At 47.1% G+C, this 71,431-nt stretch overlaps 2 protein-coding genes across 3 annotated transcripts; both read right to left on the bottom strand.

Annotated features, from left to right (window-relative positions):
• Positions 1-15,411: 15,411 nt before the first annotated feature.
• NCAPH (non-SMC condensin I complex subunit H) lies at positions 15,412-51,729 on the bottom strand. Its single transcript, XM_079792838.1, has 18 exons — positions 51,609-51,729; positions 44,790-45,006; positions 44,543-44,633; positions 43,774-43,866; positions 43,099-43,237; positions 42,566-42,690; positions 39,061-39,250; positions 37,991-38,082; positions 37,069-37,274; positions 32,716-32,864; positions 32,040-32,146; positions 31,577-31,699; positions 24,241-24,351; positions 22,952-23,131; positions 21,810-21,920; positions 19,401-19,492; positions 18,941-19,016; positions 15,412-15,860 (listed from the first exon to the last, which is right to left on the bottom strand). Exons 1-18 carry the CDS (start codon positions 51,625-51,627, stop codon positions 15,801-15,803), a joined length of 2,181 nt encoding a protein of 726 aa, XP_079648964.1. The 5' UTR covers positions 51,628-51,729; the 3' UTR covers positions 15,412-15,800.
• Positions 51,730-56,653: 4,924 nt separating this feature from the next.
• ITPRIPL1 (ITPRIP like 1) lies at positions 56,654-61,245 on the bottom strand. 2 transcript variants are annotated; one of them, XM_079791792.1, is made up of 3 exons: positions 61,003-61,245; positions 60,742-60,837; positions 56,654-59,918 (listed from the first exon to the last, which is right to left on the bottom strand). In XM_079791792.1, exon 3 carries the CDS (start codon positions 59,902-59,904, stop codon positions 58,246-58,248), a length of 1,659 nt encoding a protein of 552 aa, XP_079647918.1. In that variant the 5' UTR covers positions 59,905-59,918; positions 60,742-60,837; positions 61,003-61,245; the 3' UTR covers positions 56,654-58,245. The 2 variants fall into 2 exon arrangements, with proteins under 2 accessions (XP_079647918.1, XP_079647917.1); XM_079791791.1 differs by lacking the exon at positions 60,742-60,837.
• Positions 61,246-71,431: the final 10,186 nt, after the last annotated feature.

Raw genomic sequence — 71,431 nt, 5'->3', positions numbered from 1 at the left:
GTGGGGAAAGCCGGAAGGCCACAGAGAGCACAGCCTTCTCCTCACAGAGACCCTCCTGCCCCGCTGCAGGCCTGGGGGGCACCTTCAAAGCGGGTGCTTGCCTCGAGATGAGTGCACTTCCTCCCAAGGGAGCTGGGAGGGGGACTGGAAGAGAACACCCCCCCCCCCTTCTGTGTGCTTCTGGACCGCTCAGACGTTGATGAGAGGAGGTCGAGGCAGGGCCAGAGGAGACTGAGGAAGGGCAGGTCTCAGGTCAGTGACCGCCAGGGCAGGTGTTTTCCTTTCTCTCACTGGGCTCCCTCCCTGCCCCACCCTCATCACAGGGTCAGACTTGAGTCAAAGTCCTTCCTCCTTGGCAGCCTCCTTCTGCAATAAGGCAGCCCAGAGCCATCTCCTAGCCATGTCACCAGAAACCCCTGGATGCGGGCACTCACCAGCCTGCCCGGGTACCCTGGTAAATGCCAGAGGGACTCTTCCCAGAGGCATAGGGGAGCTGTGTACTCTATGATGCGATTTCCTTCAGATCCCTGCAGCATACCCTACATACTTACAGGGCCTACTGTGCGCTCCTGTGGTCCTTGCCCTCGGGCTAAGCTGAGGCAAGCACTCTGGCCGTGGAAGAAATGTCCTCAGGGGGTGGGGCCCAGAGCGCAGGAGGGTTATGCGCTGGCTTCTCAGAGCCTATGCGCCCACTGGCCATTCAATAAAGTTATTAAAACCACTGCTGTGTGTGTGTGTGACTGACAGTGGGGCTGGAGCTCGGGAGACTAGCCAGGGAACCATGTGGTGAAGCAGGAACCTTGCCAGAAGCTGCTCTAGAAGGCAGGCCAAGCTGCCAGGCCAGAAGCCGGGGCTCAGAGGAAGGGGAGCAGCATGGGGTGCTGAGCCCTCAGAGCATGAGAAGGAAATGAGTGAAAGGTACAAAGATGGTGGTTCCGATGTCCCGGAGGAAGGTACTACGAGGACAGGTGATTTGCTCAAGGATGCAAGGCTCAGCAGGGCTCCTTGAAACAGAAAGTCTGCACCCGCACCCCCCACCCCCGCCTCCTTAGTCCAACCGTCCACCTAATAGGCTTAATCCACAGTAACAATACAACCAACATTCCCCGCGCACCTACTATGAGCCAGACACCGAATCAGCTGTGTCTGCAGTCCCCGGGGGTGCGTGCCTTATTAGTTCCCTCTGCTGCAGCTGCGAACGCCGAGGTCTGTGAGGAGCGTGTCCTAGGTTACACGGGCCGGAAGGGGCTGGTCTGGGACGGTTAGCCAGGTCACCTTGCTCATGTTACTTAGCCTTTCTGAGGCCCAGTGTCCTCGCTTGGAAAGAAAGATTACAACAGTGTCTACATCCTGGGGATGTTGGAGGGACTGTGAGTTATGCATGTGAAAACCCGAAGCACAGGCATAGAATGGAGCCAGACCAGCATTAGCTTCTGTTAGCTGCTCCACAGGCTCCTTTCTGAACCTGGAACACTGAGTCCCTGAGGCCTTGAAACTGAACCAGGAGGTGTGGCCGGTGATTGAGACCCTCCTGAAGGCTCCCGTGACCCGGCACTGCTTGTTTGCACCTGGGGTCACGTCCTGGCTTCCAATCAGCCAGTGGAGACCTGCGCGCTTCCAAGATGGAGTAACAAGAACCAGATTACCCTCCCGGCTGGAACAACTGAAAAACCCCACATAGACGCCCTAGCCTAGCCGGTTTGGTTCAGTGGATAGAGCACTGACCTGTGGACCAAAGGGTCCCGGGTTTGATTCCAGTCAAGGGCATGCACCTCGGTTGTAGAGAGCACCTGGGAAGGCACAGGGGCATTTCTTTGATTATTGTCAGCTAAATCCATTGGCATTGGCAAAGCCACGTCCTGGAAACATGCTTTGCCAGAGGCAGGAGTGTTGTCAGCTTGACCTTCAGCCCAGGTGCCAGGGGGTGGGTTTTGTTATTTAAATCCAGCCAAGCACCAGTAATGAATAGGACTCAGGCCCACCCAAGAATGCACATAATCTCCTTTGTCTTGATTTTTAGTAAAACTTCCTGGTATTTGGGGTATAAAATAAACACGCTGTATCGGCTCTGGGTCACTGTCCCTGTCCCTGTCCATGTCAGAGGACAGTGGTCCCACCCGGCCCCAGCTTTTTCCTTCTATCTCTGTGTCTGTCTCTTTCTTTCATTTTCTCAATCCCCAGCCACCCCTACTCAGAAACCGGATTGCTCTCTAGCCGAGCTGGACACGGAAAAGAGAGAAATATTTACACTCGGTTACATGCTCCTCCCCGGCCCGAGCCCTGGTCTGGGTGTGTGCAGGAGGCAACCAATCCATGCGTTTCTCTCACATCGATGTTCCTCTCTGTCTTTCCTTCTCTCTTCCACTCTCTCTAAAAGATCAATGGAAACATATTCTCAGGTGAGGATTAACTGAAAGAAAAAAACACACCCACCGAGACAAAGTATATAAAACAATGATTTTCAAGATGCTGGGCAGCTGACAATAAAAGTAACCCCTGAGAAATGGGCAAGAAAAGATGTGAGCCAGGAGATGGCAGGCCTTAGACCAATCTGCAATCACATGTCCAATCAAGGACCTGAGTCCAGAATAGAAACTCCGCATCTCAGCAATGAGTACCAACAACCCAAGCTTTAAAAATGAGCAAAAGATTTGGAAATTTCACCAAAAAAGATACAGGGATGCCAAGCAAACACATGAAAAGATGCTCAATACCATTAGTCATGAGAGATACAAATGAAAACCACAATGAGGGGTTAATAGAGTGATGGAACGTCGGTGAGGATGTGGGGAGCTGGACCGCTCACAGGCTGCTGGTGAGAATATAAAATATGCATCCACTTTGGAAAACAGTTTGGCAGTTACTTAAGTTAGACATACACCTACCATATGACCTGTTTCCTTAAGAAGGAAAGCAGACACCCACGCAGACTTGTCCAAGGATGTTCAGAGCAGCTTTACTTGTAATTGCCCCAAACTGGAGACAATGCAATGTCCATCAACTCATGAACAGGTAGACATATGGCAGCATAGTCACACATTGGATTAGTGGGCAAAAAACAGGATAATATATATGTTATCCTATATAATAAAAGCCTATTATGCTAAGTGTCCAGTCAGCCGGTTGGCCGTTCAACCAATCAAAGTGCAATATGCTAATGATATGTTAAGACCACTCAACTGCTCTCTATGACATGCACTGACCACCATGGGGCAGACGCTGCAACTGGTAGATTAGCTTGCTGCTGGGGTCCGGCCAGTTGGGACTGAGTGAGACAGGCTGGACATGCCCTGGAGCCCTCCTGTGGTCCCTCCTCAGCTGGCCAACCTCCTGTGTCCTTCCCCAGCTCCAATCGTGCACCGGTGGGGTCCCTTGGCCTGGCCTGAGCCCTCTTGCAATCCAGGACCCCTCAGGGGATGTTGGAGAGCTGGTTTCGGCCCAACAGCAGGACGACCAGTCACTATGACACACACTGACACCAGGGGGCAGATGCTCAATGCAGGAGCTGGCCCCTGGTGCTCAGTGCACTCCCACAGGGGGAGTTCCCGCCGCTCAGCCAGAAGCCGGGCTCAAGGCTGGCAAGCGCAAGCAGCAGTGGTGGGAGCACTAAGGATGTTTGACTGATGGCTCAAGCCTGAGCCATCAGTCAAACATCCCCTGAGGGCTCCCAGACTGTGAGAGGGCGCAGGCTGGGCTGAGGGACCCCCTCCCCCCGAATGCACAAATTTCGTGCACCGGGCCTCTGGTTTATTATATAAGCAATAGCATGGGCAAATCTCAAAATAATGATGTTGAGGGAATGGAGACAGGCAAACATTTCTAGAAAATGAAATAAATCTGTGAGTGGGGGTAGGGCAGGAGGAACCTTTTGGTAGTAACTGCTATGCTCATGAGCCTGACTGTAATCGTTTTTCAGGTGTATATGTAAATCCAAATCTGTCAGATTGTACAAGTTAAATATGTGCAGTTAATTGTATGTCAATCATACCACAAAGCTGTTTTTAAAAATCCAGCAATGAGAATTCCTCACCTGAGGGGAAGCTGCAGCGTGGGCGGGAATGAGTGCCCAGGACCACTCCCAGGCTGAGACCAGCCCAGAACGCCATTCCCTGCACTGCACTGCCACCTGCTGGCGGAGCCAAAGCCTTTGCGTGCTGGGCAGGCACTGCCCCAGGAGGCACCTCCTGAGGGACCTCGGATGCTGCTGCCCCAACCAGATACCAGGAGGGCTGCAGCCGGGGTAGGTAGCTGGGGCTGATGGGGACTGTGGGGAGCCTGGGGGCAGCCACTGTTCAGCTCCACACACTTATTAGAACCAAGGCCCATTGTTGCCACTCTCTCTTATTTAAAAAAAAAAAAAGCTGGAAATCTAGGTTTATATCAGAAACCTCCAATTTTTAATGGTAAGCTTATTCTCTGGCTGGGCTACATTCAAACATGTCGTGGGCCAGAATCAGCCTGGGGTGACCAGTTTGCAGCCTCTGTGCCAACACGTTGCATTTTCTTCGCGGGAGCCAGCGCTGGGGCCAGAGGCCCGGCTCACTCTCCTTGCTAACAGGAGGGCCGACACACAGATGTCCACCCAAGGAGGGAGACAACAGATTAAGAGGCCCAGTTTGTCCCTGAGGCTGTGCCGTTATCTGTCCTTCCTGCATTTTTTGGAAGAAAAATTATTCCCTTTTATCATCATTATTATCGTTGTTATTATTTGGACATTACAGTGCAATGTTCCAGAGCTGGGGGGTTTTAATCTTTATTGTTGAGAGTATTGTCCTTCCTGCATTTGAAGTTAAGGTGTCTGGTGTCTGTCACAGGGGGAGGACCGTGGATGAAAAGTTCTGAACACCAGCAGATGCCAAGGCCACGGAGCATGTCCCCAAAGAGAATCAGCTCTGGCTCTCCCTTTGCCTTCCAGCCGCGATGCACTGGAGTGTCCCTGTCCTCCGGCCCGGCCTGTGGCAGGACCAGAGCGCCTCGAAAGCCTGGACACTGCCAGCAGAGGACGCCAGCAGAGGCCCCGGTCACCAAGATGGGGCACCAGGTACCCAGCCCATCTCCCAGGGCTTCCGCAGGGGCCTGCCAACCTGGCTCTCCTTCCTGGTGCCCCTCGCCTGGCCCCAGGCCTCCACACTGGGCAGCCATTGCCTGGCAGCCTCGGCCAAAGGCCACCAGGACTCTAGCTTCCAGAGCAGGTGATGTGGCCCCTGCCCCATGCGCTGGGCCTCTCGAGGGCCATGAGCCACAGGATGTACTTAAATGGGTCCTGTGATGTTTGGAGGTTAAGGAGGCCCAGGTCTTTCTTTGGGGGTCAGTGTCCATCAACCACGGGGGCTGAGGAAGGCCACACACACGAGCTTCCTGCTCCTGCCTTAGCTTGGCCAGACTCGCTGAGCGAGAGAGAGTGAGAGTGAGAGCGAGAGAGCGAGAGAGTGAGAGAGTGAGAGTGAGAGTGAGAGTGAGAGCGAGCGAGCGAGAGAGAGAGAGAGAGAGAGAGAGAGATCCATGTGTCTCACATCCACTGGTTGCCTCCCACATATGCCCCAGACCGGGGAGCCGGGAGTAAACCTGCAACTGGGTACGTGCCCTTGACTAGGAATCAAACACTGGCCAAGGCTGAATGAATTTTTTAAAAAATGAAGCTTAATATCAAAGTACACTGATGGAAAACTAGAATTTGGTCTTCTCTCCATTAGAATGACAGTTTCTTGGGTTATTGGTCTGCCTTGACTAGGGATCAAACCCACAACCTTGGGGACAACACTCTAACCCAGTGGTCGGCAAACTCATTAGTCAACAGAGCGGCAAACCACGGCTTGTGAGCCACAGTTTGCCGACCACTGCTCTAACCAACTGAGCTACCCAGCCAAGGCCCCAAATGTTCTTCATGTGTCTAGTTACTTCTCCCATTTCTAGCAGCTTCTTTGGGTTTCTCACTTGTTTTCGGTAAGGCCACCATGCACATAAAATAAAAACTGTACCTTTTCTCCTGCTAGTTTGTCTTTTGCAGTTTAATTTGCAGGACTCAGGTATAGAACCTAAGAGGGTAAGAAGAAAAACTTCCCCTCCCCTATACAGTAAAGTGCTAATTCTACCCGAGAGAAACCATTTTAGTCAAAATTAATGGAGAAAGCCCTGCCTTAACCCTTTGCCCACAGCACGGCCTGCCTCACAGAAGGGTGTCTTCCCAAGTAATCACGGGAGGCAGAGCAGGCACTGACGGCGCACGGGCCTCTGTCCGGGGCTCACGTCCCAGCGGCCCAGCCTTTGCCCAGAGGCCCCGCTAGTATTTCAGTTCAGAGCTTTATGCAGGCAGCAAACTGAATGTGGCTGTTTCCAGGGCCATAGCTCTGTTCACCAGCCAACCTAGAGCTGAGCTGACATTTCCACAACCATCCTCAGCAGAGCTGTCTGCCCTCGGTGGGGACAGGCAGCAGGGGGCGCCGTGCGGGGGTCAGGCACATATTGACCCTCACACAGGCTGGCCTGGGAATGGGACCCTGCCCAGCTCCTGCCCCTCAGACTCACACACCCACACACAGGAAGCCAGGAGAACAGGGTGCCAACAGGCAGGGTCATCCCTGAGAGCAAGAGGACAGCAGCGGCCAGTGCCAGCCTCGCTGGGAGCGCCCCCTCAGTGCCTGGCAGGAGCCATCTGCATCGGCTCAGTGAAAGGGACCTGTGTGCCCGGGAGGCATTCGGGCAGGACCCCGAGGGCAGGGCTTGCTTGATGGGCGCCAGACACAGGCTGGCTGCATCGTGTGTGGGAAAGCAGAGAAGGGACCCTCATTCCCGGCTCGTGTCCTTCAGATAACCACTGAGTTACAACCTGAGCTGTGTGGGTCCTTTCAGCCAGTGAGGGTGCTGATGTCACAGGTCTGACATCAGGGTCCCCGGGCCACTGTGGGGAGCTGGTCCCCACGGTTCCTCCGGCTGAATGAGTCCGAGGCACGCATGGCATGCCTGGCTGGTACAATGGGGCCGTTGTTCCCAACAGGCGAAAGCCATGCCAGCTGGAACAGTAAGCGCCAGTGTTTATCTGGCCGGAGCAACAGGAAGCGACCTGCCCACTCACAGACCGAGCTGGGGGCAGGGCCGGGGCTTGCTGGTGGCTCAGCCATAGCCCGAGCCAGCGCCCTCCGCTCTGGGTCAGTTTCCAGTGTGGCTGTCCCAAATGGACGCTTGGGTTGCTCCTACCTTTCGGCTATTGTGAAAAATGCTGCGATGCCGTAAACATGGTTTGCAAATACCTCTTCGAGATCTGCTCTCCGTCCCCCGCATCCTCCCAGCACTCCTTCTTTTCCAGTTTTAGGTGTTTCTTTCAGTAGCCATCCTAATGGGGGTGACACCAGGCATGTTGGGCCCACCCTTATGACCTCACCTTACCTCGATCATCTGCAAAGATCTTCTTTCCAAATAAAGCCACGGTGACAGGTCCTGGGGTTCAGGCGTCAACATCTTTTAGACACAATTCAACCCGTAACACACAGACTCACAGATACACAAATCTACTGTTTGTGTTTTGGATTTTTACATAAATGGTATACTTTGTTACAACTTTTTTTTTTTAATGTACGTGTGTCTTGGAGCTGTTTCTACTTCAGGATATTCTTTTTAGCTGCTGCGTATTAGTACATGTGCAGCTGTTTATTTCACAATCTCACTAAAGCAGGAGTTGAGACTTCAAACAATATTGCGAAGAACATTCTTTACAAGCCTCTCGTGCACCTGGGGGCGAGGTCTCTAAAACAGACCTGGGAATGCTGCTGGGCTGGAGGGCATGCGCCTTTATGTTATAAAACAGCTGTGGCCAGTGTCCTCCCAAAAGGCCGTGCCACTTACACTCCCACTGGCAGTGGGAGGAGCAGTCCCGTCTCACAAACCCTGTCTGAGGCCTTTGCCGCATCCACTTGCCTTTCCCTGACCGCCCGCTGCTGCCCGCAGGACGCTGCCCGCCTCCCACCGAGCCTGGCACGTCCTCTGGAGTGAATGCCCGTTTGTGGCTGTGTCCGAGGGTGAGATCCGGTGAGTTAGCAGAAAGGACGGTGTGACAGTGGTTCAAACGCACACATGGGTTTGGTTTGGTTTCCACATCCAAGAAACCCTAGCCGGGGCAGCAGAGGGCTGGCCAGGCAGCTCCGCGCTCACCATCACCAGGTGTGAGCAGAGCAGCAGGCTCTGATCCCGGGTGACACGATGGGGTCGCACGTCTGTCCCTCCGCTGGGCTGTGACCTCTGGTTGCAGGGGCTCAGGGCAGGGGTAGGAGAGCAAGAGCACACCCACAGGGCGGAGCTGGGGCCACAGAGAAGCACGTGGGTCACAGCACTGGCCACCTCCCCAGGTGAGCAGCGGGGCGGGGCCTCGGCAGAGGTGTGGCAGTCCTCGGTGGAGGTGTGGAGGTGTCTGAAGTCCTGGCGGGGCTTCGCCAGGAGGAGCTTCAGGGCGGGGGTGGGGTGGGGTGGGGGGCACGGGCAGGACTGGAGCATCCTGCAGTACACACAGCCCCAGTTCGGCTGCTGCCCGCCTGGGCCTCAGAAAGCTTCTGGAAGCACGAGTGTAAGAGGGAGTGAGAGGAGGGAGGAGGGGAGGAGGGCTGGAGGGAGTCACAGGTGGCAGCGGCAGCTGTGTGCTGGAGGAAGAGGGGAGCTAAAGGCAGCGATGCTCCAGGGTAGTGAGAGGGAGGAGGCCAGGCCCGCAGCACACCTTTGCTCCCCTCAGCCTGCGGTCTGTGGCCAGCCTCTGCCCCTCAGAGCCGCCCTGCCCTCTCCTTCAGAACATTCCCCATCATATCATAAAGACAGGCAAACACATATCAATACATAACATTCCAACAAGGTAGCATGAGGACTTTAAAAACACTCAGAAGAGACCCAGCCTGTGCCAGCTCTTTACTGCTCTCAGCTCCACCCCCACCCCACCCCCACCCTCTGCAGGTGATGCTGAGTCTGGCCCTCCAAGCACCACCTACTTTGCCAGCTCCCAAGGTCATGCCAAGGGAGCAACAGCAGAGCTGGCCGAAGGGACTTGCCCTCCCTGCTCCTGCCAGCGTCCCACAGCTGCTTCAGCGCCCGCCCCCCACCCCCACCGTGGCAGCTCCTGCCATGGCAGCAGGTCCCAACTCCCCAACACTGGACCAGTGTCCCTGGAAGACAGTGCCCTGGGCAGCCCTCCCAGGGTCCGAGTGCTCCCTGGAGCCTCCTCCTCCAAGCCTGGCTTTCCGCTCCCCTCATCCCCAGCTCAGGGGGTGGGTGGGGTTGGCTGCTGCTCACCTGAACCTGAGTTCTCTTTTTACCTTTTCTGTGTCAACAACTCTGCACACCTACTGGGGATGTGCCCGCAACCAAGGTACATGCCCTTGACCGGAATCGAACCTGGGACCCTTCAGTCCACAGGCCGATGCTCTATCCACTGAGCCAAAGCGGTCAGGGCCCAGCCAGACTCTTAATGGCACAACACCCACCCGCTGTGCAGACTGCGGCCCTGCAGGCCGGTGTCAGGTACTACCATGGGTTTCCCACCGGCTCCCTTTGGCAGAGTTGTTTCTGCTGAGGACACGCACAGCTGTAGCTGAGCCTCGTGGACTCTCCTCTTCTCGCCTCACCCCCAGCTTGCCTGCCCCTCCCTTCCCCGTGGAACTACCGAGGGGCTGCCAGACCCCACGCTGGGAAACCCAGTGGGAATGAATTCCATTCTTCCTCGTCCAGGGAACACTCCCTCTAGGTAAGACTTGTTAGAAAAAGGTCCAGTGGGCTTGGACTCAGACACGGGCCACTTGCCCGGGAGCCCCCGGACCAGCAGGGAAGTTGGGAGACTCGGGTTTCCTCCCCAGGAAATAAAGGATTGTTTAGCAGAGCTCCTGAAGCAAACTTTCCAGCCAACCATCCCACAGAACAAAGGATGTTTATCTTCATTGGAAATGCCACCGCCCACGGCAGCTCCACGCCGAGGGAACTGTCGCTGAGGAGATGGGGCAGGGACGTCGAAAACAAGAGCCACGGATCCAGAATGAAGTGCTGAGGAGGCAACCCACTGAGACAGGCACTGCAGGCCACGCGACAGTGTCCCCTCTAACTGCCCACGGCTTTCTTTCCTCCCTGATCCGAGGATTTACTCATGTGAAATCTTACAAAGGCATAGAAATGAAATCGCGATGTTTCTTAAATCATTTTTATTGAAAAGGGTAGACTGTGATGAGCTCAGGACTCGAGGAACCCAAGGTGAAGTCTGGTGGCGGTGGAGCCTGGAGGCAGCACTCGGCTTCGCCAGCTGCTTGTGAACGAGTGGCCAGCGCACCTGGCGGGCAGGTGAGGGGGGCAAACAGACTCCTCTCCTTCACTAACATCGTCACTGGGAATCAGGACCCCAGCTGGACGCCAGGACCTGGAGTCCTTGCCTGACAGCACAGCCAGCATCTGATTGCAGCAGGAATGGCCCTCCCACCCTCGGCAGAGACTACAAGAATGCTACGTGTAAAGCTGCTGGACACGCCCGCTGTAGCCTGCATTTTATGCTTGCACACCTTCCACTCTCCCCAACCATGTCTATACAGTCAGGCCTGTGAAGTGGGAAAATAAGGGCTGATTATGCCTGATAAGTGAGGAATCTGAGGCATGGGGAGGCTAGGGGTCTGATCCAATGTTCCACACTAGATACTGTTTTTAAAATATATTTTTATTGATTTCAGAGAGGAAGGGAGAGGGAGAGGGAGAGAGGTAGAAACATCAATGATGAGAATCACTGATCGGCTGCCTCCTGAATGCTCCCTACTGGGGATCGAGCCTCCAACCTGGGCATGTGCCCTGACCGGGAATCGAACCGTCACCTTCTGGTTTATAGGTCAATGATCAACCACTGAGCCATGCCGGCCAGGCCTCCATACTAGGTATTTTAGAGCTAAGGCTCCTGACACACACACCATTCTGCCCTGTGGCTGTTCACTGATTAATTGCCACATTTTGTTTTTCAGTTTTACAAAGGGGACATTTATTGATTCAGCATGTACAGAGTCCATACTATGGACTCTTTTAGGAGCTGGAGAGATGGGTAAGAAGGGGAAATGACTGATAATTCAGACAGCAGTAAGATCCTGCAAACATAAGAGTGTGAGGTGGTAGAGGGACTGGAGGGCTGGGAAGGCTGTGGGCATTGAAAGGGAAATCCTGCAGCGTGAGACCTTTAGGAAGAACCAGACACAAAATTTTAGCATCAGCTGCCCTCACCCCTGAAGTTCAACCAGACGCACATGGGAAAGCTGTGAGAGCCGTTTACTCCTGAGAGGCCAGTGCGAGCGAGAGCAGAGATGCTTCTCTGCCCTGAGCACACCCTCCAGCACATGCACCTCAGATGGCCAAACTCCGAAGCTGGATGGGCTCAGATAGCGCCCAGAGAAGGCAGAGCAGCTGGAAGGTGTGGGAACCCTGTCCTAGCAAGAAAGCCCCAGAGAGGAGGAACCCCATTTCGGCCCAAGTCCCTGCCAACTACCAGACTTTGCAGGAAAAAGGCAGACCTGTGGAACCAGGCTTAAAAGCAGCCGTAAGCAGCTGTAAGCACAGGGTTCTGCATCCAGAGGGGGTGCAATCCGAAGTGTAAATCCAGGCAGAGGAACTGCTTCCCAGAATAAACAGCCAAGCTCTGCAGAACATGACAGACGATGGAGTCACTACCACAATGTCCAGTTTTCAACCAAAAATTACTAAATACACCAAGAAACAGGAACATAAATCTATATCCAGGAAAGAGCAATCAATAGATTAATGCTAAATGGGCCCAGGTGCTGGATTTAACACACACTTCAAAGTAGCTACTTAAATCTGTTCAAGAACTTTAAAAGGAAAATATGCTCAAATAGTTGAAGGAAAATATACAATCAATGAAGACATAAGGAATCTCGCCCTGGCTGGTGACTCAGTTCGAGAGTCATCCCATGCACCAAAAGGTTGCAGGTTTGATTCCCAGCCAGGGCACATGCCCAGGTTGCAGATTTGATCCCCATTTGGGGTGCCTATGGGAGCCAGCTGATGTTTCTCACTCACATTGATGTTTCTTTCTTTCTCTTTCCCCCACTCTAAACAAATCAAGAAAAATATATTCTTAGGTGAGGATTTTTTTAAAAAAACACACAACTACCTTAAAATGGAAATTCTAGAGTTGAAAACTGTAATTAAAATAAAAGTTTTGCTATATGGGCTCAAGAGCGGATTGGAGATGGCAGAAAAAAGAATGAGTGAACCTTTAGAGAAACTGGTACCAATGACCTAACCTGAAGAACAGAGGAAAAAAAGATTAAAAATAAATACACATTATCCTTCAGGGAAAGGAAAACTGAAACCTGAACAAGTTCATACCCACTAGGACAGCTAGAATAAAAAAGACATAATAACTATTGGCAAAGATGTGGAGACATTTGATCACTTATTTGGATGCTGCTGGTAGGAATGTAAAATTGGTGCTATTTTGGAAAACAGCCTGGCGATTCCTCAAAAAGTTACAATGAGTTACCATATGACCCTTCTATTCCACTCTTAGGTAAATACCCAAAGGCACTAAAAACGTCCACATTGCCCGACAGACAAATGGGCTAAGTGGTTGAGCATCAACCTATGAACAAGGAGGTCCCGGTTGGATTCCCGATCAGGGCACATGCTCAGGTTGCAGGCTTGATCCCCAGTAGTGGGTGTGCAGGAGGCAGTCGATCAATGATTCTATCATTGATATTTCTCTATATCCCTTCTTTTATGAAATCAATAAAAATATATTTATTTTTAAAAAACATGTCCACATAAAAACATGTACATGGCTCTGGTCAGTGTTTCTCAGTGATTAGAGCATCAGCCCACACACTCAAGGGTTGTAGCTTCGATTCCCAGTCAAGGGCACATACCTGGGTTTGCTCCCCACCCCCAGTGGGGTCACACGTGGGAGGCAAACAGCAGATGTCTCTCTCACATCCATATCTCTCTCTCTTTCTCTCTCCCTACCCCCTCCCTCCTTCCCTTTAACTCTCTCTCTGAAAAGCAATGGGAAAAAAATCTTCAGGTGAGGATTAAAAACTAACAAAAACAAAAAAGTTATACATGAATGTTTATAGCTACTTATTCACAATAGCTCAAAAGTGGAAAGTATATGTCTAGCAACTGATGAACAACTAAACAAAATATGGTCTCTCCAGTGGAATATTCCTCAGCTATAAGAAGGAATAAAGCACTGACACACACAATTTGGGTGAAACTTGAAAATATTATGCTTAATGAAAGAAGCCACACACAAAAGACTACATCCTATATGCTCCCATTTATATGAAATGTCCAGAAAAGGCAAATCCTTAGAGACCAAAAGTAGGTTGCAGCCTCCCCAAACCCCTCATCCTGCTCCCTAGAATATGGATGTGATGGCTGGATTCCAGCAGCCACACTGAAACACAAGGATGAGTCACACATTAGGGATGGCAAAGAAGAGAGCTGGGATGATCTTTGGTCTGATTTCATGGAGCTGCCACCCTAGCCTACTTATTTGCATACCCACTGACATGGGCTTTCTGTTACATGTAGCCAAAAGAATATTGATACAGCAACCATATGAATGAGGAGGGAGAAGCTTGCGAGCAGGGTGGAGGGGAGGGGAGTTCATTGAGGAAGCTGGGACTACCCCAGCTGTTCTACTGGCCACTCAACGCTGGCCCAGCCTCACCATAGAGGAGTGTGCTGGACTGAGAGCGGGAAGCAGAGCAAGAGGACCAGCACTGCCCGGCACTGGGGATCCGTGTTCGAGGCTCCAGCCAGCAGGACAGGGAAAAGGCCCTCCCTTGACATGTTCAAGTCTAACCCTTTCAACAGAGCAGAAAGGGTAATACAGGGTGGGGCGGAAGTAGGTTTACAGTTGTGAGTATGCGAAAATTCATTTTTGTATTATTATTTATTATTGTACTAGAGGCCCGTTGCAGGAAGATTCCTGAAAGAACAGGGCTTCGGGCGGGCTTCCCTCCCGCCACCACCACCTCTCCCGCACCCCCGCTCCCCTGCCCTGGCGCTTTCCCTGCCACCTCTGCCCCCACCCCCACCCCCCACCCACACTTTCCCTCCCGCAGCCACCTGGTGCTCTCCCTTCCCTCCCACCGTCTCTGCCCCTCACCCCACGCTTTCCCTCCCACAGCCGCCGCCCTCCCCTGTACTTTTCCTCCCGCCACCGCTGCCCCGTGCTTTCCCTTCCGCTGCCGCCTTGCTTTCCACTTTCCCTCCCTCTTCCTTCTATGCTGTCTTCAGTCTTCACTCCTCCCTCCCTCAGTGTATGCAAATTAACCGCCATCATTGTTGGGTTAATTTGCATACTCGATCTGATTGTCTGTGGGCGTAGTGAAGGTACGGTCAATTAGCATTTTTCTTTTATTAGTGTAGATTACTTTCCATATGAACAACTATAAACCTACTTTTGCCCACCCTGTGTTTAGGATGCAGTCTGGCAAGTTCATTTCTGGGTGTTAGGGATTACTTGTTCTTTGTTTTGTGTGGACTTTGGCTTAGAAGCAAGTTATTATCAAGAGTACTCGACAATTAGACTTCACGGCTTCTGACCTAGCATCCAAAACCTCTATTTACCCAATGAATGGTGACTGAATGCTCTGGCAGAGACCAGGACTGCCAAGGACAGGGCCACCCGGATCCACACCTACAAGCACTGAGTCTGTGGTCTGAGCAGCATATAGCAGAGCAGCCACAAAGGAAGACCCCTGAAGCAGATTTCCTGGTTCAGGGCCAAGCTCCTGATGGTCAGCTGCCCTTCCTTATGCAGGTTCCTTGAACTTTGTGTCCTGCTTCTCCTCCAGCAAATGGAGTGATACCAGCATGCTCCTCACAATGATGCTGAGAAGGCTAATGAAGTCAGCAAGCCAGACAGGAGCCAGCCACGGCTACTGCCATCATTCTGCAGCAGAAATCATAGGCCGCATGGATGCCATCTCACAATCTGGGTTATCTCACAATTTCTGTCCCCCCCACAACCCCTCCCGCCGCCACCAGACAAAACATTGCAGCGCCTCCTTAAGCGGCTCTTGCCTCATGCTGACACATGAATATCCTGTCTAGCTACCAAGATGGCACCCCCTTGAGTGTAAAGACCAGGTCAGCCGAAACCGGTTTGGCTCAGTGGATAGAGCGTCAGTCTGTGGACTGGAAGGTCCCAGGTTCGATTCAGGTCAAGGGCATGTACATTGGTTGCGGGCACATCCCCCAGTGGGGGGTGTGCAGGAGGCAGCTGGTCGATGTCTTTCTCTCATCAATGTTTCTAGCTCTCCATCCCTCTCCCTTCCTCTCTGTGAAAAATCAATCAAATATATTAAAAAAAAAAAAAAGACCAGGTCAATACTTATCTAATGGGTACTCAAATATTTTACCAAGCTTGTTAGAATTTTATTTTTAAGCATTATATATACATTTATAAGGGCACGTGACATTTTATGTACATGAATTAGGTAGCTGGCAAAGGACCACATATGCCTCCTCTTCTACAAAAGTAAAAGAGTGGGCAGAACAACAGATCAATTTAGGAGACTAAGTCTACACACAAATACAGAGAATGCATGTAGGTTTCAGAAACATACTCTCACCCTCTCCTCCCGCCTAGGGGTCACAGGGCAGAAAGCTCTAATCAAGGGCGAGCTTCCGGTACTGTTTCCCAGACTGAGAGGGACAGGAGGGAAGAGCGACAGGCAAATGGGGACCTTGCCTCGAGCCCCACATTGTAGCATCCAGTGGAGATGTCCTGGTCACTGAAGTGATGAGCCCCCTCCTGCTGACTTCTCCTGGTGAAGTCAATCCCCTTGCCTCACGAGAACATCTGAAAGATCCTCGGTTCCTTCCAGCTTTAGATTCTGAAAGAGGACAAACACACATGGACTCTGATGCACCAAGAATTAAAGGATCGCAAAGCAAATCCTAACTGAGAAAACAAAGAATGAGGTTTGTCCCATGATTATAAGTGAAATTATCACGGCAAATAGAATTTGCATGAGAGCTGGTTCCAAATTCTTGCCAATCGCAGGGGGGAAAAGCAGAGAGCGTGCCTTCTCCGGCTCTGGTTCTCACAACCATCTCTGTGTTCAGGCCCAAGAGCTAGGCTATCTGTCCTGAAGGAGGGAGGGCGTGGATGGGAGGCTACTAGGAGCCACAGTGCGTTTACTAACCTGTCCACATGTGCCCTCTCCAGGTCATCCTCCCCCACCCCAAACCCCATCCCTTAGTGATGGCTACACATCAGTTCTTCCCCCTTATCTCTCTGCAGGCCTTTTCCCACCTCCCAATTCTTCCTCACTCTCCCAGCCCACGTCTCCACCAACCCCAGGCAACCACTCCCCCAGGACGAAAGCACTGTCAGAGTCCTTCTTGCCTAACCTCACTCACCCCTCCCTCACTCGGCACTGGAGGCAGATAAGGTGTGTTATGCCGAGAATCCACCCTATTCTAGCATTAGCATACACTCCCAGACTGCTAACGATGGAAAGCTCAGATCATGCCTCCCAGGTATGATGTCTGCAGCTTGGAGTCCAGAAGTTGCTTAGGCATGGCTGACCAGTGACACACTGCTGGCATTCACGAAGGCAGAGGGCCCAGCATCCATCGTGGGTCAACCTAAGCCCCATCACACTGTATATGAGGGGCTCGTTACCAGAGTTCAGATCGAAGGGAAAGACTGGGAGAAGAAAGGCCAGAAAATGTGGGGAGATTTCTCTTGGTGGCTCCAAGCTGAGTCATCAAACATAGATCCCTGAAGATTTTCTGTTACTGTCAGGGCACTGTTACCAGTCACCTCTCACATAGCCCAAAGCCAGGCCCCAGTTATAGCCTCAGTGCTCAGCCCAAGAGGTCATGGTGTGGGACTACCTCCCCATCCTTCAGATGCTGAGGCCTGGGCCCCTTACAGAGACTGGGTCAGAGCCCAAGGAACAAAGCCGCACTGCCACTGGGAAGGCAGTGCTGGAGCCTGGGCCTCGCCGACCTGCTCAGCAGTGTCTACTTGGCCCCAGGCTACTTGGGAGGCGAGTGAGGGCACAGCTGCTCTCAGAGGAAGAGGCAGGCCTCTGAGGAGGCGCACAGCCCGGGGGCTCTGCTTCTCAGACTGGGGCTTTGGAGGTGCCCACCTTTCAGGCGCCCGTGTGTGCTAGGACCAGCACCTCTGTCCATGAGGACAATGGGAGACCCCAGGCCTCCCCAGGAGAACTCAGCAGCGACCCTTCCGAGTGTCAGACAGAGGGTGGATGGCGCATCTTCCTCCTCAGATGGGGAGTCCTCAGAGCCCTTTGTGGATTTCTTGTCAGGACAACAATATAGCTTTTTATTCATTTTTTTCCCCCTTAGTCATTCTTTCCTCTTGTAGTTGGCTTCTGCGTTCAGACACCTTGGATGTGTCAGGACTCACACAGAGACCTTCTCGCTAGGAAACCTGGCTCCCACACCTTCCTCTGAGCAGGACCCTACAGCAGCTGTGAGCTGTGCTCCTGGGTCACTGCTTATCTAAAGTTGGCTTTGATGCACAACTGCTCACTCTCAGGAGCAAGGCTGGCTTATTCTGTTCTGGCTCAGGTGTTAACCAGCCTGGAGGTTACAGGCCCAGTGGTCACCCCACAGTTGGACACATGCAGCACGAGGCTCTGTCTCCATGGCTCTTTTACATCAATTCCCTACCCAAAATCAGAACTAGCTTCTGCCAAATGGACTGTGTCTTCAGTGAGGTCATGAACTTACAAGGTGGCAAAAGAAGTGGTCCCTGGTTCCCAGGGGTAGGTCCACTGGGATTGGCTGGAGGCTGTGCTACACAGGCTGCCCTATAGGGAGCATTCCCTCCTTGGGGCCTGTCAGTCCAAAGCAAAGGCAGGCCTGGGAAACTGAGCCGGTCATCACTGCTCCTGATGTCATTAAAGGTCAGAGGTCAGACACTAGCACATAGTAATCCCGGGCACTGCTCCCAACACCCCATTTTTTTAAAAAAATATATTTTATTGATTTTTTACAGAGAGGAAGGGAGACGGATAGAGAGTTAGAAACATCGATGAGAGAGAAACATCGATCAGCTGCCTCCTGCACACCTCCCACTGGGGATGTGCCCGCAACCAAGGTACATGCCCTTGACCAGAATCGAACCTGGGACCTTTCAGTCTGCAGGCCGACGCTCTATCCACTGAGCCAAACCAGCCAGGGCCCAACACCCAATTTTTGCTACCATTCCAATCCAATCTTATCAATCTTCTCAAGCCACACTTCACGTGTCATACTCCTCTCCACTCTCCCTCCTGGGCAGGGCACCTGCCCTAGAAAGGGCTGAGCAGCCACAGTGATGGCAGTTAGGCATCCCTAACCCCAGTGATACAGCCCAAGCCCAGCCCATGGCCCACTACTCCAAGTACGGAAGTCTGCATTAGGGACCAGTCTGGGGAGACCCACGGACAGCAAGTCTCCAGCAGCACCATGTGTACAGGGTGCCCCCCTGCAGCACCTACAGGCTCCTGAGAGGGTGGGTCACCGCCTGCTCTTTCAGTAACCATCCCACAGCTGCTCAGCTCTGCTGGCCAGCATCTGACTTCCGGCTGCACTCTGCTCTCCCCTCTTCTCCACCATGTTTCCCGTGTGTCTTGACTTTGGCTCTGATAGGATTTGGCCTTTGAAGCCTTTGACATACAATGATGTAAAAATACTTTATGTTTTCAAGTTGGAAACACACACACATCTAATATTTTCCCCTTTGGGTCTTCCTCATTCTTTTTATTGCTAATCACACCTGACGGCCTTTTTCTAAGTTCTTTCTTGGTGCCTGGTCAATCCTCTGGGCTGAGGGTACCACATAGGTCACTGTACGTAAGACATCCATTCTATGAGGGAGCCCAGGCAAGATCTGATAGAAAGTTCAAGCAGATGGACACAAATAGAGAACACACCCATGCTTACCAGAGCCACCTACCTTTTCATTGGCTAGATGCAGGAGACAGGCAAAGGCCAGGGGTATGGAGAGGTTCTGAGCCATGAGGGGCGGCAGGCTGTGAAACAAAGGGCAGCATTTATCTGGGTGTCTGCAATTCCAGGAACAAAGGCTCTTTCATCTACATGAATACACATGTCCAATGAATAAACTAACGAGAAACAAAGAAATATTTCAGATGCATTTTATAAGCAGGTTTTTCCAGTTTTTTAAATCTGGAAATAAAATTTATCTCCTGTTTCATTCCAATCACTAGTGTAGAAAAATGCCTTTTGAAAGTTAGTCTATATTAACTCACTTATCAATGCAGAGAAGAAACAGAAAATCGGCTAGAGTGTTAGAACAGTAGGTCGTGTGTGGAGGGTCCGTCACACTTAACAGTTTGGGCAGGGGCAAAGCTCAGAGGAGACGCCAGCCCCCAGAGAGCTGGCACGCACCGCACCTCTTCTGCAAGTCCCATGTGAGCCTGCTGAGCATTTTCTTGTCAGCCACCTCCACCGGGTCCCCTTCTTTTCCAGTCTCAGTGTGGTTTGTCTAAGAGAAGAAGGATATTCACAGATCAGACACCTGGGCCAGGTTCACTTTTGAGGGAGCAACATAAATTTACAAAGTTCTATCTCGTAAACGAAAGTCTGAATAAAACCGAAACAATTTCTTAGCCACATTTTTTTAAAAATATATTTTGATTTTTTACAGAGAGGAAGGGAGAGGGATAGAGAGTTAGAAACATTGATGGGAGAGAAACATCGATCAGCTGCCTCTTGCACACCTCATACTGGGGATGTGCCCGCAACCAAGGTACATGCCCTTGACTGGAATCGAACCTGGGACCCTTCAGTCCGCAGACCGATGCTCTATCCACTGAGCCAAACCGGTCAGGGCTCTTAGCCACATTTTCAAAGGAAAGGACCCATAAAGGGATCCAGTGCCTCAGCCCTAGACAGTTTTTGGTAAATGTGATGTTGATTGCCAGTGGAATTCAAGAAAGGAAAAACTGCAAAGAAAAGCAAGAAAAAAATAATAAAATAACAAAAAGCCATTATCATTTATAGCTTCAATTGGACCACACAGTCAAGGGCAACACAGAATCCATTATCTAAAAGTAGACTTAAGCTTTCCACTTAAAACACACACACCACACACACACACACACACACACACACACACACACACACACACCTGCCTCCTTACTAGCAGGCAAGCAGCTATAAAAGGATATTATGGCTGGTATTTGCATTAAAAAAAACCTCAGAATATGGCTCTAGCCGGATTGCTCAGTGATTAGAGCATTGGCCCATGGACTGAAGGGTTACAGGTTCAATTCTGGTCAAGGGCACGTACATAGGTTACAGACTGGATCCCGACCCCAATCAGGACATGTGTGGAAGGCAACCAATCAATGTGTCTCTCTCACATCAATGTTTCTCTCTCTCCATCTTTTTACCTCCCTTCCACTCCTCCTAAAAATCAATAGAAAAAAATAAAAATAAAATAAAAATCAATGGAAAAATATCCTCAGGTGAGGATTAACAACAACAATTTTTAAAAAAACACCCTCAGAATGTGTACACGATGAGGTGGTGGTGGTGGGGAGTGGAGGACAGAACTGAATATAGGTAAAATATTAATAAATTTTAGAAGCAAACATTCACTAAACTTTCTACCTTCTATTTTTAAATCTGTTTGAATATTTCTATAATAAAAGGTGTGTTGTGGTTTTTGTTTTTTTTAAATAAACAACAACAAATCTTTAATTAACCAGAATCCCTGGAGGACTTTGAGTCATTGAGACTCAAAGGTTAAAGCAAAACCCTCTTCTTACTTTTTTTGTTTGTTTGTTAATTCTCACTAGAGGATATTTTTTCCACTGATTTTACAGAGAGGAAGGGGGATGGGGAAATACGAGAGATGAGAGAGAAACATCGATGTGAGAGGCACATTAATTTGTTGCCTCCCACACAAACCACAACTGGGGCGAGGAACCTGCAACCCAGGTGGGTGCCCTTAATTGGAATCAAATCCACGATCCTCTGTTCACAGGCCAATGCTCTAACCACGCTGGCCAGGAACCCCCTTCCTACTTTTCAGAAAGCACATTTCTCTGATGTTCACATCCCATTCCATTTTAGTTGAGAAAACTTCAAACATGACAGAAGTTTTATCTGATACCCAAGAATACACAGCTCAGGGTCCTCAATCAAAGCGTAATTTTCACTTCTCAGCCAGCAGAGAAGTACAAAAAAAAAAAAAAAAAAAAAAGGCGGACTTTGGAAAGCTCAGAACACCCCTGAGCAGAGAGGTCTGAAAGGGGAGACGGAAGGTTCTAGTTAGTGGAGAGTTCCATTCAGTTAGAGCATGTTAATCAATGTTTCACCTTGCTCAGGAGAAAGACATTATTTGAAAGCATTTTTTTTTCAACTTTGTTACTAAGAATATATTTCCCAAACGAGAATTATTAGATCAAAGGGCTTAAAACTTTACGGCACCTGAGATGTCAGAATTTGCTCTCCAGAAGGGACATTCAACTTAAATTGTACCAGCAGTGAATCCATTTAACCACCAAGCTGCTATTTGAAAGCAAGGTAAACATCTTTTCATTGCTTGGCATTTTGATCAACAGCAAGGCTGAGTAATGTCCCATGTTACTATCTCTATCACCTTGTATGTGACCTGTTCACACCCTCGGTTCACTTCTCAGGTGTGATGCCATCCTGGTGCTTTTGAGTGATGAATTCTGTGTTGGCACTCTGGATCCTGGAGCCCTGGATACCGGCAGCTACCCACCCACCACCCCCGCCGGGCGCCTAGAAGTAGTGGAGCCCTTCACCCCAGCACCTCTATGCCTGCTAACCTCCGCGTCCACTTGTGGGAAGTCCGTCAGCAAACTCCACATGCTCTGCTTCAACTTCTTCATGTCCATCTTTTTGGCAGTCTTGGCATAATGAATTTCGATTTTATTTACCTGAAATAGGTACGTGACAAAAGTAAAACTAAGCAGAAGAAAGAGGCATTTTCCATCAACACACTGTAAAATGAGTCAGGAATTCAAGTAAAAAAGAATCACGTTTAAACTACAGAGTTAAAGAGCTTTCTTTGGACATATTAAAATAGAGTCCTTCACTTCAACCTAATTTCTTCTTGCTCAAATATTACATTGGCCAACCTGGAACTCCAGTGTAAGAGAGAGAATCTCATAAACAATATGTTCCAAAATAATGTATACACACTTTTAATGATTACCAAGTGTTTACTAACATACACTTCATTTTCAACATTTAAAAGAATCTACAGAAACGAATACATTTTTTTGTCAATGCCCGTTTTCAAACTGATGACCATTCTGATCCTGGCACTGCTGCTAACGTGAAGCAATGGAATCACAAACATCAAGAATCATTTCATCTGGTATTTGTGTGCCCTCAATCATCCACTGTTGCGGTTTGGTGCCGTAAACTTTATATTTTATGTCTCCCCATAAAAAATAATGTCCAGTGACACTTTGTTCAAAGCTTAGTCTGGCTTCAGCCATTATTTCAAATTAGTTAAACCTGAAAAGGAGTAAAAATTAAGTTATCATATTTGGGGGACACCCTATAGATGAGCCTATCATCTGCTATGAAACAGACAAATGCTTAATGCAGGTATTTTAATATGAACTGAACCAGGCCAAGATTTTCCAGAGCCAAACAGCTAGCCTCAGCCAGTTGGCACAGAAACCCACTCTCTCTGCCCACAGCCTTCGTTCACAAACTTCACGTGACTGGTTTGCCACATGCAGTATATCATGACTTTAGGAGAGATGGTTTGTTCGGCAAATCCAATGGGTGCCAGTTCATCCCCACCGTCCTATTTAAGAATCAGCCACTTGGATAGCAATGGCTTAAAATCAAAAAGAAAAAACTCAAGCTCAGACCAACGTGACTCTCATTCAGGAAGCAAATGACACAGATCTCAGGAGAACACCAGGAAATAGAATCCACGTTCCATCTTTACCTTCTGAGGCTCAGCCACCAGGTTTGACTCTCCGTAACGAGTGATGTCTGATCCTTGGGTGTCAGGTGGGTCATCCTCCTGTGTTGTCTTAGGCGAATGGCAAGGATACGCTGAGAGGTCAGAGGTCGCATTTGGTCCCACAAATAAGTCACCCGACTCTTCATAATCACTGTCAGCAGCCTGCACAAGGAAACAACTCTTTAACTTTTGCAGAATCTGTGGGAGGGGCTTAGAGATATCCCTGAAAGAGAGTCCCTGTTTATACAGCAAGAGCAGAGGGTTCGTTACACTAAGTCAGCTGAGGTGGACTTCAAGGTACCTCTAGTTATCCTCCTGTGGTACATAAACCCTACGAGGGAGACATGTTAGTAACTACGACCGTGGAATGAGAGTTAAAAGGAATACAGTCATCACAACATGACTTGTAACAAATTTAGGGTTTCATTTTACAGAAAGCATTCCTGAAATGGGGTGACCTGTCAGCAGGCCAGAGCCAGGGTCCTGCTGGGAGCCTGTGAGAAAGTCAGTGCTAGCCGAGCCCAGAAGCAATAGATCAGCTCTCTGGGTGGGGCCCAGGAATGGTTTAATTAGCTCTCCCTGGGGCTCTTAAGCACAATGAAAGTTGGTCAAGAGGTCAATCTGAATTTCCACTAAAATATAAAAACCCAACTCTTATCCACGTAAGAAAACAAGGTGAATAAACTATCCTTCCAATTCTTTTCCCTCTCCCCACATGCAGCCTAGTGTTCCCTCATTGCGGTCATTTCCATTTGTGTCTAAGTAGCAGACTCACAGGACGAACAGTGACATTATCTAGTCCACAGACCTACAGACAGGAGCAGCTAATACAGAACCAACTGTGAGACCAACATCAGAGCTACAGCCTGGTCTCCCGAGGCCCACCATGAACTTTTTTCCCTATTAGTACCCGGCATCTTCTCATGTCTATAAGTTTTGTCTCCCTGGCCAAAATATCGGCTCCTAAGAAAAGTGTTTTCTTTTAAAATCCCAAAATAGCTAATACAAGTATTTTGCACATGCCAACAACTCCGTGTACATATTGACTGGGTTACTGGCGCGGTCCACTTTTCTGCAAACAGGGCTAACAGTAAGGCAGCTGGGTTCTGGCTGTGTCCTCAGCTCTGCTCAGCTCCCTGATGCCTGGGGCAGGGCAGGCATCCGAAAACCTCCACCTGATTAAAACCCTACAGCCTCCAACATATGGCAGGGGCGATGGGAGCAGGAAGATAGACTGTGGTTCTTGGAAGAGGACAGCTCTTTGCCTTTACCTGTAATCCAGGGCAGAAGTTGGATGTGTCATTAGGGTTATTATAGTCATAGTCTCCAATTTCTTCATAATGCTCAGTCCCCGTCTTCTGGCCTTGGGCGATCCTAAGTATCTATAATGCAGAAAAGAAAAACTGCAGAAAGCAATTTCTAGAAAAGCAACCACTCAACTGGATCCCTATGCTCAATCTCCTAGAATTTAGTTATGAGGGCCCTCAGAAGTCATCTAATCCAACCAACTTTCCAATTGCACAACTCCATTCTAGAGCAAGCCTAGCTAGTAGGGCTCAGAGCCTCCATCAATCCCAAATAAAAGAGCAGCTAGTTTGAAATGAGGTCTGTACACAACTTTATTTGAAAAAGGGTTTCCTCACTAAAATCAAGACTGCCTATAGCTATCTGAAAAGAAGTCAACTTTTTGCTGCTTGCACAATTCTGATAGAAAACTCTCACTCACTCACTGCTTCAATGAGGCAATGGCTGTTCCCCACAGAACTACAGGGAGAAATGCCAGCTCTTCTCCCTGTCATTACATCCAGGGTCCTTGTCCTGCCTTCCAGAGCCTCACAGGTCAGGTCTGCCTGCCGCCCCCCCCTTTTTCGTTTGTTTGTTAATCCTCACCTGAGGATATTTTTTCCATTGCTTTTCAGAGAGTAGAAGGGAGATAGAGAGAGAGGAAGGGAGAGAAATATTGATGTGAGAGACACATGAACTGGCTGCCTCCTGCACACGCCGACCGGCGAACCTGAAACTGAGGTACGTTCCCTTTACCAGGAATTGAACCTGAGACCCTCGGTGTGCAGGAGGACGCTCTAACCACTGAACACACTGGTCAGGGCTGCCTCTTTGGGGAGTGCCTGCTAACCACAGCCCTTCAGATATTTGCAGGCCCTTAAACCAGTGATTTTCACCTGGGGTGTATGTCTTTGGGCTAAAAAAATGGTATTAAAGCTGTGTAGAGTTTACAAAAGCACAATGAGTATTTTAATGTAACTAAATACTCCAAAAGCAGTGCCCACAACTCAATGTTCTTGTAATACAAATCCCAAAATAATATTAAACAAAAAGAGTACACAACTCTTCATGTATTGGCTGGCTGCTATTAGAATCCCCCATTAAGATATTAAACTGGATGGCTAGTTGATCTGTGGATTCTCTAGGTAAATAGAGCATTTACTAGTCCAGCATTCACTTTCCAGTGTTGAAAAGTCATTTTCCTAGTGTAGTGTTGCTGGAAGGGTGAGGGGATACACTGTCCCTGTGACTGCAGCCCTGGTACACATGGGGACATTTGTTCCTTGGATAATCATAAGCAACTCAAGGCTGAGCCAGGCCTCGTGGACGAGCTCCATCATCTTCCTTCAGCTCCCAGCAGCCTGGCTCTATCTCAGGGCTGTTTTCTGAGTGGGGAACTTGCTGCTGACATCTAATCAATATGCACAGTAGCCATAGTTGCTATGACTGCTGCAACTTTGTATTTTTCTGCACTTCTTTCTTTTTTTAAAAGTGAGGTATAATCCTATCTAATAAAAGAATAATATGCAAATTGACCATCACTCCAACACACAAGATGACTGCCCCCATGTGGACATAAGATGGCCACCACAAGATGGCCAGCAGGGGAGGGCAGTTGGGAGGGACCAGGCCTGCAAGGGAGGGCAGTTGTGGGTGATCAGGTCAGCAGGGGAGAGCAGCTGGGAGGGACCAGGCCGGCAAGGGAGGGCAATTAGGGGTGTCCAGGCCTGCAGGGGAGGGCAGTTAGGGGCAAAGAGGCTGGCAGGGGAGGGCAGTTAGGGGCAAACAGGCTGGCAGGGGAGTGATTAGGGGGTGATCAGGCTGGCAGGCAGAAGTTGTTAGGGGCAATCAGGAAGGCAGGCAGGCGAGCAGTTGGGAGCCAGCAGTCCTGTATTGTGAGGGATGTCCGACTGCCCGTTTAGGCATTCCTTGAGGGGTCCCAGATTGGAGAGAGTGCAGGCTGGGCTGAGGGACACCCCCCGCCCCCTGTGTATGAATTTCGTGCACTGGGCCTCTAGTCTATACATATAAAGGCTAATATGTTTGGAAGTGTTCCTTCTTCTTGGATTTTTTTGGAATAGTTTGAGGAGGATGGGTGTTAGTTCTTTGAGTGTTTGGTAAAACTTCCCTGTGAAGCCGTCTGGACCTGGGCTTTTGCTTGCTGGGAGTTTTTTGATTACTGCTTCTGTTTCATCAGTTGTTATTGCTCCATTCAGGTTTTCTGATTCTTCCTGATTCAGTTTTGGAAGATTGTATTTTTTTTAGAAATGTGTCCATTTCATTCAGGTTGTCCAGCTTGTTGGCATATAGTTGTTTATAGTGTTTTCTTACAACCCTTTGTATTTCTGTGATGTCAGTTGTTACTTCACCGCTTTCGTTTCTGATTATTTGGCTCCTCTCTGTTTCTTGATGAGTTTGGCTAACAGTTCATCAATCTTGTTTATCTTTTCAAAGAAACAGCTTTTGGTTCATTGATATTTTTTGGCATTTTTTTTAAGCCTCTTTGTCATTTATTTCTGCTCTAATCTTTATTATTTCCTTCTTTCTACTTACTCTGGGATTTTCTTTCTTTTTTTTTTTTAATATATTTTATTGATTTTTTACAGAGAGGAAGGGAGAAGGATAGAGTTAGAAACCTCGATGAGAGAGAAACATCGATCAGCTGCCTCCTGCACGCCCCCTGCTGGGGATGTGCCCGCAACCAAGGTACATGCCCTTGACCGGAATCGAACCCGTGACCCTTCAGTCCGCAGGCCGATGCTCTATCCACTGAGCCAAACCGGTTAGGGCGGGATTCTTTTTTTAAATATATATCTTATTTGATTTCAGACAGGAAGGGAGAAGGAGAGACAGAATAAAGTAAGCTAGAGAAAAGAAAATGGTATTAAGAAAACTATAAGGAAGAGAAAATACATTTACAGTATTGCACGTATTTATTGAAAAAGTCTGCTTATAAGCGAACCTGTGCAGTTCAAACTCATGTTCAAGAGTCAACAGTATTCTTAAAAATGCAGAAAGATAGAATATACTATTATATGTCAACTAGTGGCCCAGTGCACAAATTTGTGCACATTGAAAGTAAATTAGAAGAAAATTTTTAATATCACCATTCGCCCTTTCTTTATAATAGAAGCGTCAACCAAATTCACAATCGACAATGACAGATTGAAACACACATGTGCAATTGGTGCCAGTGAGAGCTTTATATGTATCACACGTGCGCGAGTCAACTTAGCCTTTTATAGATATAGAATAAACTTGCTTAACTAGACCTTTCTGATTTAGCTAAACTTTTTCCAGCCCAGTGAAGCACCCCAAATTCTCTTTCAGGTAATTGTCAGCAACATAGCAGTAAATATCAACACAAAGCAAATTATTATTGTAGATCACACAGGGAGAACAAAGGGTGAAATATTTAACTATAGTAGTGTTTGACTATATTCTGCGCAGTGAGAAAACCTAAACTCATTTTCAAGGTCCACCATTTCTTAATTCTTTTCAGTTGGGTCAAGTTTCTAAATCTCCGTTTTTCAGCTAATGAAAAGAAAATAGGATTCCACCGAGTTTCCTATCTATCTACTCCAGGACTTCTGTGAGGATCAAATGAGATGAGGCACAGGAAAACGCTTCACAGACATTTGGTTAAAGTGTGAATGAAATGTTTCCACCTGGCTATAAAACAAGTTGTGTACCTGGGCTGAAGAAACTGCATGGAGGCTATTTGTTGCTAGGGAGAGGAAGCCGGGCATTGCTATGTGATGTTATTACCCGGCGCTCACAGCAACCTTTTCTGGGCTGGGCTGGGCTGTGGGCCGCATTTTGCGCCATGGGGTCTCGGCAGCATTGGCTGCAATTTGGTGGGCTATCGCTCCAGGTTGGTGGTGGGGCCTGTGTCCCACTTGGGAGAAGCCGAGTGTTGCTTTGTGGGCGCCAGGTCCATGGTGCCATTTCTCTGTAAATGGCCAGTGTGTGTCACAGCAGCTCCTGCATCTGCCCCCTGGTGCTCAGTGCGCATATTAGCAACCGGTTGGACACTTAGCATATTAGCCTTTTATATAGATAGTACTGGAAGTCCTAGCCACAGCAATCAGACAAGAAAAAGAAATAAAAGGCATTTAAATTGGAAAGAAGGCTTCATTATTTGCAGATGATATGATATTGTACATAGAAAAACCTAAAGACTTCACCAAAAAAATACTAAATTTAATGACTGAATTTGGCAATGTAGCAGGATACAAAAATCAACACCCAGAGATCGATGGCATTTTTAAACACCAACAATAAATTCTCAGAAAGAGAAACTAAACAAACAATCCCATTTACCATTGCAACAAAAAAAAATTAAGATACTTAGGAATAAACTTAACCAAAGAGGTAAAAGACTTGTACTAGGAAAACTACAGGACATTGAAAAAAGAGATAGAGGAAGACATAAACAAGTGAAAGAATATACCGTGCTCATGGTTTAGTAGAATTAACATCATTAAAATGTCCGTACTAACCAAGGCAATCTACAGATTCAATGCAATCCCTATTAAAATACCAATGTAATATTTCACAGATCTAGAACAAATACTCCAAAAATTTATATGGGACCAAAAAAGACCCCGAAAAGCCACAGCAATTTTGGGAAAGTAGAACAAAGTTGGAGGGGTCAGAATGCAGATATCAAGTTATACTACAAAGCCACTGTAATCAAAACAGCCTGGTACTGGTACAAGAACAGGCATATAGATCAATGAAACAGAACAGAAACCCCAGAAAGTGACCCAAGACATTATGCTCAATTAATATTTGAACAAGGAGGCAAGAACATACAGTGGAGTTAAGACAGTCTCTTCAATAAGTGCTGTTGGGAAAATTAAACAGATACATGCAAAAAGATGAAACTAGACCATCAACTTACACCATACACAAGAATAAACTCAAAATGGATAAAAGACTTAAGTGTAAGTCGAGAAACCATAACAATCTTAGAAGAAACCATAGACAGCAAAATCTCAGACATCTCTGGTGGCAATATGTTTACCGATCCCCTAGGGCAGTGGTTGGCAAACTCATTAGTCAACAGAGCCAAATATCAACAGTACAACGATTAAAATTTCTTTTGAGAGCCAAATTTTTTAAACTTAAACTATATAGGTAGGTACATTGTTATTAACTTAATTAGGGTACTCCTAAGCTGCCTTTGCTAAAAACTCAAGGGGCCAAAGAGCCGCATGTGGCTCGAGAGCCACAGTTTGCCGACCACTGCCCTAGGGCAAAGGAAATTAAGGAGAAAATAAACAAATGGGACTACAACAAAATTAAAAGCTTCTGCACAGCAAAAGAAACCATCAACAAAACAACAAGGAAGCCCACTGTATGGGAGAACATATTTGACAAGATACATCTAATAAAGGGTTAATTTCCAAAATTTATAAGAAACTCATACAACTTAACAAACAATCCAATTTAAAAATGGGCAAAGAACTTAAATACTTCTGAAAAGCAGATATACAGATGGCTGAGACATGAAAAAATGCTCAGTCACTGATCATCAGAGAGATGCAAATTAAAACGACCATGAGGTATCACGTCACACCTGTCAGAATGGCTACTATCAACAAATCAATAAGTGACAAGTGCTGGTAAGGATGTGGAGAAAAGGGAACCCTAGTATACTGCTAGTGGGGTGCAGCCATTATGGAAAACAGTATGGAGTTTCCTCAAAAAATTAAATATGGAACTGCCATTTGACCCAGTGATCCCACTTCTAGCAATATATCCTAAGAGAACCAAAAAAACAATCAGAAAGAATGTATGCACTCCTATGTTCATAGCAGTGCAATTTACAATAGATAAGATCTGGAAACAGCCCAAGTACTGATCAGTAGATGAGAGGATAAAAAAGTGTTGGTACATTTACACCATGAATACTATGCAACAGTAAAAAAAGAAGAATCTCTTACCCTTTGAGACAGCATGGAGAGACCTGGAAAGTATTATGCTAAGCGAAGTAAGGTAGTCAGAGAAAGACAAGTATCACATGATCTCACTCATATGTGGAATCCAATGAACAAAATAAACTGATGAACAAAATCAATCCAGAGACATAGAAGCATCTCAGATGGAAGGTGGGGGTGTGTGGGTGGGTAGGAAGAGATCAACCAAAGAACTTATATGCATTTATGTATAACCCATGGACACAGACAATAGGGTAGTGAAGGCCTGGGGTGGGAGATGGGGTGGACTAGAAAGGGTCAATGGAGGAAAAAGGGGGACGTATGTAATATTTTCAACAATAAACATTTAAGGAAAAAGCCGAAACCAGTTTGGCTCAGTGGATAGAGCGTCAGCCTGTGGACTGGAGGGTCCCAGGTTCGATTCCAGTCAAGGGCATGTACCGTGGTTGCGGGCACATCCCCGGTGAGGGATGTGCAGGAGGCAGCTGATCGATGTTTCTCTCTCATCGATGTTTCTGGCTCTCTATCCCTCTCCCTTCCTCTCTGTAAAAGATCAATAAAATATATTTAAAAACAAAAACAAACAAAAAAAACCGACCCTGTCAAGGAACAGGCAAAATAAGGAAGAGAAACTGTAGACTGCACATTTGATACCAAAGATTAAATAAAACAACCAGGAATGCAAATGAGCAGAGGGCCCCAATCAAATGGAACTTGGCATGAACCACTGTCTGGTCACCCTGGAGACAGGGAAATGCACTTGCTCCTAGCATTGCCAGAACCAGAGGCAAAGGAAGTGAACAGTAACCAGGGTACAGCACCAGATAGTCTCAAATGTTCATCCTGACAGTCATAGAAGGAACCCGGACCGCTTGTGCAGTTCTAGAAACTCCCGAAAGACTGCACAGTCAGGTGCTTGGCACCTCCATTACCCAATGGGTCATAGTCAGCTCCCGTCTACACCTTGCTTGTGGGGGGGCTCTTGGGCTGGGGAAAGCCCCCAGCTAGTGAATCCACAACATCAATGAGAACATGAAAGAACCCAGAAACAACTCACATCTTGTACAAACCTCAACAAAACAGTCTGTTTATCGCCCCCTAGCATTTCAACATATAGGGCTGTGCATAGTCTTCCAACCAGGAGAGCCATTTCCTAAACGTTAGTGTCCATCATCTCCCTATGAGCTTTTCCCTTCAGCTCTGCCTCTCCCCCCTGGATCTTCAGGTAACTTCTCTTAGTTAACAAACTTTCCTGCTCATGCTCTCTCGCCTTTTCCTCGAAGGCACAGCCTGACAGTCAACAATACCAGCCACTGGACACCTCCAATGCCATAAACAGGTTCAACAGCAGCCTTGGGGAAACAAAAACCAGCCTTACCCTGGTGCCCGGTTTGAGGTGCAGCTGAGCCAGATGATCAGCCTCATAGTGGAAGTCTGTAGGAAGAGTGGTGGCTCTCCAGTTCTGGTTCTCCAAAGTAGACTTGGTCAGAATAGTAGCAGCCTATTAATTAAAAAAAAAAAAAAAAAAGTGCTTTCTAGGCATCTTTAATAAAAATGGTCAACACCTATTCTTTTTTAGAAGAAACTTGGGTATAGGCAGCACTAGTCTGCCATCCAGAATCCCCAACAACTTTGCTAGACATTATTCATATTCTAAACTTTATCCTTTCTGCCACTGAACTTGGGACTATTTCTCAATTCCTCTAAGAATCGAGGGACAATAAAGCCATCTGTTTAAAAGTTAAATTTATAATTAATTTTTTAAAATCACATCTAAAAGGGAAAAAGGAGTGCAAAGAGTAATTTAAGAAAGCACAAAGGGTAATAAATCCAGCACAAACCTTTGTTTTTCCAAAATACACATCAAAGTCAACGTCATCGTCAAAGTCTATTTCAAATTCTTTCTTTGTGCTCTTCTTTCTGTTCTCTGATTTCAAGGCAGCATCTTCTGCAGAAATGGACACAGATAGCAACACTGCTCACTTTTGGGGCCTACAATATTTCAGCACCTCACAGGACACACTGGCAGTCTTACCAACTGCACCATAAAGCACTGGGAATGGCAAATCATAGGTCTGATTTTCATCCTTAATTTATAATTTGTGGTTTTGCTACCAAAACACAATAAAAATGTATGCAAATTAATATCTCCTTTTCAAAGAGGGAATGAAAAACCCCCTTCAGAATCCTGCCAAGGGCTGCCTGGTGCAGTAACTCACATGGGCCCCAGAGCCTGGTCATTCCCACCTGCAGCCATTGTTTGAAGCCACATGGATATTAGAGAGCAGTACCAGGTCAGGAGCCCAGCTCTCCTGACTCTTCCCACTCAGAGGCCTCAGTTTTAACTGATCCCTCATCCCAGGCCAGGCCAACGGACTGTCCAAGTGAGAGGCTGGCTTGTCTATGTGCATCTGCAGCTGGCCAAAGGCTCAATAGGACAGGAACTGGCATTTCCCTTCCTCGGCCAACCTGCTGACTGCTGGTCACCTACACTGTCTCTTTTCCTGAAGTACATACGTTTGTGTCGGGGTCTGAAGCGCCAATGCTCCGGCCCAGCCCACATCGACATGGTGCGGGGACTGAAATAGGAATATTCTCCAGGCCTCATGGATAGAAGGGGGCACATGGTCCTAATGTCTCCATCCCCGAGGGGAATCATTTCTTCCCTGTAACACACATGAAATAATGTTTTTACACATACAATCATGTCCACATCAGCATACAACCATGTACTTACATGTAAAGCAGCATGTGATGCAGTTGAAGGCTCCACCTACCCACCTTTCCACAAATGAGCAACATTTCTAAGTCCAATATAAATACTGCACATCAACAACCCCTTAGTTTTTTCTTCATCAAAGTGTTTTGCTTCTCTTAATTTTATAACAACATGACCAAATCTACACAAGTATTTTCCAAGTGCTTCACAAGCTGGTAGTCTCTCATCCTTTCCTCATCATCCTTCCATAAAGGAGGGCTCCAGTAACCATTGTCACTCCTACTAAAAGTGAAGATGTTACTCTAATTTATGTCCTGAAATGCTGGGAGGTCCCCTTTATAATCTAATTCTCAGACCATCTAGCTTCATTCTTTGCTGTGTGTGAAGTGTCTAACTGGCCAGTCCAGCATGGCAGCTTTGGTTTGATTTTCCACCCTTTCTGTGAATTACTAGACTGTGTGAGGTAGCTTTCTCCTAAAGGCCTCTGACATCAGCAAGTGTGTGAGTACTGTTCTACTGCCTGCTACAAGGAAGGTTAACAAGGAAACTTCAGAAGGCTTTTTAACCTGTTGTGAGCAATAAGTATAAACCCTTTATATCAAGCATTATGGAATAAGCTAAAAATATTTTAACCTTTTGCACTCGGATGTTGAGTGTGACTTGACACGGTTAGCATTAGAATAAAAGAATCGAGAAAAAAGCAAGCGAGTGCTAAGGGTTAAAAGGGGACTTTGCCTTTATCTACAGACTCTTTTTTTAAAACCCAGGAAATTGTATTTATATATTTATTGTGTAATTAAATACTAATTTTAAAGAATAAAATGTACTAAAAAATGTACATTTCTAGCATGCAAAATGCCTGGCCTATGTTATTAAGTAACTGTATGCACTGTGAACTCCAGACGGAGAAAAATGGCTCCAGCAGCATCCCCACACAATTCTCATGAATATTCTTCTGATAAAGCTTAGGTGGTCATCCTGGGAATCACTAGGAGTTGAAAGGCAAAGCTATAAAGAGTGAGCCTGGCCCAGCCAGCATGGCTCAGTAGTTGAGGATCAACCTATGAACCACGAGGTCACGGTACAATTCCCAGTCAGGGCACATGCCTGGGTTGCGGGCTTGATCCCAGTGGGGGGCATGCAGAAGACAGCTGATCAATGATTCTCTGCCATCATTGATCTCTCTTTTTCCCTCTCTCTCCCCCTCTCTCTATCTCTTCCCCCTCTCCCTTCCTCTCTGAAATTAATAAAAATGTATTTTTTTAAAAGTGAGTCTGTGGGCCAGGGCTGGACTAAGGACCTGGAGGCTTGAACTCTAGCCATTTACTAGTAACAATTCTTACAGTGCTGTGTGGAGGCAGCCTACTGATCCCCACTCAACAGCTAACCTAACCACAGTCTTTCTCAAAGCTTGCCGCCCGCCCCCCCCTGCATTGAACATCTCTAATCCCCTAGAGGAATTCTATTTCTTCTATACCGCCCCCACTTCCTTCAGCTTAGCACTAGTTAAGTCACTAATATCTTCAGGTTAAAGGTCTCCTCCCATCCGGCTCCTAGCACACACCTCACTCTTGTAGGCATTGGGCAGGCTGTGTTTTGGGCCTGGACCTCGGACAGCGAGCACCTCACCAAGTTATGCCTGCACCACAGAGAGACCAGGAAGAGGGAACACACAGACCTGCTCCTAAACATCGAGCATTTTCTCAGCTGTGTCCTTGTTAACACACCCACACCTTGCACACTGTGCACAGCTGTCAGTGATGCCACCTAGGTACAGGCAACGTGGGCAGGCTATACACACACGGGGATTTAATCCAGCATCGCCCCCACCCACCCCACCCTGAAGACCTTTCAGTATGGTGAGGAGTTCTTGGCCGTGGTGCACAGGATGGTCACCCAGGGTGATTTAAGAAAATGTCAACACATGGCTGGCCTCACAGACTCTCAGCTAAGTGCTCTGGGTGGAAGCTGTCATTCATAGCTCATTACGTGCAGCCAGGATTACATAACCTCTCTGAGCCTGTTTCCACATGTAAAATGAGGCAAATAGAATCTAATTATAGGACTGTTGTGAGGTTTAAGTGAGTACATTTTATATATTATATAGATTATATAAAACAATGCAGGTAAGGGTCCTAGCATAGTGTTTGGCTCAAAGCCAGAATAAGGAGCTCAATAAATATCAGATATCACTATAATCATCAAATCCCAACCCTTTGAGAAAAGAAAGAGCCTAAAAGGTGATGTCAGCCCAGCCAGTGTTGTTCAGTGGTTGACCTCTGACCTAGGAACCAAAAGGTCACAGGTTTGATTCCATGGTCAAGACACATGCCTGGGTTGCGGGCTCGATCCCCAGTAAGGAGCATGCAGGAGGCAGCTGATCGATGATGTTTCTCTCTCTCTCATCAATATTTCTATCTTTCTATCCCTCTCCCTTCCTCTCTCTAAAAAATAAATAATAAGTAAAGAATCAATCAATAAAAACATATTTAAAAAAATAAACAGGTGATGCCTCTTACCCAACACCTCATAGCTTCCATGGCAGGATCAGGTCCAATTCAGTTCATTTACTGAGCTCCCAAAATAGGCCAGCTCCATGAAAGGGTATGGGACTTCAAGATGGACAAAACCCTAACTAGAACCTAAGCCCCCAACCCTAATGCATTCACTAGGATGGAGTCTAAGAGTTTGCTCTCTCTGGAGCTAGGGAGAGAAATGGAGACACTTGTTCAAAACAAGTATCTATGGTCCTAACAAAATAACCAAATGAAAGTGACTTTACTATCAATTCCTCAGATACCACCTCAGTGTTCAGGAACAGTGACAGCTCTCCTTCTCTGACATTTGAAAATGTCCCACTAAGCTGCCTGCCATTTCTCACTTCTTAGAAGATAGGATGGGAACAAGGAACAAATCACAGTTCAACAGCACAAATCAGGCAGCAAGGAGGGTGCTAAAGTGCCAGATGCTGTGTCTCAAGGTACCAAATGTTCAGCGCCTTGATGTCCACTCCAACTTGAAGACATTAATCAGTAGAATCATTTCCCACATGGGCAGACAAAATGAGCTCAAGAAAGCAATGCTCTTGAAGGGATTCTTGCCTCAGTGGGAAATTACACTGGATGACTTCTAAGGTTTTCACATACTCAACCACCTTGGTTGTCCCCAGTCCAGGGTTGCAAAGCTGCTCTTAGAGACACAGGCGACATCAGAGGGCCTGTTCTACACGTAGGCCTATTCAAGACCTTTAGGGGCCCTTAGCACTATAGGATTTTATGAGATCTTGCTTCCAAATTATATTCAAAGTTTAAATAATACTAATCTGTTAAGTACATATAATAAAGGCCAAGAAAGTTCTGATTTTCTTATATGGTTACTAAAGTAATAAATGACTACAGACCAATTTTACCCACCCCATATGCTCAATGATATCTACCTATTGAGTTTCCCCTGCTCTGCTTGTCCCCAGTAACCCAACACTGACCAGCCCCACTCTGCCTGGTCCTTCAGGCAGGGACCACATTTTTTCTGTAAGCAACACATCAGCCTGTTTCCATCTATAACAATAGAGAGCAATTTAGCCAAAAGCTGGACCAGCTGCAGTGTGCAGGAAGGGGCACCCTCCATGCTACCAAATGCAAGTGCTACCAATAGCCACCACTGAAGTAGCTACTATATTCCCGCTACTTTCCCCCAGCACTTTACCTATTTTAGTTCTATCCTTACAAACTCCTGCGATGTCAGGTTTTGTTTTTTTTTAATCCTCACCTGAGGCTATGTTTACTGATTTTAGAGAGAGGAAAGGACAGAGAGAAAAACATGCATTAGTTGCTTGCTCTGACTGAGGATCAAACCCGCAACCCAGGGAAGTGCCCTGACCGGGAATGGAACCTGCAACCTTTTGGTCTATGGGATGATGCACAACCAATTGAGCCACCTGGCCAAGGCTGCAATGTCAGTTTTATAACCAATTAAGTAGCTGAGCTGACATTCAAAGGCAGGTATGATTCCACTGTGAGTCAGGTGGCTCCACCTGTATAGACAACATGGCCCAGTAGCCCAGCTATCCAAAGAGATGGAATGAGACTGTTCCAGAAGGAAATCCGGGGAAACTCCCATGGGAACATTCTCCACGGCCCTGAGAGCCTTACTGGCAGCTTTGACTATGGCAGGGGTCCTTCCAGCTCCTGAACTCTGCATGATCCCCAGAGGCGGTGTGGTCCGGTTCGTCGTTGGCATCAAAGTCATCCTCCAGAGGCCCATCAAGGACGTCCCCGCCATCACTGTCCTCTATCTCAGCGTTGATGTCAAATACCTGATCATTCTTCTTGAACTTGTCTACCAGGGCTGATACAGACTAGAGGAACAAAGAGAGAGTTCTCATTCTGGTGACCATGGTCAATGCTGGAGGAATTCCTCCCCCGCTCCCCAGAGCCAATGTTCTCATAACAGAAAAGCGTGGAGGAAGTTTATATTGTGCAGTACAGAATGGAGCTGTACTGTCTTTTGTAAAATGTGAAACAGGACTCTACATCATTAGCTACATGTTTAGAGAAAAGAGTTGTCCATGGAGACCATTTGTTTTGGAAGTTGTAGTAAGTAGGCTAAAGGGGCATGGCTAAAAATACACAGAGGAAAGCTTTACACGTGACAATTTCTCAGGAAACTCTGTGCCAAGGGTCTCAATCTCAAAGAGCAGGAAATTCCTCGAGCTTGACAGCAGCCCAAGAGACCAATGGCCACGGCATAACCATGTTCAAGAGTAAATCTGATAGAAACGTGTACCCAGAAATGGCAGGGCTGCCTCGTGCAAGGGGAGCACAAAGCTGGTCTCAGAATTCACCCACCTGTCCACTGGTCTTGCTGGATCTCACAACCCCACTCCTAGCTCCCCCTGATGTTCCCAGGTTTTAGTCCCTACAAAAGTACCAAAGGAAATATTTTCTCTACTTGTGGCTAAATAAAAGTTATGCCACAGTTTCCCATTGGGCAGAACTAATCTCAGACTGTCTCACTGAAACCACAAGGTGCTGGAGAAATGCCCAAAGCCCTGAAAAGTCCAAGGGTCCACACCTCATTATGTGTCTCGCTGTCCCATTTTGTGAACTGGAAGCCAGCCAGGGAAGGGCAGATCTGGCGGTCCTCCGTACACTGCTCCAGGAGTGCTGGAGAGGACAGGGAGAGCACAGAAGGTTAAGGTGAGCAGAGCCCGCTCCCCACTCCCAGAAGGATCAGAGCAGCAGGATGTCGAGGGGGCACAGTCACCGGCACAGAATGGCTGCTCTCTGGGAGGGGCAGATACACAGGCACCCCCACTGAAGGCAGGCTGCTCACGAGCATTCCAACGATTAGTAAAACCCTTGAGCAGAAACCTAAGCACATACATGTGACTATGAAACAGATCCCATGCCTTTCGCTATAGTCGGGAAATGAAAACCCCTCCCTTAGAGCGTGCTCAGTACACAGCCCCCGATCATGTCATTTCAGTCCCAAACTACAGATTACCTGCCTCCCAGGATTAGAGCCCCACCGGAGCACATAAACTTGGAAAACAGATTGTTAATACAAAACTGTTCTACTTAACAAATCTGAGAGAAGACTAAAAGAGGAGAAAGCACTGGGGGGCGTGGAGGGAGAGGACAGGATGGGGGTTAAAATCCTTGCCAAGTCAGCATAAGAGGCTGACTACAGGGCAGTCTGTTCTCAGACTACCACAGAGCCATCTGTGAGCAGTTCCCAATTCCCCCTTCTTCCCAGGTCCCCCCCTGCCCCCACCACCGCAATTGGTAACAAATAAGAATGAGACCCCTCTGGCTTGACAAGTCTCTCAAAGTCCGTTTCCTAAATCCAAACTCTAACACTCCAGGTTAGCCGTTGGCTCCAATATGTGACTATGAGAACTGGCTGCTATGGGGCACCTGAGGGACTGGCACACCCAGGCCGAAAACAGGAGAGCACTAGAAACTACTGTTTCAGACTCCCCATGCTTCAGAAAATGGGAAAGTCAGTTTCACCCAATAGGGTGCCCAATTTGGCACTCCAGAGGAATCTTCCCGAGAGCACCAGGCGCTTTCTACACCCCAGGGTTATAAGAATCGTCTCCAATGACTGACATCTCGGTAAAAGGCATTGTGTGGACTTACCTTTTAAATCTGACATTTCTACCCAATCTAAATCTGGCATCTCAGGGGGCCCTGCACTGGAGAGGGTCTGGACATCCGAAGGGAAAAGCAGCTCGCTTCTGTAGTCGTGGCAGTGGAGGGTGGAGAGGAACACGCCTGCTGTGCTGCACTCATCAAACGAGGCTGCGGTCTTCTGAAACAGGGGATCAATCTGAGCACAAACACAGGGAACCCAAGGTTATGGAAAGGAGCCAAAGGAAATATCAAATCCATTCACTGGGCCTGCTCATCACGGCTGCACACACTGGACTGAAATGTCTCTGCACATAATCAAAAATGGATGGGATCCTAGCTGGTTTGGTTCAGTGGAGTGTCGGCCTGCGGACTGAAGGGTCCCGGGTTCAATTCCAGTCAGGAGCACATACCTCAGTTGCAAGCTCCAGGGCGCATGCAGGAGGCAACCAATCGATGTTTCTCTCACATCAGTGTTTCTCTCTGTCTTTCCCTCTCTCTTCTACTCTCTCTAAAAATCAATAGAAAAATACCCTTGGGTGAGGATTAAAAAAGAAATTGTTGAAAAAAGATATATAATAAAATAATTTTTTAAAAAAAGTGGTTGGGGCTTTCTAACTGATCAGGCAAAGGCCCATCCCAACAGATACCAATTCAAAAGAAAGGCTGTATGTAGTCAAATAAATAAATAGATGCCACTCAAGTACATAGCATGTGATCGCAACCTTATAACACATCAACAAACACATTTGTTAAAACCTGAACAGTAACCTTCTGTTGGTCTCTTTTCCTAAGTCACCATTTTTAATGCTTTTTTAAAATATATTTTTATTGATTTCAGAGAGGAACGGAGAGGCAAGAGAGATAGAAACATCAATGACGAGAGAGAATCATTGATCGGCTGCCTCCTGCACGCCCCGCACTGGGGATGGCGCCCGCAACCTGGGCATGTGCCATGACCAAGAATCGAACAGTGAATAATAATAATAATTAAAAAAAGAATCAGTGACTTCCTGGTCCATAGATCGGCGCTCATCCACTGAGCTATGATGGCCAGGCTCCATTCCCTTAATTCTAAGTGCCTCTCTCTCTGACAATCACCTCCCACCTGCATAGCCTACAGGTGATGTCTCCAACAAGTTTGATCCCATCAGGCCCTACAACTACTGATCAAATTACTTTACACTCACTACCTACCTTCCCAGCTAAAATTCCATAAGCAATGATTGTGACCACTCCCATGCACATGCTCTTAACTCCAGCCTCTTTCTGTGTCACATTCACTCAGCTAAACACAATCCTTTGTTAAATACAATTTTCTGCCTATTCCATGCTTGCACCCACACAGCTTATCATGATGAAACAAAGCATGCTGACTGACCTCACTTCAAATCCATCAAATGGACCCTACGTAATGTCTGGCAAGCAAACTATATTTCCCTAGTCCATTTTCGTACCACCACCCCCAGGTGACTCTTTCCTTCCTACCTTTTTCTCTCCTCAAACCTCTTAACACTTTCTTCCTCCACACTCTCTGTCAGTTGATGATGTGGCTTCCTATTTCAATTGGGGTTGGGGGAGGAGATGGACACTCAACCAGAAGAGAATGTCCCATCTCCCATTGGTGTTGGGCTCCTCAGCCCAACCCCATCAATGCTGTCCATCCCCTTCCCTTCTCCCACATTCAAGGATGCCATGCTAGCATTTCTCTGTTCTTTTCTGCATTGTCAGTAATTCCTTCTCCACTAGATTGTTGCCATCAAGAAGCAAACATGCTGTTAATTCTCCCATTTAAAAAAATACAAAACTTCCAGTTCTTACTTTCCCCTCCATTTGCCTATCCATTACTCTTTAAAACAACAGCCTATATCAGTTCCTATTTGTTTCCCCCCATTTATTATGAAAAATTTCACACCTACAAGAATTCTGAAAAAGTAATATGAACTTCCACTTAACTTTTACCTACATTCCCCAATGGGTAACATTTTGCATATTGCCTTTCTCTTCTTCCCTCCCCGCCCACAACAGAACTTTTTTGAAAGTACAGATCATGACACTCACTCTACTTCTCTGCCAGTTATTAAGCTACTACTGCCTCTCAACTCCAAAACTACCTTCTATTCTCTCTGATGCTGTGTCTGTGGCCATATTCTGGCTTTGCCAGCAGCTTGCTGTTGGGATCCACCAATAGGGGGCACTAGAGAGAGAGTGCAGGGCTAGAGGGAGAAGGGACTTCTTTCTGCAGGCCTCCTATTTGTCACCCAGCAGTGCTTCTTCATTCCAGATGTGACAGGTCCTACCTGTAACAGTAGCTGCATTCAATCTACTTTTTCTCACTCAAAGAACCAGCCCCACTGTGTGCCTCAGACACCAGCACCAACCAGCATGCCCTCTGGGTCCTTGGCCCACAAGCCCTTCTTCCAAATTCAGGGACACTAGCACAGCCAAGAAGTTTCCCTTTTTTGGAGGCTTGAGCTTCAGTTCCACAGGGTCCCCTCCAAGCTCATTAGAAGATTCAGGTTGCCAGATGTAATGTGGCTTATCATTCCCACCTCCCTGAAACTCCCACGCTCCCTCATTTGGATACCACACTCTCCTGGCTTTCCACCTACCTACTGGATGTTTTCCCTTCAGCTTACTGAACTCTTAAAATTGGGGCATCCCCCAAGGCTCAGTCCTTCTTCCACATGCACACATCCCCTTGGTGATCAAGTCCAGTCTCGTGACCTTAATTACCATTTATGAATGTCATGGAGATAACACAAGAAGTAATCTAGTCCATTGTTGGTGGGAGAGTAAGTTGGTACAAACTTTTTTTGAGGGCAGTGGAAATTCCCTCTCAGAATTTTCTTATACATATACTCCCAGAATAGTGCAAAGATGATATGTACAAAAATGTTCATAGAAGTATTGTTTTTAATAGCAAATTTTTAAAAAATATTCTGGCAACACTTGTTTGCTTCAAATTAACTGTGATAATTATAAATGAAGCTCCAACACCATTCCTGTAAGCAGATTCCTTAAGTTTGCCAAATTGTATTGGCTACTTAGAGCAAGGACTCTGGAGCAGACCACTTAGCTTCCCATCCAGGTTTACAGACTAGCTGTGCCATCTTGGGCAAGTTACTTAACAGCCCTGCACCTCAATCACCTCTTCATAAAATGTAGCAAGGATGTTATAAGGATTAAATAAGTTAACACTGGTCACACGCTCAGGGCAGCAAATGTGCCTAGCAAGTACAGAATAAATGTTCACTAATGCTAGCATTGCTGCATGTACTAAGAAATGTTTTAATCAGATTTCTCGGTAATTTGCCATCTTCAGTCATTCTGAAACACTGAGGGAAAGCAGGGACTTGCCCATCAGTCTTACTGAAAGGCTAAAGGATGACACTGAAGAGACCTGTTGAATATTTTACCCCCTTGAGACCTAAACAAGCACAAACCAGCAAGACAGGCTCAGCACCCACGTCTCAAATGAGTCAGAGACCACACTGTGCACACGGCTCCTCACCTCACACTTCCGATCCGCCTCAGAGACATTGATGTTGTTTATATTCTGCTCGATGGTTTTGTGCGAGTGCTTCTTCTTGGGCTTTGGAGCCTTTTTAGTAGTTCCTGTTTCAGTCACACTTCCATCTAAAGAAGGAATAAGACTGTGTACTGCAAGGACTGCTTTGGCGGGTGCAACTGAACTTCAAGTTCCTCAAAACTCTAAAGACTGTGACAAACACATGCCATTCTCTCACAGCAACAGGCACATCTAATCTGCAGCTGAAGGAGAAACCAAACTACTCAATTAAGCTTCTAAGACAGGTCAATTTCCAAAGACCCACAAATCAGAAGTTCCCTAGGGAATTGGTGATATTCACTCAATCAGGCCTAAATAAAATCTAAAGCTTCTCAAGACAAATCGGAAAATGTCCGTGTCTTCACAAGATGAGATAACTGATTTCTTGTGACTTCATTCCAATGTATTACTCACATAACAACCTGCCACACCCTTTAAGAAGCCCTTACCTTAAATCCAGATCCTCACACACGTACCTGCAGCATGGCTCTCTGCCTCTTCTGGAGATGGTGCATCTTTGCCCAGCCCCCCAAGGACTCTGTACACGTCAGCGTGGACAGCATCCACACGCACAGCATAGATCTTGGTGCTGGCATCCAGAGTGCCCGCAGCCACCTAATCAGACAAGCAGAGCTGTACTCGTGGGGATACATAAAAAGGTTGTGCTGAACAGGCAAATCACAGCAAGCTTCATAAAATATTTACTTGTCCTTATGAAAAAAGTGACAAAGATCCCTAAGACTAACAGGGATTAGACAACATAACAGAAAGATAGCTTTTCTACATTTCGTCAGTTAAGGAAAAGAAGGTAAAGTAGTTCATAATATGTCTTAAACAAGGGAGAATCTCATGTGTTTGTAGAATTTAACCCTTTGCACTCACTTGCTTTTTTCTCGATTCCTTTATTCTACTCGGGATTTAATTTTTTAAATACCCCAGATTTTACAAAGTGCGGCAGTAGAATAAAAAACTGGAGTTTCTTTTCATACAAACTTATTTATTTGGATTTTTTATATTTCAAATTGTTGATACATTCAAAGAGTAATTTTAATCTCGACATCTGAGTGCAAAGGGTTAATGATTGTGCTATACTAAGTATCAGAAATACTCATCATTAATTCAGATGCAAGAGAAGGTAATATCCTTCTTACTTTAAAGTTGGTCAGTTCGGTGTCTTTCTGTTTAAGAATTTCTGACATGAAATCAATCAAGTGCAAGCCAAAAGCATTCTTGGTAGTGATTTTCTAGAAAGAGAAAATTGCAGAAACATTTGTTATTTATAGCAGAGGTTCACATAAATGATGCTACCCTACGAGGTAGCTAAGTTTTTAAACAGGGATATCCCACATCTTGCCACAGATATCAATTCCCACAAACACTCGAGACACAGTTAATACATATGTGTCCCTCCTCATTCTCAAGTCCTAGAGAGTCACAGCACATGACTCCTGAGTGCTCACTGTGCAGGACCTGTTCTAAATACTGCACACAAAGGGACCCTCAGAACAACTCTATGAGCAGGCACTATTCTCATTTCATTTTACAGAGGACCCCGCAGCAAAATGGTTGAGTGACTTGCCAAGGCCACACAGCTTGTAAGTGGCAGGGACAGGATTCTAATTCAAGTGAGCTCTAAAACTCACATTTAGCTCCACAACTCTACTATCTGCTCCAGAGCCCACACTATTATCCCCTAAGCCATGCTGATATACTGCAGGTGACAGGCAACCTGTCAGAAGGTACACCAAAGGTATATAAGAAACAGTAAAACCATAATGAAAGCACCAACACTAAGAGGAGTCGCTGGAGAATAGACATACACAGTTATTATGGATCATGCATTCTCTATAGAATCAAGGCTAGATTTGCCCGGTGCTCAAGCTGGAGAAGCTTCTCTGATAAACCCCAGCAGATACTCACGTTTTCAGTGGATAGTTTGATACAGGTGGAATAATGCTCTGTAATCTGTGTGTTTGTAAACTTTGGAATTGTAGCTGAAATGTCAATATTCCTAAATGAAAAACAAAAAATAAAAAACTCTGGCGTGGATCCATGATGCTGTAACTTTTCAAAATCAAGACCCAGAATGCTCGAGGTAGTGTGGAGACGCCAGGCCCATGCACCCATGTCAGGTGCTACCCTATGAGGTAGCCCAGAACACACTCACCGACTGGAGGGGGAGGCCAGCAGACGGGGCGAATCTATGCTGAACTGTAGCTCAAAGGCCCGAGAGCGCCTCCGCTGCAGACGCTCCTTTTCATCGTCATTCTGAGGGAAGTCTTCAAGAACTGGGGTGCCAGGAGTGTTGAGAGGGGCCTTCTTAGGTGGGGGCATCGAGAACACCCGTTTTGACGGTGAGGCATTGAGGGAGTGTCCACGGGTCTCTGAAGAACAGTGATTCATTGTGGTTCACAGTGATGGAACAAAACACTTGCTCAAGAACCTTCAACAGAATGTTTCCTAGATCTAAAGGGGGCTTGGGGCCCATCACAAGGTGGAAGTTCACTGCACAATGCCCACCAAGATCGCTGCCAACTCTAAGAGTCTATGGCTAGAACCTCTTTAGCATGCTTTTCTTGGGGAATGAGGGGTTGCTGATGCTTCCTTCCCCATGGGACAAATATCCACTATGGGAACCTCCAGCACTATTGGGATATAAAGATGGGTTAAGAAAAAGTTGCTGCCTCTGATAAGCTCACAAACTAACAGAACAACAGACACATATAAGCATACTCCCAGGGGAGAGAAACAGATGCCGAGATAAGGGTGAGAAATGGGCTATCAAGTCAGATATAAGCCAGGTTATAATCCCAATAGAACACAGAGAATAAACAACACAAATGTGTAAAATAAATATAACATGCCAAAGAATCACCCACAGATTGCTCGCTAACTGCAAAGGGAAAGATGGTTCTAATAACAAAAGGTCTAGCAGTCACCACGTTAACCAAACAATCAATGTAGCCTCTCTAAAAATGAGACAGCTTGACTGTCTCATCTCCTGATTGGACAAAATATGAAACTCACATCACCCATAAAATATTTTTGCCAAAGATGGGGAACCTAAATGTAACTAAGATTTTAGATCTAACTTCCATTTTATAAGAAATATAGGAGCAGAGGAGCAAGTTAAATATCACAAGGAAACATTCAGACAAATCCAGAATGTGGGATAGTTTACAAGACAACTGACTTAGTCTCTTAAAGAAATCAGTGTCAAAAAAAAATGCAGGTGGGGGGGAGGGGGGGTCTTCTCAATCCAAAGAAACCAAAGAGGCATACAAAACAAACAAGCAAAAGTCTTAACTTTCAGCCAATCCTTGGTCAAACAAAAAAATCAGCTAGAAACATTTTGGGGACAAAAAGGGAAATTTGGAATACAATCTGAATTATGAGATAACACTGACTTTAAAAAATAATTTTTATTTTCTTACATGTGATAATGATTATTATGTTATGTAGAAAAATATCTTTACTTTTAGGAGATGTATGAGAAACAATTTAGGGGTGATATAACATGATGTCTACAACTTTCATCTGAATCAGTCAAAAATATGTGTATGTAAGGGGGGGGGCTAAAATAAGTTTGGCCAATTAGCAATTGTTGGATCTAGGTACTGAGTATAAGCTGTTTATTGTCTTGGCCTTTCAATGTCCCTGTGTTTTAAACATTTTCATACAAGAAGTCAGAAAATAGATGGCATGCTGCATGACCATAAATGTGTGGAGAAAAGTAAAGCCTGGAAGGAGGACATGGGAATGGAGGTAGAGGCCTGTTTAAATACAGTGGTTAGGAGAGGCTTCACTAAGAAGGAAGCCTCAGAATCAAGACCACAGAGATATTTGGGGGAAGCTACACCGAGGCAGAGGGAACTGCAAGCACAGAGGCTGGAATATGCCTGGCACGTCTGAGGGGCCATGTGGTTAAAGTGGAGTGAGAGAGGATGGGGTCAGGCTCTCCAGGGCCTGGTAGAGCAGAGACACCAAGTCAGGATAAGGGAAGGACAGCTGACGGGGGTGTACAGCCTTATTCACAGGCCACTGAAAAGATTGTGGCTTTCAGGTGGAGTGAGAAGGGAAGTAATTGGACAATGGTGAGAAGAGAAATAAAGTGATCTAACTTCTGCTTCAAGAAGATCACAATGGCTGTTGTGATGAAAACTGACTGAAAAGGGAGCAGAATTGACAAGCAGAAAGATAGATTAGGGGGCAACCACCAATAACTCGGTATGATGCAATTCTCATCTCCCAGTGTAATCACAATTGTCCCGATAGAGGGAAACAGAGTCAGAGGAAATGTGAGGACATAAGCAAGACTGATGGGAGGGAGGAACCCCTAGCCAAGGAATGTAGGCAGCCTCCAAAAGTTGAAAAGGCACAGAAACAGATTTTCCACTAAAGCCTCCAGAATGAATGCAACCCTGCTGGAACCTTGATTTTAGACTTGAGTCCAGAACTGCAAGAGAATACATTTGTGTCGTTATACACCACCTCTTTATTCCCTTCCTCACCATGTCCAATCACTTCCCTGTTCACCACACATGAGAGAAATGATGGTGGCTCAGATCAGAGAGGTAGCATGGAAGTGGTAAGAAGTAGTCAGACACTGGATATAGTTTCAAGACAGAGCCAACATGATCTCCTGACGGATTAAATGTGGGCATGAGAGAAAACAGAAGAATCAAGGATAACTCTACAATTATCTGAACAACTGATGCAACAGAGTTGCCATGACTGGAAAAAAGAAAGGCTGCAGGCGAAGCATATTTGTGGGGAAAGAAACAAGATCAGGGCTCAGTTCTGGACATGCTGGGCTTAGATGCTCACTAATCATCCATTGGGATAGAGAGCAGATATTTAAGTCTAGAGTTTAGGGAGACGTTCTGAGCTAGGTACATAAATTTGGATATCATAAGCATATATAGGGTATTAAAAGCCATAAGACTAGATGAGAACTTCAATTAAATGAGTACAAATAGAGAAGAGCAGAAGGTTGAGTCCTAGAATACTTCAAAGGTTTAAAGAGAAGGAAAGAATGAGGAACCAGCAAAAGAGATGGGGAATATGCAACTAACGAGGCAGGGAGAAAACCAGGGGAATGTGGTGTGCTACAAGTCAGGTAAAAAACATTTCAGGAGGCAGGAAGGAGTGATGACTATGTCAAATGCAGCTGACAGGTCAAATTAGTTAAGGACTCAAAACTGATCACTGCATTTAGCAACTTATTGATATCTTGACGAGAGTTTTCCTAGAGTGACAGAGGAAAGAGAAAAAGTCAAAAGAGCAGAGACTCAAGAGTAGATGGAAGAAATTGGAAACAGCAAATGGGACAAGGTTTTCAAGGACTTATGCTGTAAAAGGAAGGAGAGAAATGGGAGGGAGGAAGTTGAAAAGCAAGTGAGGTCAAGAAAGTAATTTTAAGATGGGGGGGAAAATCCCAGGTTGGTAGAAAGAATAAAGCAAAAAGATTGTATTAGTTTCCTATTACAGCTATAACAAATTACCACAGACTTGGTGGTTTAAAATGACACAAATGGATTCTTTTGCAGTTCTAGACTCAAGTCTAAAAAACAAATGTCAGCAGGGTTGCATTCATTTTGGAGGCTTTAGGGAAGAATCTGTTTCTGTGCCTGTTCAGCTTCTAGAGGCCACCTACATTCCTTGGGTTTGGGTCCCTTCCCTCCCATCACTCCAACCTCTTGTTTCTGTCTTCAGCCTCCTTCTTGTAAGAATCATTGTGATTACATTGGGCCCATTCAGATAGTCCAGGATAATCTCCCCATCTCAGGATCCTTAATCACATCTACAAAGTCTTTTACATGTAAGGTAACACATTCACAGGTTCCAGACACCTTGGGGGACATTATTCACAGGCATCATGCAGAAGAAGGGGTAAAAGTTGCTGACCAAAGTACTCAAGCAGTTAGAGGGGTTCCTCTGCTGAGAGCACATAGAACCCATCCACAGCAACAGGAGGGTGGAGAGCACAGGCACAAGTGTGGATAGGGGAGCAGATTCCATGGTGGACTTTGGATGTGTTCTCTCTCTCTCTCTCTCTCTCTCTCTCTCTTAAAGCCTCACCCAAGGATATTTTTTTATTGATTTTTAGAGAGAATGGGAGGGGGGGAGGGGCAGAGAGAGAAATATCGATGTGAGAGAGACACATAGACTGGTTGCCTCCCATAGGGGCCCCGACCCCTCTGGGGATTGAGCCTGCAATGGAGGTGCGTGCCCCTGACTGGAATCAAACCCGAGATCCTTTGGTCCACAGGCTGACCTTTTAACCACTGAGCAAAACCATCTTGGGCTGGATGATCTCTTTTGGTTGCTTTTCTTTTCTTAGAAAAATAGGAAGCAAGTGAAAACTGAAAACTCCACAAATAAGTGTAAAGGTTGGGGAAGAGATTTCAGAAGAAAAAGGAAGGAAGGAAATAACCATCTAGGAGAGGAGTGGGTGAATCAGAGAATAAAGCATGACTGCTGAGTGGCCTTAGGGTCCCCTTGGCCATTGGGTACACTGAGCAGAGTAGGCAAAGTTGGAGGTTGTGATTTAATCAAGCAAGTGTAAGAAAGCAAGAAGAGGGCAAGGGGTTGCAGGTGTATAAAAGGGAGTGATTACACTGACTGACCATGGAATGTAAGCTAAGTAAGGAGGGAACAAGGTCATGAGAGAAGTGAGGGACAGTGAAAAGAATATTGGATCTGCTGGGTCATCAAAAGATTGTTGGAGTCAGGGAACAAGAGGGAGTGAATTGGAAAGATAGGAGTGTTATTGAGAAACGGGGTCTTAAAATTGAGATTGTTGCCGAAACCAGTTTGGCTCAGTGGATAGAGCGTCGGCCTGCGGACTGAAAGGTCCCAAGTTCGATTCCGGTCATGGGCATGTACCTTGGTTGCGGGCACATCCCCAGTAGGGGGTGTGCAGGAGGCAGCTGATCGATGTTTCTCTCTATCCCTCTCCCTTCCTCTCAGTAAAAATCAATAAAATATATTTTTAAAAAAATTGAGATTGTAGAGTAGTGCAGCTATTGATAATGACAAGGTCTAGGGTGTGACTATAGTAGTGAGTGCTGAGGCTTATTATGATTGGGAGAAGCAAGATCACTGGAAGAGAGAGATGAGGAAACAGAGACCATGGAAGAATGTTTCCAAATTTAAGAAACAGAAAGCCTGTTTTCAAACCCCAGCTCCATCACTTACTAGCTGGAAAAATTTGAAACATGTACATGCCCAAAGCATTTGCTTCTTCATCCTCTAAATGAGAATAAGAAATGTGTATCTCAGATGGTTCAGAATTCATGATATTAAAAAATACATATGTACATTATAGCACATATTTCATAGGAACACATTAAAAATGATCATAATAAACACTGAATTTTTTTGCCCATGTAAGGGGAAGGAAAACGGAGTGGTGATTAGAAATTTTTTTAAAAAGGAAACATACAAGAACTTCACATGTTCCCCTGATAGCTTCCCACAAGCTGAAGAGTGATTAACATAATTCTCAGCTGAGATCAAAACAAAAGAAAAAAAGTAAAAACAGGAAGGAAGGAGGTAAGAGGCATTTTGAGAGACTGAATTAAGAGGGCTTGTGACTATTTAGATGTGGGCACCGCAAGGTAAGGAAGGAGCTGGACTTGGGAGAAGAGAACAGAACAGGAAGCACTGAAGAAGGAATTTGTCTAAGAGGGAGACTCAAGATGGGGATTAGAGGCACACTTCAATTCTTGGAACATTCTCTGATTCTCGCTCTGCTTTTGACATCATGCATCACGGTTACTGAGCTCAAAGAACACTTTCTGCATTCCCTTCCTCACCTCCTACTCATTTTCAGCTCCCTCTAGTCTGACCCCCATCCCCACCACCTTATGATAACTATTATTGATCACCCACAATTTTCAAGTCACCAAATCCAGCACTTTTCAGGCCTCATCTCTAGAGATTCAGCAGCATTTGAAGCTGCTGGCAACCCCGTTTCTTGAAACACTTTTGGCCTCTATAACTTTCTTCTATCCAGCTTCTAAATGTTGGTCCTGTGGTTTTCTCTACAGGCTCTTCACCTGTTCCCATGGTTTTACAATCTATGATGATGATATCCAAATTTATTCCTCGGGCCATGGGCCACTTCCTTGAGCGGCCCTATCACTTCCCCTCAATGGCAATCTCTTATCCAAGTGTTTATCGACCCCTTCCCTCCACCTGACTGCCTCTGAGGTAAGTAATTTATCACGTCTAAAATATAACTCTAAATTCCCAAATGTCTTACCAAGACCTACAGAGGCCCCTGCTCACCCGAGAGACCTGCTCACTGTTTAGTCTCCATGTCCTGCCGGGCACTTCCTGCTAGCCCTTTTCTTTGTTGCATTTGCTCCTCTGCCTGAAATACGTTCCCCAGTCTCTGCTAAGGGCTCAATCCTGATCTAAAGCGCCCCCCTCCCCCGCTATTCTCAATCACAGCACTCGGTCTCGGTCTCACCTGAAATTATTTCGTTTGTTTATTGTCGGTCTCCCCAACTAGAATACAATAGCCTGGCATCTTACGTGTTCTTTACTGTGTCTCTGCGTCTGGCCCAAAAGGAGCACTCAATATTTGTGGAATGGAAGTAAAATTTAATACAAGCGTGTTAAGCATACAGCGGTGATCAAGGCGCTTCTAACGCGCCTCCCAAGAAAACGGCCTTTAGAAAGCGGAGACGCCAGCACGGCGGAGGCACCCCGGGGAGACGGGTTTCCGTCCGCGAACTGAGCGGACGCCCCGAGGCCGCGTCCTGATTGGCGGAGCGCACTCGCCGGCCCTCCCTCCTCCTCTCTCTCCCCTCCCCCTTACCCCCTCCCCCGCGCCAGGCCCCCCGGCCGACGGAGAGCTAAGGCACCGACTGGGCCGAGAACGCCGCAGTCCCGCTCAGGCCAGACCCGACCCTGCCCGCGGGACCCACGCTCGCGCCGGGGCCTTCCCACGGCGCCTCCGCACGCCTGGCCTCACCTGGGCACGGAGGTCCCATCCTGCCCGTCGCGTCTCCTCAACTGCTTTTAAATCGCGCGCCGACACGACTGAGAGCGGTTAACGGCCGCGCTGACGTCAGCGGTGGGCGGGTCGGAGGCGCGCCTGCGCAGACCGTCGGGTCCGCCGCGAGGGGTCGGAGAGAGCCGCGCTCGGGAGGCGCCGGTGGGACCAGCCCAGGGAGGTGGGGTCCAGGCTCGGGGCCCGTGGGCTGACTGGAGGGGTCCGTGGAGACCCCCGGGACAGGGTGAACTCCCTCCTTTCGAGCACCGGGCGCTGGGGTCCCAGCGTGGAGCAGGGCGGGCGAGGGCTCTGCTTTCCTGGGATTCACTCCCTGACGGGGAAAGCCGGTTCTGGGAAACGGGGTTCCTGCCCCTGTGCTGAGAGGGCAGCGCGAGGCCCAGGGGGAGACGGACGGGCGCGGGACGGAGGTGAAGGGAGCCGACCCCGCAACGAGCGTTCCGGGCGGGAAGGACAGATGCACAATGTTTTATATACCTTTTCTAAATGAAGGCCTTCGTTTTCAAATTCTCGTGAAAAGCTGCCTAGTTCTCTCTCTCCAAACCCCTTTTAAAAAAAAGTTAATGTCGAAAGTGAGGCGGGTCCTAGCCGGTTTTCCCAGTGGGTAGCGCCTGGGCCCGCGGACTGGAGGGTCCCGGGTTCCATTCCTGGTCAAGGGCACCTCCCGGTTGAGGCGCGTGGGGGAGGCAACCAATCGATGCCTCTCTCTCTCTCTCTCTTCCTCCCTCCCCTCCCTCCCATCTTCTCTAAAAATCAATGGAAAAATAAGGAAAGTGAGGCGGCTGCAATGTGCCGCCTGCCCCTTCGCTCTGCTTCACCTGACCCCTGGATCTGAGTCCAGGAAGATGAAACAATTCCTGGTGTGTGGGACTCCTGCCCTCTGTAGAACTCTTCCGCATCCCTGACACCATTTGCCTGCTGTTAGGTCTGATCAAAGAACTAAATCGATACCCCGCCCCTGGGACTGACCTTGAGGCCACTTCACAGCGGTCAGTCCCTTTCACTGAGACCACATTCCACTTGCTAAGGCCATCATCCTTCCCCTGGGACCTTCCTAGGACCCAGACCTGCCCAGAGCATTCTCCGCCAGAAAAAGCCAGCCTAGAGTCCTTTAAAATCTCTGACTCCCTGTCCCTGGGGCTGGCGCCATTTTGGGGGTCAGCCCATCTGGTATCCAAATGATCTAATAAATTCATAATTTTTACTCCTTTTGGCCTCATGCGTTCCTCCTTTGGCGACCCTAACACCTGCCAAATGTCATCAGCGCCCCTCAGTTTGGCAACCAAAAATGTGCTACCCTTTGTTGAAAACTACTTTTTAAGCCTGTTTTTTGCATGAACTTGTTCTCTCTGTGCCCACCAAATCTTTAGCGAAAGGCAATGTGGGAGAGAGGAGAGAAAACACTTTTACAGTACGCCTCATCTCCACAAATGAAACCAGCCACCCAGGAGCCATCCTGGGCGCCTCCCTCTCACTCCACGTACAATCCATTGAGTTCTCTTTTCTCCCTAAAAATCTCTTCAGTCTCCTGTCTCCTTGTCCCACCTTGCAGGTCTGCAGCAACCCCACACCTGCTCTGAGCCCGTTCTCGTTGGGTCCAGGGTGGTGGTTGCTAAGTACAAATCTGACCTGCTACTTTTCCCCCAAAATCTAAAACCATTTGAAGGGAACTAAATTTTTGCCACCCTTAAGCTGTCTTTTTGGGATATTGGTTTTAAGCTGTTTATTGAGAAACAAAACTCAGAACCTTTGGCCCTCACTCCTTTGCTGCCTAAGATTCAGACAAATCTGCTTTAGGAAGGGAGTCTTGGCTTAATCTTAAAAATCTTCACCCTAGTCTGGTCCGAGTGCAGTGGTGCCCACAATTAATTGATCACAGCCAGTTACAGATTTCTTTGTTCCTTCTCCACTCCCACTGCTTAAAAAAAAAAAAATCTTCACCCTAGCTTTAGTCAGGAAGACTCCAGGCCTGTTAGCTAGCTAGATACCCATGTCCCATTGTTTCTGAATTGCCTGGCAAGAATTTTCCTGCCATGTATAATCCGTTCTTCCTCAACCACCTGTAAATCGCCCATTTTACCCATTCACCAACCCCTCTTCTTTGTCCAAAAATGTCATATATATTGAATGTTGCCTCAACAGTGTCTTTGAACTTTTCATGTTTGTGTGAATTCCCCAGGAACATGTATTAAACATTTTTCTCCTGTTAATCTGTCTCTGTTCATTTGATTATTAGCCTAGTTAGAAGGACTTAGAAGGTGGGAGGGAAAGTATTAATTTTTTTAGTCCCCACACATTAAAAAATTGCACTGCTCTGGGAACTTTTAAAGTGGTCTACACGGTCTTGGCAGAGTCCCGTCCCTGCAGCCTCTCCAGCCTCATCCTGCCTCCCTTTGCTCCCTGCCCTCCGTCACTTGGCCTTCAGACTGGCCCTCGCCAGGCCCACGTCCAGCACAGCGCCTCTGCGCACTCCATGTCCTCCAAATAGGATCCTCTTCATCCCATCTTCACCCAATTAGGTCACATCACTTCTTCAGGGAGACCTTCCCTGATATACTCAAGTATCTGTACTGGAGGCTTTAGCAAAACTTGTCACCTGTGAAATTTTACATCTGCTGGGGTGACTATTTCTTGTCTATCCCCTCCCTAGACTGTCAATTCCATGAGGATGAAGCTGTGTCCTTGCTCACCATTGTTTTCCCGGGACCTGGTGCTAGCCCTGGGCATAGCAAACACTTAAATACATATTGAATGAGGGACATTGGAAGATAAGTTTAAATCCTAAATTGGGTATCTTCACCTCTCTGGGCCCCATTTATAAAACAGTGTTGAGCCCAGCTGGCCAGCTGGTGTGGTTCAGTGGTTGAGCATTGACCTATGAACCTGGAGGTCACAGTTCAATTCCCAGTCAGGGCACATGCCCAGGTTGCGAGCTCCATCCCCAGTTGGAGGGTGTGCAGGAGGGAGCTGATCAATGATTCTCTCATCATTGATGTTTGTATCTCTCCCTTCCTCTCTGAAATCAATAAAAACATGTTTTAAAAAAAAAAAAAAAGTAGCCCTAGCCAGTTTGGCTCAGTGGATAGAGCATCGGCCTGAGGACTGGAGGGTTCCAGGTTTGATTCCACTCAAGGGTACATGTCTGGGTTTCAGGCTCTGTCCCCAGTAGGGGGCATGCAGGAGGCAGCCAATCAATGATCTCTCATCATTGATGTTTCTATCTCCCTCTCCCTTCCTCTCTGAAATCAATAAAAATAAATATTTTTTAAAAAAGTGATGAGAATACCCAATTTCACTGGGGTTTATGAGGAATTAGTAACAGATAAACTCCCATGAGTGAGCACATGGGGTCAGTATGCGCTAGGGTCCAGGAGAGTGAGCCTCTGGATTCCATGTTTGCACCAACTAAGAGCATTGGGTGTTGGGGTGATAGGTGGCACAGAATCGGGAGCCTCTGAAGAACTGGCTTGGAACTCCTGGCAAAGGAAGGCTACTAGGTGACCCATTAGGTGAGGCAGACAGCTGTTCTGTGGTTATAATGGAGCCTCCTGAGCTGATTGCTTGGGGTGCCATGTGCTGGGAGGAAGGGGCCAGCTCCACCTCCTGCTCTCTCTGAGCGCAGGCAGCTCATTCACCGCCCACTCCCAGCCCATCTTTTGTTTTGGGGGATTAGGAGTACAGAGGGTGCAAAAAGATGGATTTATCAGTGGTGTCAATGGTGTGCAAAACCCAATTACCCTGTCTGTACAAAAGTAAAGTAGTGGGGCCCCTCCCCATTCCTTCTCCGCAGAAAAGCAATGCTGAGGCCATTGGTCTTCCTCATTTCACTTCTCACTGAGATTCTGCTTCCCCCAAATGAAAGCAAAGCCTCAGTTTAGGTGAAGAACAATAGTGCTATCAATTAGTTACCTGAACAAGCAATTTTTTGGCTTCAAATTTGCCCTGACCTTCCAGCTTGCAGTTGGCTTATAATATAAACCATATTGTCACTGGGGCTCAAAGGACACATAGTTAAAATGGCTTTACATTCATTTTGGCCTCTGAGCAAATGCCTTTAATTTTGTATGTGATATAAAATTCCTGACCTCCTTAAAGACTGGGCTAAGAACCAAAAATTTCTGTCTTCTGGAATTCCCAACATACCACCCTTTAGCTTAAAATTAATACAGTGCTTTTTGCTTTTGAAATAACTTTTAAGCCCTACGTGTTGTTTGATTCCTGCTGGGACAGGTACTTCCCTCCAGGCTCTGCTGTTTACCAGCTGTGACCTTGGAAAGTTGTGTGCTCTTTCTGTGCCTGTTATCTCATTGGTAAAATGGAGAAGATCAAGCACCAACTTCGTGGGGTGTTAGTGTGAGGATTAATTGAGTTACCAGATGTGAAGCATTTAGAACATTGGCAATGCTCAATGAATGCTACTGTTTTCATTACTATGACTGCTGTTTTATCCTGGGTGCCAGCCAGTATTGTTTTAGAAGAAAGCTCAGCTTCCTAAATATCTGGTTTCCCCTTTCATTGTAAGAGTATTCCCAGAGCACTACAGCTCCATTCTTCCCACTGCTTGTTTTTGCTATACTCTCTTACATCTACTGCCCCACCCAAGCTGTGCTGTTCCTTGTAGTCTTCTGCCCGTTCATAACTTTTCTTTCTCGCCTCTTAGTACACTAGAAACCCCAGTGCTAGAACTTCATACCAACTTCTCACTACCTGACAGACTTATGCCCTCTAGAACTTATGTTGTTTGTAGCCGCTAAGATCTTTCAATTTGGCTGATATTTTGGTTTAGGCCCCATGAAAATGAATGACTTAGGTATTCCTTAACATTCTGAATGATTCTTTCCTGGCTACTGGCCAGGCCACTGGGAAACCACAGGGCAGACTGGTTCCAGGTATGCTGAGAAACACCAGGATGTGCTAGATGAGCCATCAGGGTAACATGAACTTCTTGGGAACAGGCTGTGAGAATGCTGATCTGCTATATGTGTTATTGCACAGATTCCAACTGATACAGAAAATAGCCTCATTTATTGATTTAGAAAGAAACACCAGTTATTTTCTATACAAAAAGCATATGAATATAAAACACCAAAATCCCACCAGCATGGAACCAACCATCACTGCACCTTAACCTGAAAGCAGTACCTGGCAGATACCAGCAGACAACAGTAGCTACTGAGCAGAGGGAGCCCCAAATTTTGACTGGCATCTGTTTCTGGGACACTTGTAATTTATTTCTGCTTGGTGGAGGGTGTGGATTCTACAACCAAAGCCCATAAGGCCAACATCTTAACCCCACCGAGGTCAAGTTAAATGTGGGGCCAGGTCCTCCTCTGAGCAGATCTTCCAGGCTTGCAAGGGAGGGACAGCATTGGATTTCCAAAACAACCACACCCACAACTATTTTCACGTTTCTTAACACTCCTCCTCAGGCTTTTAAAGCACAGAAAAATACATCAATCACATCTCCCGAACCTCGACTTTATTTGAATTGGACTGCTTCATAGTCCCTTCCAGTCCAGCCCTGCCAGTGGTCAATCGTTATGACCTTGTTTTGCAAAACCGCAAATAGAGTTCAAGTAATTCCTCTGATCTTTGAAAAGAGAATACAAAGGCATTACCAGGCTGAGAAAAAGCAGAGCTACACATGGTAGCTAGAACTTCTTTCCATTCACCAAACAAGTGGCTCCCTACAGAAACAATTATTCATCTCAGAGCCCCCAAAAGATCATCCTTGTTAAGGGTTTTATAATGTTGCTTCCAGGCACTGAGGAGGACATCAGATGTTGCTTTTTTTTTTCTATATTTTATTGATTTTTTACAGAGAGGAAGAGAGAGGGATAGAGAGTTAGAAACATCAATGAGAGAGAAACATCGATCAGCTGCCTCCTACACACCCCCTACTGGGGATATGCCCGCAACCAAGGTACATGCCCTTGACCGGAACCAAACCCGGGACCCCTCAGTCCACAGGCCGATGCTCTATCCACTGAGCCAAACCGGTTTCAGCAGACGTTGCTCTTTAATTTTAGTAAATACATTACCTCAATTATGGGACAGGTCACTATTGACTTGATATTTTTGAATCAATGCTAATAAATTATTTGGGTAGTATTGGAATGTTTTCAGATGCATAAAACAAGAATACTGACATATAAAGATTGGGCTAAATTAAGAAAACAGAAAATAAACATCTTGGTTTTATCTTCAAATAGTGAAAAATTAGCTCCTAAAATATGAGAAGGAGTAAGCTGGAATGGAGGTATTCTCTGATTCTTTCACTTCCAGTGTTGATACAAAACACAACTTCCCAAGCCACCTCTGGATCTAACTCTTTAGCAGCAAGATGCTCCCACAACATCCGTTTCCCTGGTCTCTCTGTGGATCATGATGCAAGTTAAGTCAGGACAAGAAAAACTCAGAAGACCCACTGGGACCCCATCTTTGTGACCACTTCATATACGCCTTCAAGTGTCTTAATCTATCATAACTCCTATTCACAAAGTAAAGGCATATATACCACTGATGTATCTGAAAAATAAACTCTTTTGCAGCCTGAAGAATCACAAATACCTTCTCCCCTTTATTAAGGGCCTTTACATTAATGTGCCCCGGCCAACGGGGCACAAGGCAGAGCTTTCACCCGGGTCAGAAGGTTGTGGAACTCTTCCAGTGCCTGTGAGTGTGCCATGGGGTTTAGCACCAGGTGTTGGAAGAGATTGACAGGCTCGGCATTCCGAAATTTCTTAGGGATCGGGATGGTCAGGGGCAGGAAGTTGTTACCAATGAGGAAATGATGGAGGGACCTTTGCTGGAGGCCACGGCCCAAGAACCAGAGGATGTCCTGGAGCCGCTGGGAGAGCATGCTGTGCTGCCAGTCCGAGAGGGGCAGCCACAGCAACAGGTGCATGAGGGCTGTTTTGAAGTGGTAAGAGGTAAGGATGGGACAGGATGCTCCCTGGGGTAAGCTCTGAAGATCCTGGAGACTTAAAATGATCTGGAGGCACTTGAGGTGGCAGGTATTCTCTGGAGCAAAACGCCCTACCAGCTTCAGGAACAAGTGCTCACAGGCTGCAAAGGACTCGGGCCAGTCCACACTAGTGAGCTGTTCCTGGTCAGGGGCCCGACTCACCAGGTAGACCAAGGTGTCTTCCCGTTGCACCCCCAGGACCAAGCGGATTGAGAGAAAGCGGCCTGAGCGATAGTCCAGCCTGAGCTTGCAGGATGTGGTGGACGGTGGGAGGCTGAGCTGAAAGTCATACTTGTGGGCCACGAGGGCCCAGGCATTGCCCACCATGTTCCGGAACCACTGTACGGTCTTGCACACGTCCAGGTGGGAGCCGGTGCAGAGGGTTGCTTTGATGGAGTTGTTGCACTTGCCCAAGAGGGCCGAGTGGTCCCTGTGGTGGTGCACCAGACACAGCACATCGCCCAGAAGCTTCTCGCGTTTGCACACGCATTCCGACTCTACCAGCACACTGCCACAGCGGCGGCCTAGGGATGGATCCCTCATCTCCAGCACAAATGTGGAGCCCTGGGGCGGAACAATGGGCACCAGGATATCAAATTTCTGGGTCTCATGGAGGGTTCCCCATTTCTCAAAGGCAGCCCCGATGCCCAAGCAGTCCTCCAGCTGTGGGCGAGCCTCTTGGGGGCTGACCACCTGGCGGTTGAGTGCCCGACAGGCTTCAATGAGGTCGTCCACAAAGCTCTCCACAAACTCGCAGGTGCAGGGCAGGTCACGGATGACATTCTGGACATAGTGTTTGTAAAAGGATTCCAGGGCCTCCTGCGAAGGGAAGTCGGTAAGCCAGTTGTAGGAGGTGACAGGCACCACCCGGACTTCCTCCTCTTCCTCATCACTGCTGGAATCAAAGGCCGGCTCGTGCTGCATGTTCTGTCGCAGAAGCTCGAAGATGAGAAAAAGGCAAAAGAGGCCAGCATTCCACAGGTTTCCCAGCATCCAGCTCAGCGGTCCCTCCTGGCCCTCGTCTTGGAACGGCCACCCCATGTCTTTCCTTCCCAGCACTAACTGGTCACTGGATGTGTCTCCTCTCCAGAAGTTCTCTGCCTTCTGCTTCTGGTCAGCTACTCGCTTTCTCTCTTCAAACTCGATCTCTAACTGGCGCATCTCCTCACTCATGCGCTTCTCCAGCTGCCGACTTCTGGCTAGTGTGTCCAGGTCCATCCGGTCACTGACCATCAGGGGGTGGTGAACAACATACATCACTGCCAAGAACAGGAGGCTTAGCACAGCCATGGAGGCCTCTGCATCTGGAGAAGTAGGGGTGGGTCAGTGGTCATCCTCAGGACTCATCTGCTCCCCAGTGCATCTTCCCAGAGCCCTGGAACCCTACATCCTGGAAGCCAACTACCCGGGACAAACAGAACACTCACAGAGCTGGGGCTAGGCAGAGCCTGGGTGGTCTGCCCAGGAGAAGGTTTGGGAGAAAGGGGGGCAGCAGGATATGCCACTCAGTCTCTCTGCTGCTTTCCTTCCCCATGGCGTGGGTGGTATTTAGGCTTCCAGAATGGCATGGGATTGCTTCCCTTCCTGTGTAGGATGGGGAGAGGGATCTTGGGGGTAGGGTGGCCTTACCCAGTTCATCAGTCCACCATGGGAACCAGGTGTGCCCTGCGGATCCCAGAAGCTCCCTTCCACGAGCAGGAAGCACTGGTCTGCCTGGGCAATACCTTTCCTCTTGCCAGGCAGTCAGCCCCAGGCCCCACCTGTAGCATCCCACTTACACTATGACTTCACAATCCTCAATTCTGCCACCCACTGTCATCAAACAACCCAGCCTCTTCTCCCTGGTGCCCAGTGGGCCAACTCCCAGTGGGTACCAGGGAGGCACAGTGCTCAGCCACCTCTCCACTGCTTGCTGCTGTGCTCTCTGAGGTCTTAAGGGGGGTGCTGCTGCCTCATTGGGGCCCATAGGCAGGCAAGGCTGCACCTTTCAGCTCAGGAAACTGAAGAACAGGGTGGCCAAGGCCACCCGACAGCTGACAGTAGTTGGTTCCTCTGCCTCCCCACCCACCACAGAGGCCTGGAGCTTCCTGTATTCACCCCACTAGTTCACAAGCTGGCTGGGCTTACCAAGATCATGAAGGACCAAGCCCCGAGTGGGCCCTGAAGCCAGACGGCGTCCTCTCCTCCCTTTGGAACTTGGCCTTGCTCAGGCTCACCTGAGCCCTGTTAAAATTTACAAGGTACCTGGGGCTTTGACTCAAAGCAGGGTGCCCACCACCGACCCTCCCCCTCCAATTCATAACCTCCCAAAATTCCACGCCCAGGGACCTGAATACTCAAATGCCCATCCTCTGGGGTTTTCCCGGGACCTGGGGCTAGGTTCCTCACCGTCAGTGTCAGCGGGAACACGGTCTCAAAGAGACAGCGCGGCCTGACCGCTCCCGCCTACTTCCCGGCAGCGTGGAGGCTCCTGGTTCCTCGCCGGGTGCGCCCGCGGGAGTGGCCCCATTTCCTTCTCCCGGGGAGCACACCATGTCTGTCCGAGTGTCCAGCAGTCTGTGCGCAGCCAGCCGCTGAGACCCCAAGGTGCCGGTGCGCGGTTCTGAGGGCGCCAGCCCCGCCCAACGACTCCCGCCGTCCAGGCCCCGCCCAGCAACTCCCGCCGTCCAGGCCCCGCCCAGCACCCTCTATGCCCAGCCCCCTCCAGGCCCCGCCCCGCCGTGCAGGCCCCGCCCAGCGCCGTCTAGGCCCAGTCCAGCGCCCTCCAGACCCCGCCCCGCCCAGCGCCGTCTAGGCTCAGGCCAGCGCCCTCCAGCCCCCCGCCCCGCCCCGCCTCTCCCACCAACCCCGGCCGCGGAGCGTGCAGCCGAGCCCACCCCAGGGCCGCGATGACCTTCGTCGCGCACACGCACCTTCTGTCGAGGCTCCGGCTGCCAAGTGTTTGCTCAGAGAGCGCGCAGCTGGCGGCCCCAGACCCATATCTAAGGGGCGCTCACGCCGCAGCTGCTCAGCCGCCTGAGCTGGCGCCAGGGGGCACTGCTTCACTCAGCTCGGTTCCGTAGAGAATCTACGAATTTAGGTATAAGGGTGATGGTGGAATCTACTCGGGGAACGTCCTTTCCACTTGGGGCCTGCCCAGAATGGTACATATGAGGTGTGTTGTCAGCATCACTCTCAGCCCACCCCCAAACTCAGGCACTTCTCCCCAGCTCCTCTGGCTCTCATGTTGGACCAGCCACACAGCACCCAAAGACCTGGCTTGAGGCCTTGCTTGCCACTCACTAGCCATGTGGGAATAATAATTCTTTTTAATCTTTATTGTTGTAAGTATTACATAGGCCCTCCTTTTCCCCCCATAAACCTCTTCCAACCCACTCCCCCGCTTTGAGAATAAGAATTCTAAACCCCCTGGCCTGGTGGCTCAGTGGTTGAGTGTGGACCCATGAACCAAGAGGTCACCCATTTGATTCCAGGTCAGGGCACATGCCCGGGTTGGGGGCTCCAGGAGGCAGTCCATGTTTTTATCTCTCTATCCCTCTCCCTTCTCCTCTCTCTAAGATCAATAAAAACTTTTTTTTTTTAAGAAAAAGAATTCTTAACCTATGGTCGCTCTGCTTATAAGGTAGGTGTATAAGAGAGAACTTTATAAAGTGTGGAGGTGAGACAAGCCTTAGGATTAACATTAAGAAACACCAATAGGCCCCGTCAGCGTGGCTCAGTGGTTGAGCATCAACCTATGAATCAGAAGGTCACAGTTCAATTCCCGGCCAGGGCACATGCCAGGGTTGTGGGCTCCAGTCCCAGGAGGGGACACGCAGGAGGCAGCCGATCAATGATCCTCTCTCATCATTGATGTTTCTATCTCTCTCTCCCTTTCCCTTCCTCTCTGAAATCAATAAAAATGTAAAAACAACAACAAACAACAAAAAAGAAACACCAACAGAATGGATTTCCCTGAAAAGGATCTTCAGTTATCAGGAAGAGCCCCAGCCTCTGTCCTGTGGCAACCACCCAAGGAGAAAAGGGAGGGGTGATCTCTTTTTTTTTTTTACAGAGAGGAAGAGAGAGGGATAGAGAGTTAGAAACATCGATGAGAGAGAAACATCAATCAGCTGCCTCTTGCACATCCCCTACTGGAGATGTGCCCGCAACCAAGGTACATGCCCTTGACCGGAATCGAACCTGGGACCCTTGAGTCCGCAGGCCGACGCTCTATCCACTGAGCCAAACCGGTTTTGGCGGGAGGGGTGATCTCTTGATAGTAACTAAAGTTCTTTGGCTGAAAGCACAAGTTCCAGGCCTCCTCATGCAGTGGCAGTGAAGAAGGGGCCCCAAACAACTTTGACTGTATTTCCAAAAACATCGGTTTAATCACAGAGGGAAAGGCCATCTTCTGGATGGCCATGACTGAAGTTCCAAAGTCCCTCTTTATAAATTTGCAATGCAAAATAACAGACCACAGGCTGCTACTAAGCATTCAAGTGGTGATCATGAAATTCTCCATCATTTAAAAATCTATGACATGGTTGGAATGAAAAAAAAACACACACATTTCAGAGTGTGCAAACCAATGGTTTTTAAAGCCAAGTGGTCAAATACAGGTTTGTTTTAAAAGTATTTGGGGGTTAGAAGACATTTGCTAGTTCATGATCTGCACAGAAATGAAGTTAGTTGTTAAACAGAATTAGAGACGCCAAGCTAGAGAACTATTAAACATTTCAATCACAAAAAACCTCAAAGAGTGGACATTTGTTAGTCTATATTGGTGCTTTTTCTTCTTCAGCATGATGTGAAATGACTGTTGGTTTAGTCCAGTGATGGCGAACCTATGACACACGTGTCAGCACTGACACGCGTAGCCATTTCTGATGACACGCGGCTGCATGCCGAGGATGAAACATTTGCTGCTCCTGAGGATGAAACATTTGCGACTAGAGTCTTGGAGTTAGTTTTTTCCTCAAAGTGACACACTACCCGAGTTATGCTCAGTTTTTTGGCGAAGTTTGACACACCAAGCTCAAAAGGTTGCCCATCACTGGTAGTCAATGGGACTAATAGGAAATCAAGTCATTGGGTCACCTTGTCAGTCATGTTAATTGGTGATTGTTCACAAATGACATATGAGTAAATTGTAACGGTGCTTAGACTCCACTGTGGTGGAACTTACCTTCGTCAAGCAATGAAATATGGTAATTTTCCACCCAAATAAAATTTTTTTATCATTTAAAAAAGTACATTATAAAGGATATAGAAAGTAAGTACTTATATAATCTACTCAATTCTGCCTTGGACAACAAAACTTAAAATTTGCTTAAGACTATTATATTAGCCTTTTGGTGAGAACAGTTGTTCAAAGACTTGAGAATGGGGAGAAACATCAACAGTTTTTTTTAAAGGCAAGTGATTTCGAGAGGTTTTCCTTGGTTCTTGATGAATTGGCAGAAGTTACTGATACAGCTCAGTTATTGCTGTTTATTCCAGAAACCAGTGCAGACTTTGTAGTTACTGAAGAATTAGACTTATGAATAATTTGCATGAAACAACCACAGGCAAGAATATTTCAAAGGAGTTGAGAAATCACTAATTCATTACAACCCTAAATGGAACCTGCAACAAAGCTGCACAAGTGTTGCAACCAATGGTGGTAAAAATATATGTGAAGAAGAAAAAAGTTGAGGTGGACAAATTTACAAAGTCTGTAAAATGTAAGGTGATTAAAACCTGTGTTCATTGTATTAATCATCAACAGATACTTTGTGGAAAATATTTGAATCCATATGTATTAGTGAACAAATGTCAATAGTGAACTTTGTTCACTCTCATAGACTTAAAACTCATCATTTCAGCCCTGGCCAGTGTGGCTCAGTTGGTTGGAGCATTGTCCTCACATTAAAAGGTGGCAGGTTTGGCCAAAACCGGTTTGGCTCAGTGGATATAGTGTCGGCCTGTGGACTGAAAGGTCCCAGGTTCGATTCCGGTCAAGGGCATGTACCTTGGTTACGGGCACATCCCCAGTGGGAGGTGTGCAGGAGGCAGCTGATTGATGTTTCTCTCTCATTGATGTTTCTAACTCTCTAGCCCTATCCCTCCCTCTCTGTAAAAAAATCAATAAAATATATTAAAAAATAAAATAAAATAAAAGGTGTCAGGTTTGATTCCTGTTCAGGGAACATATCCAGGTTGTGGGTTTGATCATGTATAGGAGGCAACTGTATAGGAGGCAACTGATCTGTGTTCCTTTCTACCTTCCTCTCTCTAGAATCAATAAAAATTTTTCTAAATCATTGGTTTGGTGAGTTTGGGTCAGAAATAGAAGCTCAATATCCTGACTTGCACTTCCACACATCAGTTTGGTGGCTTGGGGGTAGTAAAGTCTTACTGCAATTTTTTTTCATCTTGGAGCTGAGATGAAATTTTTTCTAAATGAGCCCAGCCGGTGTGGCTCAATGGTTCCCAGTCAGGCACATGCCCAGGTTTTGGGCTCGATCCCCAGTAGGGAGCGTACAGGAGAAAAAGTAAATAGACCAGCTGTTTCTCTCTTATTGATGTTTCTATTTCTAGACTTCTCCCTTTTTCTCTCTCTAAAAATTAATAAAAAATACTTTAAAAATTATTTTTCTAAATGAGAACTGCCTTCAACTACAATAATCAAACACTGAATGACTTTAGAAATTAACTTTTCTTGCAAACTTAATACTGTTTCTTAATGAATTCAAACTAAAATCACAGGGCAAAATGGCATTTATGTGTGAACTTTATAGTGTGATGATATCATATCAACAACTAACTTTAAATCACAAGTAATATCAAGTTGTTTAATACACTTTTCATTTGCCTATATTTTTGGACGTCTGGTCAAAGTTGTTTGGAAGTAGAAAATTGCTACATTGTTCTCAATCATCCAGAGGAGCTTTGTGGAGGATTATTGGCAGAAGAGCTGCCCCCTGTGCACAGAATGCACCAAATCCGAATAGCATCTGTACTTCTCATATACTTCTTAGAATCAATGAATAGCTTCTTTCTTCTCAGCCTTAGCACTTGTACGGTGGTTAGGACAATGATAGATGCTTATGATTAAACTAGAAGCCCGGTGCACGAAATTCGTGCACGGTGGGGGGTTGTCCCTCAGCCCAGCCTGTACCCTCTCCAATCTGGGACTCCTGGAGGGATGTCCGACTGCCCGTTTAGGCCCGATCCTGGTGGGATCGGGCCTAAACGGGCAGTCGGACATCCCTCTCACAATCCAGGACTGCTGGCTCCCAACTGCTTGCCTGCCTGCCTTCCTGATTGCCCCTAACCACTTCTGCCTGCCAGCCTGATCACCCCCTAACCACTCTGCTGCCAGCCTGGCTGATGCTTAACTGCTCCCCTGCCAGCCTGTTTGCCCCCAACTTCCCTCCTCTGCCAGCCTGGTCACCCCTAACTGCCCTCTCCTGCAGGGTTGATCACCTCCAACTGCCCTCCCTTGCAAGCCTGGTCCCTCTCAACTGCCCTCCCTTGCAGGCCTGGTTCCTCACAACTGCCCTCCCTTGCAGGCCGGGTGCCTCCCAACTGCCCTCTCCTGCTGGCCATCTTGTGGTGGCCATCTTGTGTCCACATGGGGGCAGGATCTTTGACCACATGGGGGCAACTATATTGTGTGTTGCAGTGATGATCAATCTGCATAGTACTCTTTTATTAGATAGGATAGAGGCCTGGTACAGGGGTGGGGGCCAGCTGGTTTGCCCTGAAGGGTGTCACAGATAAGGGTGGGGGTTCCCTTGGGGTGTGGGGCGGCCTGAGAGAGGGGCCTGTGGTGGTTTGCAGGCCGGCCACGCCCCCTGGCAACCCAAGGGGAGGCCCTGGTATCTGGAATTTATTTTCCTTCTACAATTGAAACTTTGTAGCCTGGAGCAGAGCCAAGCCTGGGGCTCCGGCAGCCATTTCTGTGGCAGTTAATTCACCTTCTACAATTGAAACTTTGTAGCCTTAAGCGGGTGAGCCGGGCCAGGGTGTGCGGAAAGCTTTGCTTCCCCTGTTGCCGCCGGCAACCCTGGCCTGCTCTCTCAAGCTCCATTCTGCCGCCATTTGTTTGAATTTGTTTACCTTCTACTATTGAAACTTTGTAGCTTGAGTGGAGGCTTAGGCCTGCAACGGCTATGGAAAGCTTGGCTTCCTCTGTTACCTGGGAAACCTTGCTCTCTGTGGCTGTAGCCATCTTGGATTGGGGTTAATTTGCATACTTTCCCTGATTGGCTGGTGGGCGTGGCTTATGTAGCGGCGTGATGGTTAATTTGCATATTACCATTTTATTAGAGAGGATACATACTTGAAAGATATAAGCAGATTCTCTCCAAAGCCTGTTGTGACAAATTGTTTGTTTATATACAAATATTTATTTGAGCATTTTTATAACCATGAAAGGTATATTTGGACCAAGATAATGAGAGGTATGAGAACAGGGTCAAAATTCTTGATAGGGATCACAGTGCTAAACACACATTCCCCCCATTTTTTTCTCCGCTCTTGTTCTCAGTTGCTAACATTCTTCTCTCTCCTTAATGTTCTATTCTTCATCATTATTGATTTATTTTCCATACTCTGGTCTATTTACTTTTTCTCCTTTTTCTTCCAAAGGTTTTTAGAATTCTTATACAGATTCCTAGCCAATTACATATTTCTTAAATATTTAAGCCTTTGAATAAAGTAAACATTCAAAAATGCATAAACATACTTATCAAATATATACATGGTCATAAAGGCATTCTATCTCCTCACAAATTACATTTTACAAAACAACTGGTGCATACCCTTCAAAACAACAGTGTCAAAGAAGACAAAAAAAGTAGGGGAGGAATAGCTCCAGATATAAGGAGACTAAAAACATAGTACAAGCCCTGGCCTGGTAGCTCAGTTGGTTGGAACATCATCCTGATACACCACGGTTGCAGGTTCCATCCTCGGTCATGGAACATATAAAAAGCAACTAATTCCTGGCCAGAAGGTCATGGCTGGATTCCCATTCGGGGCACATGGCTAGGTTGTAAGCTCGATCCTCTGTATGGGGCTTGCAAGAGGCAGCCAATCAATGATTCTCATCATTGATGTTTCTATCTCTCTCTCCCTTTCCCTTTCTCTCTGAAATCAATTATATATATATATATATATATATATATATATATATATATATATATTTTTTTTTTTTTTTTAAAGCAACTAATTACATAAATTGATGGGGAAAAAGAGACATTTTTGGGGGCTAGCAATCTGAATCTAGTCACTGCTCCTATAATTGTCTGGTCCTACAAGACCTGTTTACTCCCATTTTAGAGGCCATAAACCATTCCCAGATGAAGTTATCAGTGCTGGCGCCAGGCCAGGCCTTTAGTTGAGGTCTCAAAGCCCCAGCACATGGGGCTCTTTAAGAACTTGCAAAGGGGACCGGAAAACCCCATATTTGGGTGACAAAGGACGGGTAAAGATATAAAAAGGGACAGCTTCCTTCATGTTGTTGCTCAGAATTTGAGAGAGAGATTCTGCTCTGAGCCCGCCGGCGTAATTAATCTGTGTAACTCCATTTCTCTAAGTCAGTGATGGCGAACCTATGACACGCGTGTCAGCACTGACACGCGTAGCCATTTCTGATGACACACGGCCGCTGAGGCGGCTGCATGCCGAGGATGAAACATTTGCTGCTCCTGAGGATGAAACATTTGTGAAATAATGTTTTTTTCCTCAAAGTGACACACTACCCGAGTTATGCTGTTTTTTTGGCGAAGTTTGACACACGAAGCTCAGAAGGTTGCCCATCACTGCTCTAAGTGTTGCTTGGTTTTTCTCCGGTCTTCTGTAACATCTGGTTCCCTGACCAGGAAGCCCAACTGTGCTGGTCTTTATGGCATCCAGTGAGTGGGCTGGGTTTGGGGCCCACAGGCACCAGATGGGCCTCTGGGAGGCACCACTCTGCTGATTTAGCAGAATTGAACCGGGGGACTCCGGGCACTCCCAGACCTCAGCCTAGGACCTGGCCAGCATCTGGAGAAAGTGGATGGACACTTCTGGACCTGTCGACAGAAACGGTAAGGTAGGGGCCCCAGGCAGTCAGGCCCACTCTGAGAGAGTGGAAGGGGAGCTTGATCACCTCCCGGGAAGTCATACCACTTCCTCAGGTAAATCAGTCAGGAACCGGGTGGACTGTTTAAACTCTGAGTGAGTGTCTACTAAAGTGCAGTCCAAGTTCAGGCATGCCTTTAGGGGCAGAAAAAGTAGCTGAACAATACTTAGGCAAAATATTTGCCTCAGGGGCTTTCTGTGGGTGAAAGTCAAAACTCAGACCGTCTGGTGTATGACTGTAAGTGTGAGAGTCTGTTGAAGCAAAAGCTACTTTGTGCTGTCTGTTTGTACACATGAGAGTATTTGTTATCTCTTTCTGTTGTTTAATTTGTTTAAAGATAGGGCAAACCCCGCTCTAGGGGGAAGCCTAATTGTGTATGGTGAGGCAGAACACTGTGACAGACTGCAGGTGTCCCAAACAGCTGCTAAGAATTCTTTTCTCAAGGTCATTCTTGCTCTCTATCATGGAGGGAATTAGCCCGCTTAGCTAATGAAATTTCTGACTATGTTTGTACAGTAGAGACTTTAATTTGCTCTTTCCTGATTTATGATTTTGTTATGTGGGGTTAAAATTTTAAAATTCTAAGATTAATTTAAAGGTATAAAATTTGTAAAGATTGCAACCCAGGCAAGTTTACTACTCATGAGGCAAAACGAGAGAAGAAAAAAAAAAGTTCTAAAGTTAACTATTTGCAAAAGAGTTGTAAAGTCATAAAAATCTCAAGGAAATTTAAACAAAGAGTTATTTACAGTTATCTCTTCTTGCCAAGGATGGAGGGAATGGTTAATGAAACAAGGGAGGGGTAGAGGGGAAAAGATAAAAACTGAGGAAGAAAAAAAGAAGTCTTTTCACTTTAAACAAAGGAGCAGGAGGTTTCTGGCTCCGAGCCTAGCAAAATAAGAAAGGCAAAAACAGAAAATTAATATAATGTTACACGTTTTAATTTGCCTGCTCTTAGTTTTATCACAGAAGGTCTCTTGTACTTTGTTGAAGGTATATTTTCTTGAAAGCAAAAGTATATTTAAAGTATGTTCATAAATGTTAATCTAAGAAATGCTGACTGTTTACTTTTTGGTAGTCATTGAAGGATTGAGGTTTCTAAGAATAAGGAATTCTAATACATTTTAAAGAAAAAGCCAGTACAAGTTACTGAAGATATAGCAAAAAGAAAGAATATTAAAGTAAAAATACTTAATGGAAGGTCTGAGGTATGGTTATGCATTTTTTAAAAAAAATATATTTTATTGATTTTTCACAGAGAGGAAGGGAGAGGGATAGAGAGCCAGAAACATCGATGAGAGAGATACATTGATTAGCCGCCTTCTGCACACCCCCCCACTGGGGATGTGCCCACAACCAAGGTACATGCCCTTGACCGGAATCGAACCTGGGACCCCTCAGTCTGCAGGCTGACGCTCTATCCACTGAGCCAAACCGGTTAGGGCTGATTATGCATTTTTGAAGGACATAGAAAGAGGGTTTAAAGGTTAGTTTATAAATATAAAATTTATAAAGGTTATGTATGTAATCAGAAGAAGAAGAGAAATATTAAAAGGAATTTAATTAAATAATACAGGCCAGTAAGCCAGGAAAAGTAAATAATTTGCATTTTGCCTCCCTAAACAAAGGGTAAATAACTTATATCAAAGTACTGAGGAAGACTAATAGGAGAAATCCAATCAGTGCCATTTGCTATACACACCCAAGCTGCCTGTAGCCACCTGGAGAAGCAGAAGCTGCAGCAAGAAGCCGGGGATGCCAGTGACCCGACACCCACGTTGCTGCCCAGTGAGTTATAACTGCTTTACAACACGCACTGAAAGACTTAAGTGTTTGGTTTGCTGGTTAAAGGGAGACAATCCGTGAGCCCTGGGATCTGTGAAAGCAGCCAGCAATGGAGCTCGTGAAAGTTCCCTGTTTGCAAATGTGCTCAAAGGGTTCAGAACTACAACAGCAGCTGCCAGTGTCTGATGCTGCTGCTGGGAGAGGAGGGGCAGATGTCCCCTTCCAGTGCACTCCTCTGGGAGAGGCCTGGTCGCTGCTCTGCCACAAAGGGGACAGGTGGGAAGGCGGGGGCCTGATGCCCAGGTTGCAGCCTCCAGAGTGCTCTGCAATATGCAAAGTTGTTTCTAGCTGCAGTCCTGGCTGTTTTAGGCTGGCAGCTTAAAGCCAAAGGGCAGCAAGAGACAAGGATGGCAAGGTCCTGTAACTGGTACACAGGGTTAACAGGAGAGGGCGGAGGGAAGACACTGTCCCTGGACCTGAGAGCCTTCAGGATTTTTAGACTCTCCTGGAGAGGAGTCGTCTGACTGAGGCCTGGCTGAAACCCTGGTTGGGAGGACCAAGGACTGCAGGATGAACTTGCTAATGTGGACTGCAGCTTTCTGGGCAGATGTCCAAGCCCGGTTGTGTAGAGGTTAAGCTGCCTGTGTACAGCAAAACAACCTTCTCCCGTGCCAGAATACATTCTAGGGAGATTGAACAGACTGTTTGCGGAGAGTGAAGAAGGATGGTCCCCTGCACACAGCCCTACAGATGTCCAGTGTGACTAATGAAGAGGAGCCAGTGGCACTTAATAGATAACTGTGACTTACAGAAAACTGCATGATGAACTTAATTGGTGCCTTCTCCATAAACATGACTCCAGAGAGTCAAGGACAGTTTACTTTTGCATAAAAGGGTCGACAGTGTACTTTAGTCGCCCTCCCTCAGAGGTGTTTTGCA

The sequence above is a fragment of the Cnephaeus nilssonii genome (assembly GCF_951640355.1).
Source record: "Cnephaeus nilssonii genome assembly, chromosome: 15".
Lineage (NCBI taxonomy): Eukaryota > Metazoa > Chordata > Mammalia > Chiroptera > Vespertilionidae > Cnephaeus > Cnephaeus nilssonii.
This window is presented reverse-complemented; position numbering and strand designations above follow the sequence as displayed.

Bases quoted from the DNA above. Each gene is read 5' to 3' on its own strand.
- ITPRIPL1 (XM_079791792.1), bottom strand. From the start codon at position 59,904: ATGGCTGTGCTAAGCCTCCTGTTCTTGGCAGTGATGTATGTTGTTCAC.
- NCAPH (XM_079792838.1), bottom strand. The intron at 44,634-44,789 runs GTGAGTGTGTTC...TTTTTCATTTAG, and splicing joins CTGGCCTCCCCCTCCAGTCG to GAATATTGACATTTCAGCTA. The intron at 21,921-22,951 runs GTAAAGATGGAA...TACCTATTTCAG, and splicing joins TGGTGGCTGAGCCTCAGAAG to GTAAATAAAATCGAAATTCA.